This window comes from Primulina tabacum, chromosome 6, assembly GCF_025594145.1.
Source record: "Primulina tabacum isolate GXHZ01 chromosome 6, ASM2559414v2, whole genome shotgun sequence".
Classification (NCBI taxonomy): domain Eukaryota; kingdom Viridiplantae; phylum Streptophyta; class Magnoliopsida; order Lamiales; family Gesneriaceae; genus Primulina; species Primulina tabacum.
In genome coordinates this window covers 30,989,754-31,061,842 of record NC_134555.1, presented here as the reverse complement: position 1 = coordinate 31,061,842, position 72,089 = coordinate 30,989,754, and the positions used below count along the sequence as shown (strand labels likewise).

General features: G+C 37.5%; 2 protein-coding genes and 1 long non-coding RNA gene across 6 annotated transcripts; all 3 read right to left on the bottom strand.

The window, feature by feature from the left end:
• Positions 1 to 22,727: 22,727 nt before the first annotated feature.
• Positions 22,728 to 25,845, bottom strand: LOC142549227 (staphylococcal-like nuclease CAN2). The gene is made up of 9 exons (XM_075658066.1): positions 25,607 to 25,845; positions 25,313 to 25,368; positions 24,875 to 24,989; positions 24,689 to 24,799; positions 24,392 to 24,579; positions 24,227 to 24,283; positions 23,709 to 23,868; positions 23,449 to 23,517; positions 22,728 to 23,039 (listed from the first exon to the last, which is right to left on the bottom strand). Exons 1-9 carry the CDS (start codon positions 25,751 to 25,753, stop codon positions 22,938 to 22,940), a joined length of 1,005 nt encoding a protein of 334 aa, XP_075514181.1. The 5' UTR covers positions 25,754 to 25,845; the 3' UTR covers positions 22,728 to 22,937.
• Positions 25,846 to 42,416: 16,571 nt separating this feature from the next.
• Positions 42,417 to 46,172, bottom strand: LOC142549226 (uncharacterized). 4 transcript variants are annotated; one of them, XM_075658063.1, is made up of 5 exons: positions 44,780 to 46,172; positions 44,583 to 44,662; positions 44,437 to 44,515; positions 43,286 to 43,651; positions 42,417 to 43,214 (listed from the first exon to the last, which is right to left on the bottom strand). In XM_075658063.1, the coding sequence occupies exons 3-5, from the start codon at positions 44,458 to 44,460 to the stop codon at positions 42,642 to 42,644; spliced, it is 963 nt and encodes a 320-aa protein (XP_075514178.1). In that variant the 5' UTR covers positions 44,461 to 44,515; positions 44,583 to 44,662; positions 44,780 to 46,172; the 3' UTR covers positions 42,417 to 42,641. The 4 variants fall into 4 exon arrangements, 3 of the variants coding, with proteins under 3 accessions (XP_075514178.1, XP_075514179.1, XP_075514180.1); XR_012821139.1 differs by having other exon boundaries at positions 43,286 to 44,331; positions 44,437 to 44,662; positions 44,780 to 46,170; XM_075658064.1 differs by having other exon boundaries at positions 43,286 to 44,331; positions 44,437 to 44,662; positions 44,780 to 46,171.
• Positions 46,173 to 66,275: 20,103 nt separating this feature from the next.
• Positions 66,276 to 68,899, bottom strand: LOC142548136 (uncharacterized). Its single transcript, XR_012820911.1, has 2 exons — positions 68,772 to 68,899; positions 66,276 to 66,541 (listed from the first exon to the last, which is right to left on the bottom strand). It is a non-coding gene; the product is annotated as an uncharacterized LOC142548136 (long non-coding RNA).
• Between the last annotated feature and the right edge of the window lie 3,190 nt (positions 68,900 to 72,089).

Sequence of the window (72,089 nt, the reverse complement as noted above, 5' to 3'; positions counted from 1 at the left end):
GACATGCCTGGTTTCGTTTCGAAAGAAAACGAAAAGAAGAGACGAGACGGCGCGGAGGAGACGGAGTGGCTTGCTTCTCTACCTTTCTTGGCTCTCGATTTTTCTCCCTTTCTCCCTAGCTGTTATTCACGTTTTTTTCTACTGAAAAGGGGTCTGATTTCACTCTGAATTTTCGAAAAGGAGAGGGGGGGAAAAATGGTTAGGAGGGTGAGGGAAGTGGGTGCAAGATATAAGGAAAGAATCAAGACCAAGTCTTCATGCATTTGAATTTTGAATTTTGAATTGCTATCAAATGATCTCTTGGGTGATTCTAGACTATAGTGGCCGATTTTATCATGCCAAACAAGGGTTAGGATAGTGGTCTAGTATTAATTAATTAAGGTGGAAAAATAGCTAAAAGAATTAGCATGCTAATCAACTAAGAATGGGTCAAAGGTGAGTTGGCAAGTCCTAGTTTGTTCTTCTAGGGGTGTGACCGAAAATGCATGATAAATGGTAGGGAGAAAATTGATTATCTAGTAATTTAATAACCCTTAAAAGCCTTACTAATCCTTTAAATAATTTAGTGAGCTAACCCCTTAATTTAATAACTTAAATGAGTTCATTTCTTAATCACCTCCAATAATTTAAATTAAAATCCTCAACTAACTTAAATAATTCCTTAAACTTTTTTTTTAACTTAAATGAACTTACTTGCTAGCTAAATTAACTTCTGGAAATATTTCTCAAATCTTAAATTCTATCTCAAAACTCCAACTCCAGTCCGGCCTCACTGAAATAACTGAAATGCTAAAAATCAAACTACTGAACTGAAATAATGAATAATTAACTTCAAATAAATGCATTTAAAATAATCATGCAATGAAGTCAATTAAATTTAAAAATATAGAATTATGCATGGCTTATACGTCTACTGACTTACGGGTTCTACAATTTTAGAGTCCTAAGATCACACACATACGTTGCAAAACAGATAAGACACAAGCTGGTGCATAAGTTGCTGTCATGGTGGTCATGGGTTCGCTTTTGGTGTAGGAGGTCTTGACTCGGTCTTGGCTTGAGTCAGGGCTTAGCCAAGGTCTGTGAGGGTTCATGGGTAGAGTCCTAGCCATGCTAGGACTCGAGTAAGTGGGCTGGGAGGAGTCCTTGCCAACAAGGACTTCTACCCGAGAGTTATCAAGCCTATGCGCAGAACTTGCACAGACTTCCAGGGGCTAAGGGGCTTGTTCTGTGGGTCAGCGGCTGGGCTAGGGTGCATCCTTAGGGTCCTAAGTGAGTGTAAAACATGTTGATTCAAGGGTGGCTCGGTCGGCTAGAGTCCTAGGCACCAAAAACGTAGGGTTCATACACATGGAGATTCTCGGCCAGCTGAAGTGCTTTGTTGGGGAACTTCGGTTTGATCCTTGGGGTCATATCCGTGGGTTCCAAGGGTTCAAGAGGGAGTCCTAAGGGGTTGGTCAGGGTCCGGATCAACATAGTTCGAGGGTGGCTCGAGAGAAATCAAAGATGGCTCGGGGTGAACTTTCAAGGGTCAAGTTAGGGTTTTTAAAGTTAAAATAAATCGAAACACGGCTTACGGGGGTCGAGTCGTGGTTCACGAGGGTTAAAATATATTAAAAGACTAAGTTTTAAATTTAAGACTTTTATATTAAAGTTTGGGATTTTTCGGGATTAAAACGCCTTCAAAACGACTAATTACGAGTTAATTAAAAAGCCTAGTTTTTAAACTAAATAAAATTATGAAAATTTTAATTTAAACTTAAATAATTATTTGGGACATGTTAGAGACAATGGAATTAAGAAAATCTCAAAAACGTAAAATTATACGTCCATGGGTAAAACGGTCTTTTTACACCTAAAAATTAGTAAACGTCATGGCAGTGCTCTAAATACTGTTCTATATGCTAATATGGTTATTTATGGATGTTTATGATTTTAATATGTTAAAATATGATTTTTAAATGTTTATGGATTTTGTTACAATTTAATCTTCACATTTAAAAGATATGTTGCATGCTTGGTTTAAAAAAAAACGATATAATATGCATATTTTTATTAAGTGATGGAAATATGAAATGTTGAAGGACGTGAAGGTATTGTGACTAATACAATGACATGTTGGAAATATCGTGAGGGTTATGGTCCTAGTGGGAGCCCGACGATCGTGTTTCCATTGATACGAATACGAATACAAATATGTGATACGAATACAAATACGTTGATATGTTGATATATTGGCCATGGACTCAGTTAACTGGTGAGAGTGTTGCTAATGTCTCCGCCGCCCAGTACTGTGGTTTTATGTAGATGGATCCATCGCCCAATACGATTAAGAATACGAGTCACAATCACGATCTGAATTAAACAAACATGAATATGAATATGAATATGATTATACGGATATGAATAAGCTGATATGAATATGAATATGTTGTTATGAAAATGTTTATGTTTAAAGTTTATGTCTTATCATGAAAATGTTATTTTAAGTACGAATATTTTTCACTGTTACTTGTGGTTTTATACATATTATTCGTTATCAAGAATATGGTGTGTTGAGTCTTTAGACTCACTAGGTGTGTTTAATGTAGGTGATATTAATAATTATGATATTGGAGGTCTTGATGGGTGACTTTGCTGGACTGTCGGTGCTCATAACCCCAGGACCAGCGCTTCTATTTTCAGCATTTATGTTTATGAATTTCGTTAAAGATTTTATGACTATTTATTTATGTTTTGAGAGATTTTGAGAGGTTTAGTATGGGCTACACTTTTCAACATTTATTGTTTTTTTGGTTTCGTAAAACGATTAACGATTTCATGTTTTGACTATTTCCTTTGGATTTTCAATTACTAGTTAGATGTTTTATTTTAAATGGTGCAAAAGTATTTTATGTATATGTATAAGTAATGGCCGAAATTTTGAGAGCTTTTTAAAAAAAATAAAAAATTTCTATTACTTTTTAAGAAAACGATTAAGCAGACGTTTCAGTTGATATCAGAGCAATGGTTCTATAAAGGGTTGTGCCACCATCAGCGCCGGAACGATCAGTCGTCAAGCCTCAAATTTTTAAGTTTTTACATGCTTTATATGATTCAGTATGATGTTACCTGCATGATGACATGAATAATATGTTTACGTTACGTGTTTACGAACTTTTTGAGTATTTATGCTTTGCATGCTTAATAGCTAAATGAGTTAGGATATGTCACATGATTAGAAAACTTAGATTTAAATTCATGTTGGTTACATTAGAATTTGGAAAACATTCAGATAAAATGCCTCCTAGACGTGCCCCCGTTATTGAGAATCAAGAAGAGAACAGTGTGAATAATCAAGGAAATGCACCCCCACAACATCCTTCAGGGGATGCTGCTACTCGTGCTTTAGAAGGGATGGCTCATCTCTTCGAGCAGCAGTTACAGCAGTAGCAGTTACAGCAGATGCAACAGCAGCAGTTACAGCAGGCAACTAGGCCACCATAGGACGCATATGATCAGTTCCGGAGGCTAGGGCCGAAGGATTAATCTGGCACCACCGATACCTTCGCTGCTGAGAGTTGGATTCGTTCACTAGAGGTACACTTTCTTTATCTGAACATGGGGGCTGTTGACCGTGTGAGGTATGCCACTTACATGTTTAGGGATGATGCTTCTTTATGGTGGGAAGGAGCCGAGCATGGTATTGACATTGCCACACTTACTTGGACTCGTTTTAAAGAAATATTCTATGAAAAATACTTTACTGCTGATGTTAGAGGGTGACTGATTAGTGATTTTATGAGCCTCCGTCAGGGAGACTCTACTGTTGCTGAGTTTGTGAAGAAGTTTGATAGGGGTTGTCATTTTGTACCCCTTATTGCAAGGGATCCTGCAGTGAACCTTAGACATTTCATGAATGGTCTACGGCCTACCGTACGCAATAATGTTATGATGATGCGTCCATTGGATTATGCTACTGCCACCACATATGCGTTCCAGTCTGAACTTTCCTTGAGGGACATTGATTTTGAGATACAGGGCAAGTGACAGCACCATCAGAATAATAATCATCTAAACAAGAAGCCATATATGGGTCCTCCTAGACCTCAAGGGCCTCAAAATCCCCAAGGTCAAGCCAGGAAATAAGGACAGCATAAGCCGCCAAACCTGCAGCACCAAAACCTGCAGAGGCACCACCATGCAAGAAGTGAAACCGACTACATTATGGACAGTGCGTGTGGGGTACTACTAAGTGCTTCATATGCAAGCAAGAGGGACACAAAGCTGCTGATTGCCCAAAAAAGAATGCACCTACTGTCGGGCGAGATTATGTTATGAATTAAGAGGAAGCTGAAGGGGAGCCAGACACGACTCTTATCACGGGTAACCTAGTCATTTAACATTTTTATATTGCTTATTAATGCATGAAAAGTTGAATTGGTTATTAAAATTGAATTGGGATCAAGATTAACCTAGTGGAAATTAGGTTGCATGCTCTACCCTAGTTGAAAATTAAGATATGATTCTAGAAATGTGTAATTTTCGAAATTTAGAGTTCCAAAATTATGAGGGGTCAAATGTGTAATTTTCGAAATTATGAGGACCAAAATGCAATTATCCAAAAATTAAGGGACCTAAGTGCAATTTCCGAATTCTTAAGGACCACAAATCCAATTTTCGAAATTTAAGGGATTAAAATAAGAATTTAGAAAAATATAAGCGTTAAATTGCAATAATTCGAAAATTTGGGACTAAAATACAAATTACGAAGAATTGAAGGGCTAAAATGCAATTTTTCAAGAAATACTTAAGTTCAATGTGTAATCTTCACCTAACTTTGGAAGAATAATGATAGTAAATCCTTAAGCTTCAACAAAAAAAGATTTAAAAGACGTTTTTGTCATAGGGAAAATTATCATTCAAGGGGTAGCTACCTATGCACTGCTAGATTCAGGAGCTACACATTCTTTCATATCCGAAACCTTCATCAAAAGACTGAATATTATTCCTGAGGATATGGGTTTGGGTTTCAAAGTTTCTATTCCTTCCGGTGATAAAATGCTCACGTCTAAAATTGTCATGAATCTGGAGCTTCGATTATCCAAAGATGTAGTTCGGACAGATCTTATTGTTCTTCCTATGCCTGACTTTCATATTATACTTGGGATGGATTGGTTATAAGCGAATGGAGCTTCGATTGATTTTCGTCAGAGATCAGTGTCTATTTGACCGCCTAGTGGTAAATCTTTTGTCTTTGAGGCGACGAGAAACAAGCGAATGCCGCACATTATCTCTTGTCTATGTGCGAGGAAACTTATTAAGCATGGATGATAAGCTTTTCTAGCATGTGTCACTACCGCACATGCTCCTATAAGTCATAAATTGGAGGATCTTGATATTGTCAGAGATTTTCCTAGCGTTTTTCCCGAGGACGTTTATGGTATTCCACCCGATCGTGAAGTAGAATTCTCTATTGATCTAATGTCGGGCACTGTTCCTATATCTAAAGCACCTTACCGTCTAGCACCCGCTGAAATGAAAGAACTAAAAGATCAAATCCAAGAATTGCTAGACAGGTGTTTTATTCGCCCTAGTTATTCTCCGTGGGGCGCACCGGTATTGTTTGTGAAGAAGAAAGATGGTAGTATTCGTCTTTGCATTGATTATCGAGAGCTTAATAGGGTCACTATCAAGAATAGTATCCACTGCCAAGAATTGAAGATTTATTTGATCAGTTGCAAGGAGCAGCGATATTTTCCAAGATTGATCTTCGTTCTGGATAACATCAGTTTAAAGTTAAAGAGTCGGATGTTCACAAGACATCATTTCGTACAAGATATGGGCATTATGAGTTTATGGTCATGCCATTCTGGCTTACCAATGCGCCACAGATCTTCATGGATCTCATGAATCGCGTATTTCGGCCGTATCTGGATCAGTTTATTATAGTCTTCTTTGATGATATATTGATCTATTCGAGGAATAAAGAGGAGCATGTCGTCACTTGAGGACAGCACTGCAAGTGCTGCAAGACAGAACGCTATATGCAAAATTCAGCAAGTGCGAGTTTTGGCTTGATAGAGTGGCATTCTTAGGCCACATCATTTCTAGTGATGGTGTTGAAGTTGATCCAAGCAAAGTAGGGGCAGTAAAGGAGTGGCCAGTATCGAAGAGTGTTATCGAGATTCACAGTTTCTTGGGACTAGCTGGCTATTGTAGCAAATTTATCCAGGGATTCTCATCTATTGCAGTACCTTTGACATCTTTGACAAAGAAGAATGCAAGGTTTATTTGGGGATCCAAGTGTCAAGACAGTTTTGACAAGTTGAAGCAAGCCTTGATATCAGCGCCAGTGTTATCTATGCCATTGGGGCAAGGAGATTATGTTCTTTATACTGACGCTTCTAAACTTGGTTTAGGCGCAGTTCTGATGCAAAATGACCGAGTTATAGCTTATACGTCGAGACAGTTGAAAATTCACGAGAAAAACTATCCTACTCATGATCTTGAGCTTGTAGCAGTAGTTTTTGCATTGAAAATTTGGAGACACTACCTTTATGGGGAGAAGTGAAAAATATTCACTGATCATAAAAGTCTGAAATACTTACTCACCAAAAGGAATTGAATATGAGATAGCGAAGATGGCTTGAGTTAGTAAAGGACTACAACTGTGAAATTAGCTATCATCCAGGGAAAGCTAATGTTGTGGCAGACGCATTGAGTAGAAAAGCAGTAGTTATCACTCAATTATCACTCCAAAGACCATTGCAGTCCGACATGCAGCGGTTTGAGCTTACAGTCTATGCTAGGGGCGAGGTCCCTAATCTTGCCAAATTATCAGTACAGTCGACTTTGAGGGACAGAATTCGTGATGGGCATTCTACTGATGAGCAGTTACAAAAGTGGAGAGTAATAAGAGATGAAGCCAAGGGCCAGAAGTTATATTCAGATGTGGATGGTATAGTTCGTTATCGAGATCGTTTATGGGTTCCTAGTGATGATTTTTTGATAGATCTTATTATGAAAGAAGCTCATGACACACCTTATTTAGTTCATCCGGGAAGCACGAAGATGTATAAAGATCTGCAGTTGTTATATTGGTGGCCAAGCATGAAGAGAGACATTTTGAGATTTGTATCCGAGTGTTTGACTTGTCAGCAAGTTAAAGCAGATCATCAAAGACCGGCGGGAAAACTTAGGCCACTTCCTATTCCTGAGTGGAAATTGAAAAATATTACTTTGGACTTTGTTGTGAGATTGCCAAAGAGTATTAAGGTATTTAATGCCATATGGGTGAAAGTGGACCGTTTTACAAAATCAGCGCATTTTCTGCTTATTAAGACGACCTTCACCATGATTCAGTATGCCGAGTTGTACATTCGAGAAATAGTTCGTCTGCATGGGATTCATGTATCTATTGTCTCTGTGAGGGGTCAAGGGTAGAGTCCTAGCCATGCTAGGACTCGAGTTAGTGGGCTGGGAGGAGTCATTGCCAACAAGGACTCCTAACCGAGAGTTATCAAGCCTATGCGCAGAATTCCAGGGGCTAAGGGGCTCGGTCTGTGGGTCAGCGGCTGGGCTAGGGTGCGTCCTTAGGGTCCTCAATGAGTGTACAACAGGTTGATTCAAGGGTGGCTCGGTTGGCTAGAGTTCTAGGCACCAAAAACGTAGGGTTCATACACTTGGAGATTCTCGACCTGCTGAAGTGCTTGGTTGGGGAGCTTCAGTTCGATCCTAGGGGTCATGTCCGTGGGTTCCAAGGGTTCAATAGGGTGTCCTAAGGGGTTGGGCAGGCTTTGGACCAACATAGTTCAAGGGTGGCTCGAGAGAAATCAAAGATGGCTCGGGGTGAACTTTCAAGGGTAAAGTTAGGGTATTTAAAGTTAAAATAAATCGAAACACAGCTCACGGGGGTCGATTCGTGGTTCACGAGGGATAAAATAACATAAAAAGACTAAGTTTTAAATTTAGGAATTTTATATTAAAGTTTGGGCTTTTTCGGGATTAAAACGCTTTCAAAACGACTAACTACGAGTTAATTAAAAAGCCTAATTTTTAAGCTAAATAAAATTATGGGAATTTTAATTTAAGCTTAAACAATTATTTGGGATATGTTAGAGACAACGGAATTAAGAAAATGTCTAAAACGTAAAATTGTACGTCCAGGGTTAAAACGATCTTTTTACACCTAAAAATTAGTAAACGTCATGGTAGTGCTCTAAATACTGTTCTATATGCTAATATGGTTATTTATGGATGTTTATGATTTTAATATGTTAAAATATGATTTTTAAATTTTTATGGATTTTGTTACAATTTAATCTTGACATTTAAAAGATATGTTGAATGCTTGGTTTAAAAGAAAAACGATATAATATGCATGTTTTTATTAAGTGATGAAAATACGAAATATTGAAGGACGTGAAGAGATTGTGACTAATATGATGACATGTTGGAAATATCGTGAGGGTTGTGGTCCCAGTGAGAGCCCGACGATCGTGTTTCCATTGATACGAATATTAATACATGATACGAATACGAATACGTTGATATGTTGATACGTCGGCCATGGACTCAGTTGATCGATGAGAGTGTTGCCGATGTCTCTGCCGCCCAGTACTGTGGTTTTATGTAGATGGATCTGTCGCCCAATACGATTAAGAATACGAGTCACAATCACGATCTGAATTCAACTAACATGAATATGAATATGGATGATACGGATATGAATATGTTGATATGAATATGAACATGTTAAATATGAATATGAATATGTTGTTATAAAAATGTTTATGTTTAAAGTTTATGTCTTATCATGAAAATGTTATTTTAAGTACGAATATTTTTCACTGTTGCTTATGGTTTTATGCATATTATTCGTTATCAAGAGTAAGATGTGTTGAGTCTTTAGACTCACTAGATGTGTTTGATGCAGGTGATATAAATAATTATGATATTGGAGGTCTTGATGGGTGACTTTGCTGGACTGTCGGTGCACATAACTCGAGGGCCAGCGCTTATATTTTCCGCATTTAAATTTATGAATTACGTTAAAGATTTTACTACTATTTATTTATGTTTTGAGAGATTTTGAGAGGTTTAGTATGGGCTACACTTTTCAACATTTATTGCTTTTTAGGTTTGGTAAAACGATTAACGATTTCATGTTTTGACTATTTCCTTTGGATTTTCAATTACTAGTTGGATGTTTTATTTTAAATGGTGCAAAAGTATTTTATGTATATGTATAAGTAATGGCCGAAATTTTGAGAGCTTTTAAAAAAAATTCTATTAATTTTTAAGAAAACAATTAAGCAGACGTTTTAGTATACTTACCTGGATTCAAATTTCCCCGTATTCTCTAAGAGTTGAAAATGTCTATTTGAGATTGGGGACAAATCAAGATTTCTCCTTGGACTCGATGAGAATGTCATATATTTATACCTCAATATTTCTCCCGGCTTCATTCTCGAAGATTTTATTCATCAAACACTTGTACGTGACTCCTGCATTCTTCAACCCAAAGAGCATGACCAAATAACAAAATGTACCATTTGAGGTCACGAAACTCACCTTATCGGGATCTTATCGGGATGCACTAGGTGTGTTTGATGCGAATGATATTAATAATTATGATATTGGAGGTCTTGATGGGTGACTTTGCTGGACTGTCGGTGCACATAACCCGAGGACCAGCGCTTCTATTTTCAGCATTTAAATTTATGAATTACGTTAAAGATTTTACGACTATTTATTTATGTTTTGAGAGATTTTGAGAGGTTTAGTATGGGCTAGAGTTTTCAAGATTTATTGCTTTTTAGGTTTGGTAAGACGAATAACGATGTCATGTTTTGACTATTTCCTTTGGCTTTTCAATTACTAGTTGGATGTTTTATTTTAAATGGTGCAAAAGTATTTTATGTATATGTATAAGTAATAGCCGAAATTTTGAGAGCTTTTAAAAAAAATTCTAGTACTTTTTAAGAAAACGATTAAGCAGACGTTTCAGTATACTTACCTGGATTCAAATTTCCCCGTATTCTCTAAGAGTTGAAAATGTCTATTTGAGATTGGGGACAAACCAAGATTTCTCCTTAGACTCGATGAGAATGTCATATACTTATACCTCAATATTTCTCCCGGCTTCATTCTCGAAGATTTTATTCATCAAACACTTGTAAGTGACACCTGCATTCTTCAACCCAAAGAGCATGACCACATAACAAAATGTACCATTTGAGGTCACGAAACTCACCTTATCTTGATATTCCCAGTTCAAGGGGATTGGTGGTACTCCTGATAAGCATTCATGAAACAGAGTAACTCAAACCCTAAGTTGGAATCCACCATTGAAAAATTCGGGACAAGGTGTAGCAATCATTAGGGCAAGCTTTGTAAAAGTCCCTAAAGTCCACACACATTCTCCATTTGCTTGTGGCCTTCAGGACCAAGACCACATTTGAGAGCCAAGTAGAAAACTGGACTTCTCAGATCTGGTCGGCTTCAACAACTCTTGCACCTTCTCAACTACTACCCTATCCTTCTCGGGCCCAAAATGCCTCTTCTGCTTCACGAGTCGGGAACACAGGATGATGTTCACTTTATGTTCTGCAACATAAGATGGGATCCCGATAAGATCTGAGGAAGACCAAGAAAAATATCAGCATTCTTATTTAAACAAGTCAGCAACACGGCTCGAGTAGGTGGTTCTAGATCCCAGGCGACATTGGTTGTTTTCCCAGGATGTCCGGGGAATATATCCAGTTCTTCCTCCATCACTGTCTGCACATCTCCAATCGAGTGTACCTCTCCTTTCCATGGCCTTATGTAATTTTCTTCCCTCCTTGTTCTTTTGTTTTCCACTCAGACTATCTCAGAATAAAATTTTCGAGAGGATGGTTGATCTCAGCGTACATCTTCTTCCCTACTTCCCACGGAGAATTTGATTTTCTGATGGTAAGTCGAGGCGATGGCCATGAGGGTATTCATGGCTGGCCTTCCCAAAATGAAATTATATGAGGAATGTGTTTTGACCACTATGAATGTTTTCATGACCGACTTCCTCAAGTCCTCGGATCCGATTATCAAGGGAACATTATCTCTCTTTTTGGGTATACGGTGTGATCTGCAAATCCAAATAGGATAGTCTCCACTTGTTCCAACTTATAGCCCTTCAAATCCATTTGTTCGAGAGTTTCCTGGAATATAACATTTATAGTTCTCCCGGAATACATAAAACCTCCATTACATCATAGTTGGCAATTTTGGCTTGGATAACCAAGATATCATTGTAAGGTACGTTGATGGCCTATAGATCTCGGGGGCCAAAGTTCATCATTGGCCCCTTTTCTTGGGCTGCATTATCCACGCGAAATCATTTTAATCACTTCGATGGTGGGAGAGCTTTCCTGAGTATTTTCTTCTTGGGCTCTGATTCTTCTTGAAGATCCATCACGACCCCCCCCCCCCCCCCCCCCCCCCCCCCCCCCCCCCCCCCCCCGTGCCTGGGCTGAGAGCTCTGAGCGCTTGGGGGTAAGATGGGACCTGAATTCCTTGGTGTCCATGGGAGCTCTCGGGCTCTTTTTTTTAACAGACCGACTTCAGTTGAGCCCGATAGATAATGACTCTGCTTCAATTTTCTGCATTCAGTGGTGTCATGAGAACATTCCTAATGGTATGTGCAAAATTTGGTTGTCATCCGCTGGTCTAGCAGAGTCAATGAGGGTTGTGGAACAACCATGTCCTGATAACAAATGTGCACTGCCCAATCTTGGGAAACTTTAAAGGGCTTATATTGAGAAAAGTGCCCAAAGCGTTTCTTTTCTGTTCTTGATCCTCTGCCCTGCTTACCATGTCTCCTTTTTTTGCAGGTCTTTTTTTGTCTTTGAGCTTCCTCCATGTTGATGTGCTTTTCTGCTAGGGATAAAATATCTTCAAAATCTCGGGTAGCTTTTTCACCAAGGACCGGAAGAAATCCCATCCTAGAACCCCTGTGTGAAGGTTGTAGTCTCTGTCTCGAGCACAGAATGGTAACACTAGGACAGCGTTGTTAAACCTACGCTGCTATGGCCGCGAGGATTTCTATTAACCCTGATTTACTTCAAATGAACATAAGGAAGTCTTCTTATATTTTTTGATGCTGCTGAAGTGATGCAAGAAAAGATTCATGAAATATTCGAAAGAATGGATACTTTGAGGTTCAAGCTTCTCGAACCAACGTTGAGCTGAGTCTACTAATGTGGTCAAAAAAGCCTTGCATTTGGTTCTGTCCTTGTAAAAATGCAGCAACCAGGTCAAGTGATCTCCTAGATCAGTATTCTCATCATAGTCCCTGATCTTAGCCGACTTGTAGTGAATGGGCATGGGCTCATTCACTATCTGGGTGGAGAAGGGACATCCCCTTGACTCGACTAGGGTAGTATGAGAAGACTCGACCTATCTTTCAAGCTTTTTCACCTTCTTCCTCAGCTCTTCTAATTATCGATCATGGTAAGAACCTTGGAGCCATCCCTAGAGTTTTCATCATTCTTTCCAGACCAATCCTGAAGATGAGACTCATCCTCGGACTCCTCATGTTCTCGTCGAGGATTCTTTTTTGGGGGTAGTTTCCCGGCCATGGCCTCCTAAATAACAGTCGCGATCCATTGAGCTAGATCTTAGCAAGTGATGGTTTGCTGAGGGTTTTTAGGGGGTGGATGTTAGGATCGGGAAATAGTTTAGGGGGGGTGAATAAAATTTTAAAAATATTTTCTTTTAAAATTTGTTTTCAATCATTTTTAGGCGGTTGAAAGTTTTCTAGAACGGTTAGAAATATGAACCACTTGAAAGTGCGAAAAACAACTCACAGTTTCTAATGATAGCTTCAACTGGTTGGCTGCTTGTTAACAAGAAATGGTTCAAAATATAAGTGCTCGCGAAAAGTAAAGACACGTGATTTTGATGGATGTTCAGAGATAAAAATACTACGTCACCCCTTATTCCTCTTCAGGAAGGATTCCACTAAAAGACTTTGGCTTTACAAACTTATTGCAACAGCTCACTCCAATTAGGACTTATCATACTGCCTGTTTTGGAACTCTTAGTGATCACTTTACACTTCTGGATTTTAAGAACCCTCGGTTCACCAGACAACACTATCAATCAAATAACCAAAAGGTTACTGATAAAAGAAAACTATATGTTTTGAGTAGCACGAAATTGATCCTTGAATGATCAGATATCTTTGTGCTGAGTGAATGCTTGATGAGCGATGAATTATATGAACTTTAAGTGCGCTCAGATCTTTGAGTATGCAAGCTTTATTAGTGTGTCAATCGTGTGGTTAAAAAGCTTAAATGATCGAACTATATTCTGCATTTTTCAACTCTTCTTTTATAAGCTATCATCTAAACAGTCGGAAAAGATGAATAACGTAAACCTGTATCGCTGGACTGATGTGTCACTGTCAGCTGCAACTACATTAAATGTTCTTCAACAAACATTTAATGTTTTCTTTGCTTCTGTAACTTTGAATCCCGTTCCTTTGAAGAGTTGTTGTTGAGCATCCTTTTGTGGTAACTGTTAGCTCCATCAGAGCTTGTAGGATGTTTAAGCAATCTTTCTATTATGGGATAGTGACATAAATGCATATCTTTATTGGGACTCGTACAGGACATGGTTGACTTATAGCAGTATAAAACCATTGAATGTCCTGAGCCGGTCAGAGAATGTCTTTCATTAAGTGAGCAATGAATAACTCTTAAATGAAGCGGTTTGAAGACTTTGAACAGCGGTTGAAAGTCTTCTAACAGTTGAAACTTCTTCAAGTTGTAGGAGGTTGAGCTTCAAGCGGTTTTGAAGTGTTCATGTTATATAAAATAAAATGCGGTTGTTTTCCTGAAACAGTTATGTAGTGCCCAAAATCAGTACACGTATAACTCATCCATTTATTAAATTATTAAAGCATTTATTTAATTTTAAAATGAGTCTTAGTGGTGCTTGATTTATGTAAATGCATTATCTTAAATTATTTACGATTATGTGATGCACGTTAAAAATATTTTCTTGAGTTTCATGTCTCAGGCGATTATTCGAGGCGGGATCGAGGAATAGAGACCGGGACGAGTTTGGCAATTTTAAAATGTGGTATTTTATTTTAAGTTGAGGATGGGCCATTTTAAATAAATTATAAAGTTTTTGTATTTTATCAAACTATGATTATAATGATAATGTAAGGACATTTTAGAACTTAAGTTTTATCGGAGTAGCGCAGCGGAAGCGTGGATTTTTGGGATACTAGAACTGAATCTAAACGTTGGGCTATTTAAGATAAGCGAATTTCGAGGACGAAATTCAATTTAAGGGGGGAAGATTGTAACGCCCCGAAAATTTAAGAGTCCACGCGAACCACATGCATACAATTATTAAATTTCTTGTGTATTTTAATTAATTGTTTTAATTGCATTAATTAATTATTTTGTGCATTTTGCATGTTTAAAATATATTTTTCTACATGGTTGCATTAAAATTGTATTTTTAAAAAGGATATTCGAGTTGCGATCGAGGAACGGAGATCGAGGGCTGAAAAATAGAAAAATTTTTTATTAAATAATTGTTTTTAATTATTCAAAGTATGGGTGATGCTTTTTCTTATTTTTGAAAATATGGGGTTTTTGCAGTGATTTTATACGCCAGGACGTAATTTTTATCGGTGTTGGTTTTTCAACAAAAATGCAAACGTTTTGGCAACCCGGCTAATAAATTCACAAACTTATTTAAGCAAAAATTATTTTAATATTTTTAATTAAACATTAATGGGCCTAATTAACTTGTTAATGGGCCTAAACTAGTAGTTAGTATTTTAATTAACTATTTAAAACCAAAAACCTACCCCATATCAAAACAATTCACACGCCCCACCTCCCCTACAATTTACAAATTCTCTCCCAACTCATATTCACGGCACACAACTAAATTTTGAAGGGAAAAAGCATCAAATTCTTCAAGGTTTTCAAGGGTTCTTCGTGCCATCGTTCTTCGATTCGTCGGCATAAAATCGTGCGTTTAAAACGCAAAGGCACGCCATATTCTCCTTTTACTCATCATCACACCATAGTAATTGTTTATGCATAATTTTTTAAGGAAAAACATAGCACACAAGCTGAAATTTTCGTAATTACATGCCTATGTGTTCTAAACTTGTGTTTTTTATTTCAAAAATCATGTTTTATGTGTTGAAGAAGGGGCTGCCATGATTAGGAAGGGTTAGGGAGTATTTTTACATGTTTTAGAGAGTCCTAAATCACACCAATATGCTGCACACGTGAATAGAACAGAAGCTAGAACCAAATGAGCATTAACGTAGATGGTGGGGCTCGATTGAAAGAAAGGTGATGCATGGGGGCAGGTGGCTCGACCAGGTCTGGTGGTTGGGTCCTAGGGGTCATTTTTAGGTCCTAGGGAGAGTCATAGGAGGGCTAGGGGTCTATCCATGGGCTGGGGAAGAGTCCACGTGAAGTGGACTCTCCCCCAAGTCACGCGCAGAAACTGGTGGGGAAAGTTAGGGGCTGCAGCGGGGCTAAGGGCGAGCTGGGTAGGTCCATCAGGGTCCAAGGGTCATGGGCAGGGGTCGGGATAGGGGCTGGGGCGGCTGGGTCGCTGCTGGCTCGAACAAAGAGTGCAAACTGTGAGGGAGCAAGGGAGAACACGCAGCTTGTGTCTTCTGGTTCAGGTGCTTTGTGCGCTGGTTCCAGGGTAAGGGTTGGTCTGGGCTGGCGCTAGGCGTGGTCCAGGGAAGGTGAGGGTCATGAGGGGTCAGGTGGTTAAGGGCTGGAGGTGTCCTAGTTGGCTAGGAGTCTTGGGGAAGAGAAAGGAGTCACGCACACACAGGGGCAGAATTTGGGTCAATTTCCAGGAGGCTTTTGAACAGGCCAGGGCTTTTTTTTCGGGTTGGGCTTGGTCAGTAGGGTCCCTAGATGGGTTGGCTAGGTTTTGGCTCAAGGTGGCTCGGGCGTGGCTCGAGTAAATTGGGAGATGGCTTGGTAGGTTCGTTAGTGTGTCAAAAACAAAAATTAAAGAAGGAAAAATTGAGCCATGGGTCCACGGGTGTGGCTCATGACTTGGAAGGGTATAATAAATCATAAAAAGGTTATGGTAAAAATTTGGGATCAAAATAATGAGTTTTGGATTTATTCGGGATTTAATCGCCGCACGAAACGCTAATTAACGAGTTAATTGAAAAGCCTAGGTTTAGGCTTTATAAAATTATGGAAAATTAGGTTTAAGCTTAAATAATTATTAAAAGACTAAGTTTTGAATTCGGGAATTTTATATTAAGGTTTGGTTTAATTCAGGATTAAAACGCATTAATATGTTATATTTAAAGATTAATTTAACAACCCTCGATTTAAGCTAAATAAAAATATGACAAAATTTATGTAGGCTTAAATAATTATTTGGGACATGTTAGAGTCAAAGAACTTAAGAAAAAGTGAAAAACGGGAAATTATACGTCCAGGGGTAAAACGGTCATTTTACACCTAGAAATTAGTAAACGTCATGGCAGTGCCCTGAATACTCTTTTATGTGCTAATATGATTATTTTCAATGGTTATGGATGTTTATTGAATTTTTATATGTTAAAATGTTATTTTTAAAACGTTTATGGATTTTATGGTTTAATTGGACATTTAAAAGACATGTTGCATGCTTGGTTTAAAAGAAAAAACGTTATATGCATGTTTAAAATTTATAAAGTGATGAGAATATGAAACGTTGAAGGAAGTGAAGTAATTGTGACTAATACGGTGATATGTTGGAAATTTCGTGAGGGTTATGGTCCCAGTGGGAGCCCGACGATCGTGTTTCCTTGGATACGGACATGTAGATGTATACGATGATATGTTAATACGTAAGGCCAAGGCCCAGTTGACCGGTGAGAGTGTTGCTGGTGTCCCCGCCGCCCAGTACTGTGGTTACATGTAGATGGATCCATCGCCCAACACGTAGACGTAGACGTAGATGAACACGAAAGTCACAATTAACGATCTGAATTCAACGAATGGAAAAAGGAATATGTATATGTTGATGATAATATGAATATGAATATGTTGAGGATGATATGATTAAGTTTATGAAAATGTTTATGTTTAAAGTTCATGCATCATTATGAAAATGTTTTTATATAAAGTTTTATGCATCATGAAAATGTTTACGAAAATGTTTATGTTTATGCATCTTCACGAAAATGATATTTTAAGTACAAATATTTTTCACTGTTGTATGTTAACTGTATTACGTATTACTTGATATCAAGGATATGACGTGTTGAGTCTTTAGACTCACTAGGTGTGTATGATGCAGGTGATTATAATGATAATGTTAATGGAGGTATTGATGGTCGATCTTACTGGATTGGAGGTGCACATAACCCGAGGACCTACCCTAGTTTTCCGTACTAGTTATGATTTATGATTTTGATTTATGTTAAAGATATTTTTACGACGTTTTATTTATGAGTGGTTTTTGAGAGGTTATAGTATGGGCTATACTTTTCAAATGTTAGTTGGTTGATTTATTTTAAAATGATGTCAAAAATATTTTATGGTTCGGCCGATGCTAAGTGAGGTTTTAAAAAAAAATTCTAGTACATTTTAAGAAAACGAATAAGCAGACGTTACAGTTGGTATCAGTCCAAAGGTCCTGTAAAGGATTGTGCCACCATCAGCGCCGGAAAGATCAGTCGTCAAGCCTCAAATTTGTAAGTTTACATGCTTTATATGATTTTATGATGTTACCTGCATAAGTACATAAATTATATGTTTACGTCACATGTTTAATAGTTTTATGAAAATTTATGATTTATATGCTTCATGATTTATATACGTGATATGATATGAAATAAAAAATTATTTGATTTTAACGCATGTTGGCTACGTGGTGGTATTGGACTATGATGAATTTTTGAGTTTTGGTATTGACATTCTACTTTTGGGCTATAAGTTAATCGTGAATATTATGAGCACTTTTGGGACACGTAGATTTTTAAGAAAATATTTATGATTCCTGGTTACTAGTTGAGTTAATTTTTGGGAATTACTCATAACAGATAATGATTTGAGGATTTGCAACGACTTTGGGAATAAGAAAATGTATAAAAAGGGATTTTAAGTTTTGATGAAAGGTAAAATTGGTTATAGAAATTGATTTGGGTAAATAAGTTTAAATTATCGAAATTTATGTTATGGGAAACCCGTAGATGAGAATTAAGAATGCCAAGAACTTATGGTTTAATCGTAGGATTTTTGAAATTAAGGACCAAATGGGATAATTTTTGAGGAAATTAATAATTTATTTTGCAATTTTTAAGTAATTTGGGGACTAGTTTAGCAATAAGCAAGAATTGAATGTGTTAAATGATAGGAATTTTTGACGATTTAGACTTTTAAGGATATTTCGAACCTTGGGATATCTTGGTTATAGTGTTATAAGGAATGTTAATCAAGGTTTTTAAGAATGAAGCAATGTTAGGCTTGAAAAATCTAAGCGCTAGCGGATGATTTTGGGATTTTAAGATTGAAATTTGATAAGTTGATGAATATTTTAGGTATAAAATAAGGAAAGTAATATACGATAAGTTTGGTTATCTATCTTTTAATATTGGAAATTGTAAGAAAAATTGAAATTCGAGGTTATAATAGTAATAGCACTAAGTCATTTGGGTCTTTTTAAGTTGCGATTTGAAAATAAGGATTTAGAAGGTAAATTAATCGGGATCAAAGAGACGTAAGGACATTCTAGAACTTAAGTTTTATCAGAGTAGCGCAGTGGAAGCGTGGATTTTTGGGATACTAGAACTGAATCTAAACGTTGGGTTATTTAAGATAAGCGAATTTCGAGGACGAAATTCAATTTAAGGGGGGAAGATTGTAACGCCTCGAAAATTTAAGAGTCCACGCGAACCACATGCATACAATTATTAAATTTCTTGTGTATTTTAATTAATTGTTTTAATTGCATTAATTAATTATTTTGTGCATTTTGCATGTTTAAAATATATTTTTCTACATGGTTGCATTAAAATTGTATTTTTAAAAGGATATTCGAGTTGCGATCGAGGAACGGAGACCGAGGGCTGAAAAATAGAAAATATTTTTATTAAATAATTGTTTTTAATAATTCAAAGTATGAATGATGCTTTTTCTTATTTTTGAAAATATTGGGTTTTTGCAGTGATTTTATACGTCAGAAAGTAATTTTTATCGGTGTTGGTTTTTCAACAAAAATGCAAACGTTTTGGCAACCCGGCTAATAAATTCACAAACTTATTTAAGCAAAAATTATTTTAATATTTTTAATTAAACACTAATGGGCTAAATGGGCCTAATTAACTTGTTAATGGGCCTAAACTAGTAGTTAGTATTTTAATTAACTATTTAAAACTAAAAACCTACCCCATATCAAAACAATTCACACGCCCCACCTCCCCTACAATTTACAAATTCTCTCCCAACTCATATTAACGGCACACACTAAATTTTGAAGGGAAAAAGCATCAAATTCTTCAAGGTTTTCAAGGGTTCTTCGTGCCATCGTTCTTCGATTCGTCGGCATAAAATCGTGCGTTTAAAACGCAAAGGCACGCCATATTCTCCTTTTACTCATCATCACACCATAGTAATTGTTTATGCATAATTTTTTAAGGAAAAACATAGCACACAAGTTGAAATTTTCGTAACTACATGCCTATGTGTTCTAAACTTGTGTTTTTGAGGGCTGGAGGTGTCCTAGTTGGCCAGGAGTCTTGGGGAAGAGAAAGGAGTCACGCACACACAGGGGCAGAATTTGGGTCGATTTCCAGGAGGCTTTGAGCGGGCCAGGGTTTGTTTTTTGGGCTGGGCTTGGTCATTAGGTTCCCTAGATGGGTTGGCTAGGTTTTGGCTCATGGTGGCTCGGGCGTGGCTCGAGTAAATTGGGAGATGGCTCGGTAGGTTCGGTAGTGTGTCAAAAACGAAAATTAAAGAAGGAAAAATTGAGCCATGGGTCCACGGGTGTGGCTTATGACTTGGAAGGGAATAATAAATCATAAAAAGGTTATGGTAAAAATTTGGGATCAAAATAATGAGTTTTGGATTTATTCGGGATTTAATCGCCGCACGAAACGCTAATTAACGAGTTAATTGAAAAGCCTAGTTTTAAGCTTTATAAAATTATGGAAAATTAGGTTTAAGCTTAAATAATTATTAAAAGTCTAAGTTTTGAATTCGGGAATTTTATATTAAGGTTTGGTTTAATTCAGGATTAAAACGCATTAATATGTTATATTTAAAGATTAATTTAACAACCCTCGATTTAAGCTAAATAAAAATATGAAAAAATTCATGTAGGCTTAAATAATTATTTGGGACATGTTAGAGTCAAAGAACTTAAGAAAAAGTGAAAAACGGGAAATTATACGTCCAGGGGTAAAACGGTCATTTTACACCTAGAAATTAGTAAACGTCATGGCAGTGCCCTGAATACTCTTTTATGTGCTAATATGATTATTTTCAATGGTTATGGATGTTGATTGAATTTTTATATGTTAAAATGTTATTTTTAAAACGTTTATGGATTTTATGGTTTAATTGGACATTTAAAAGACATGTTGCATGCTTGGTTTAAAAGAAAAACGTTATATGCATGTTTAAAATTTATAAAGTGATGAGAATATGAAACGTTGAAGGAAGTGAAGTAATTGTGACTAATACGGTGATATGTTGAAAATTTCGTGAGGGTTATGGTCTCAGTGGGAGCCCGACGATCGTGTTTCCTTGGATACGGACATGTAGATGTATACGATGATATGTTAATACGTAAGGCCAAGGCCTAGTTGATCGGTGAGAGTGTTGCTGGTGTCCCCGCCGCCCAGTACTGTGGTTACATGTAGATGGATCCATCGTCCAACACGTAGACGTAGACGTAGATGAACACGAAAGTCACAATTAACGATCTGAATTCAACGAATGGAAAAAGGAATATGTATATGTTGATGATAATATGAATGTGAATATGTTGAGGATGATATGATTAAGTTTATGAAAATTTTTATGTTTAAAGTTCATACATCATTATGAAAATGTTTTTATTTAAGTTTTATGCATCATGAAAATGTTTACGAAAATGTTTATGTTTATGCATCTTCACGAAAATGATATTTCAAGTACAAATATTTTTCACTGTTATATGTTAACTGTATTACGTATTACTTGATATCAATGATATGACGTGTTGAGTCTTTAGACTCACTAGGTGTGTATGATGCAGGTGATTATAATGATAATGTTAATGGAGGTCTTGATGGTCGATCTTACTGGATTGGAGGTGCACATAACCCGAGGACCTACGCTAGTTTTCCGCACTAGTTGTGATTTATGATTTTGAGTTATGTTAAAGATATTTTTACGACGTTTTATTTATGAGTGGTTTTTGAGAGGTTATAGTATGAGCTATACTTTTCAAATGTTAGTTGGTTGATTTATTTTAAAATGATGTCAAAAATATTTTATGGTTCGGCCGATGCTAAGTGAGGTTTAAAAAAAATTCTAGTACATTTTAAGAAAACGAATAAGCAGACGTTACATGGACTGAGCAGGAGGCTTAACCCGAGGACCGCCCAAGTTTAAGCTTTTATGAAAATGTTTAAATACTCTGATTTTTTGTTAATGTTTGAGGCTCGAGCAAATACTTTTGGTAGACATCATTTTGAGATTTTTCTGTTGCAACAATTTTTGAAGACGAACAGTTGTTTTATCAAATTTTGAAGGTTCACGAATTATTTAAAAAAAATTAATTTTTTCGCAAATTTTGAGTGGTAAAAGTTCGGTACGTTACAAGTTAGGTGTTGTTTTGATTTTGTCAATCACCAAAACTTTGGGATAATAATAATTTCTTAACAGTGGATTACCTCAAGGGATTACTGAGTCAGTGGCCTCCCTTTCAGAGTGATTCTTTTGTGATGACTTTCAAGTGGAAACCATATCTACGTCTATAGATCGGTTTACCACAGAAGACGACAATGATGCTGCTCGGAAAAATTAGGTGAGTTGGGTGTGGGAAATTTCCCGAGCAAAGATGTGCTCTTTCCTTGTACATACTGGTGGATGAACCCGAACTAGATAACCTGTCTTCCTGAGAACAAGAAACGTTAGTGGGGTGCCGGAAAGATATCTGGCGTGGCCACTCTGATGATCAATTCAGTCAAATATACACGCAGATAAAAGAACGTGTGTTTAAGTAAATATGTAGAGAGTGCTTGTGACAATAAAAGTAAACTCCCTTATTTTACCACTATTGGAGGTATTTATAGGGTACCAGAGTCGGTGACCATTCTGAGATGCTCGGGTAGTGGCCACGAAGTAATGATATGGCCGAGTCTTGATTTCAGCATGATCTGAGAACGTGGAGAGGAATATGCCATTTGATTTTAGGTGGACATGGTCCACGATCAATTAACTTAGTCTTCTTGTGTTGCCGATAGAGGTTATGGGCCCAGGCTCGTACAAGTTGATAGTTGTCTGACAATCTTACCGAGTTGATGTGCCCGGGATGATTTAAAATAAGGTACTCATTCTTTGCTCAGGCTGACTCCTACTCGGTCTTTCATGATTTTCCAGGACCAGCTCTAGATTCCCGATCTTTTTCTTGCCGCTCGAGTCCAAAGATGATCCGAGCTCTTTTCGGGTTATCAATCATTATTGTTGAAATGTATTAAATTACATAAGAAAAAGTAATGTAATTTGTCAGAAATTATTTATTGAGCAAATTTACAACGACATTCAAATGACAAACGTTTTACAAATAACAATAACTAAATAAAACATAATAAGCACAAATATATTACACAATGGGTAACAATATACTTCAGCGATAAATATTAATAATTCCAAATCTTTCACTAATTTAACAAATCCTAATCGACAGTTGAAGATTCTTTGTTTTTAGTATCTGCCTTCACGCTTGTTCTTCCTCCATTCCCATGGCATTTGAGGGTTGGAAGCTGCCCATAATCCAATACGTTTCGCCCGAGCCTCTCTCTCCCACTTCATTACAAAACAACAAGTAGACTTAGGTTCAAGATTCAAGGCAAGGTGCACGTTTCATGGAGTCAAGTACAAAAAAACGATAAGCTGCTAGAATTTAAATACGGAATTCCATCTTATATAATTTAATACGCACCTTATAACCCATTAAATGAACAAAAGCACTTAGATATAGCATATAAGGAAAATAAACTACCATTATCTTATTTACTTAAGATGCCATTATTTAAAAGTGCACCAAGACTTCGGCTTCATCGTTGAGAGCACACTCCATCGAAGTGTTGCACCTTAAATTGCACTGAAGCACAAAGGTTGATCCTTGAGCGTAAGTGCACACTTTATGGGCTTTTAATAACTATGTACTCGACCAAATTTCACAGTTTGCCCAGCAAAAAAAGAGAGAAATTACCTTATCCAACTCGGGCCGTTGATCATATGCTTTATAATGCCATGCTAGTCCGTTCTTAAGCATTAATTCCTACACAAATAAGCATTCAGAAAGTCTGTATTCCCTGTACACTAAATCAAATTGAAGTGCATACAAAATAAATATGCCGTAATAACATGTGTATGCACACTGCACAGACATCAGAAGTTTTAAAGTTTTGATGGAAATTAGTGACTTTGATTTCGTAGAATGGATTAAGAAAATGTATAAAAATCCAGTACCTGCACAAATATGCCGTTACAATAAACATCTGCAACAAAACGACCGTAACGATCCTCATCGAACACCAAAACTCTTAGACAATTGCCTCTAACGATATGAGCCAGTTCTTCCTTTGCCTTTGGCCCATAATCCATTTTACTCTCTGGTGTATCAATTCCCCTGTCACATTGCATTTAAGATCTTTTTAAGTTGCACTGTATAAATGAACTGACGTATGGCAACTTAAGGGCAGGCAGAGTGGCAACGAGAAAGCGGCCGGTGTGGGTCTCCTTCAATCTTATTTATCCCTGTTACGCATATAATTTTCAGTAGCATTCTATTAAATCCTACGAGTGTTCAACAAACAAAACGTTGATTGTTGAAAATCTTGATTCTGCCACATAATTTGAAAATTCGTACCGCTATTTTTCCTTTACTTGAGTATTATACGATAAAACATTAATCACCCCGATGAAGCAAAATCTTTATTCTGCCTCTACATAAGGGTGCTCCTCAATACAATTAACAGTTTCCTTACCTTAGTCTTATTCGATATTTTCGTGCAAGAACCTCCTGATTTTGTACCGGTATAACCCTGCAAGACATGCCTAACTCATCAATGATTTCTTCAAGAGTACACAAACACAAACTGAAATACGCTAAGAGAGAAACTCTAACAAATTTTGCACAAGAATTGTCCAACCTATATCCCAGATCAATAATTTTCTTGTGAAGTTCGTCAGCCTTATTATAATTCTTCCGAGCTCGCGCCTTGGATCTTTGAACAGCTGCAACTTCCACTTCTCTAGGGACAATTGCAGATTCTCTCTGATCCGTAGAGCTCACATACGCAGTAATTGTATCTCCATCTGCCACAGCCTTCGCATCAATCTATTCATACACAAAACATTATGTCAAACAAGTCGATAATCGGATGATATGAAACTAAAAGAAACTCCAATCCTGAAATATTTTTCAAGAAACTGTATGTTTTGCTTACTGGAAGAGTGTATAATTCGAATTTGAGCCCTTGTGGTCGTGATGGAGGAGCGACACTAGTGAGCTCAACCAAAATATGAGGTAAAGGAAGGCCATAAAAAGTCAACAATCCCTGTAATAAATCAATAAGTTCTACTAAAACCTTGCATTCTTTTGAGTACCATACCAAGGTATGTTATTTTAGTACCTCAACGTCAGCTTTCTGATGTCCTTTCAAGGTCAGAATTACAAGCCTTGAAGCTTCTTCTGGTGTTATAGGGGGAGGTTTTGTTTCTCTCCATGCCTCCGAAAGTTTCCTATACCTTCATTTGTGTGCATAGGTTGAGCATAAATAAATCAAACGAACCCGGTTAAAAATTAGCATGGAAACTAGCAGACCAATAATCTCAAGTTCCATAATTCCATCATAATTAACTTACATGTTTTGAAACATATATACAAGATTTGTAAACAAAATACGTTAAGTCACCCTCCAGATAAATTCTTTGCATGTATATGCATACCACTTAACCTTTGAGGGGCATTTTAGTTCTATATCTATCAAAATTTAACCAAGAAATAATTATAATTATAACATAAAAGAAAATAATAAATCTCTAATTCAAGAAATTAGCAGTGACATTACCAGTTGGCCTGAGCTTTCTTAGAGGAGACAACATGCTTGCTGAGTCCTTGAGGAACCTTATAAATATTGAAACCAAGAGTTACAACAGCGGAATATAATTTTTCTCTTGCACAAAAAATACTAAAAACCCGAAATTAAACAGCAAGAAAAGCTTTGAATCAGCTCCGGAAACCACATCAAACCATTAGTTCAAGTAAATTCACAACATTTCCGAACAAGATTAACCTTTTTCTAATTTGTTTCAAGAATATACAAAAGACTTGATTAATCGATAGGCTTAATGTTATTGGGTACCTGGGAAGTGATATCAAAATTATACAAATCCTGGGCCAGTGCCGATACTCCAACAGTGGAGACGATGACGCCATGGTAGCCGGCCGCGTCGGAATCCGCCGTCGGCTTGCAGCATTGGCCGTACAAAAGTCTTAGAACGTTACCCATAAATACAACCAAACAAGAAATCAAGAAAAGAATAAAAGATTTTGATTTGTGGGCATGAAAAAAGCTACAATCTGATATTTTTTTGGAGAAATCTTTTTCGTGATTCCAAGAAAATCCAAGGAAAGACTCGACAAGGTTTCTTTTTATCGTGAGCGAATCAGAATCAGGTCAGACACATGGCGTGACGTAATTGGTCTATGTTTTGTCACTGCTGTAATTTTGAGGAAATGACCACAAGGTAAGAATTGGAAGTCAACGGCATGATTCGCCACTTTTTCGATTTCGTAAAAGACAAGCAAGTGCACCATCTTGTAAATACATGCACGTCGCCAAGAGTCACTGTCAGATTAGAACGTATTATATTTTTTAACTTTTTTTTATAAATATTTTAGAAGTTTTTTAGAGTTTAATAAAAATTTTAATTACTTCGATTTATACTTAAAATAGGATAATATTCTCATTATGAAAATTGGTCATAGATATTACGGTAGTTTTTTAAATTTGTTGAACCTTGTTAGTAATAGAAGATATATATATTTAAAAACGGCTATTTTATATTAAGTTTTAAGTTTGAATTATTTTCGATATAATAAAAATGGTAAAAGGATTTTGTTTTGGTTATAACTTATAAACTATGTATTCAACTTGAGTTGGGAAATTGTTGAAATTAAATTATCTGATTTTTTTTTCAAAATTTATAAACTAGGTTTGATTATTTTTTCCATTTATATATTATTATTAATAATAATAATCATCGTAAATATAAATTAATATTGTAATTAGTTAAAAATTAATTTAAGTTAATTATAATTGATTGTCCACATCACGTCAACATTCGAATGTGCTAGTAAATAACTATGACGCACGGGTAGGAAAATGTTTACAAGCATACAATATGATATGGATAAATGATACATCAATTTCAAAACTAAAGATATGAAATGGAATTATATATTTATTTTTTATTTATTTACATATGTGAATCAACACAAAGTTATTAATATGTTAATTCAAAATACACACACACACAAATCAACGGCATCCCATTTAAATATGAGTTTATTGGTATACTTTTTTTTTTTTTTGAACATGAATAGTAGTATTATACTTGTTACTATAAAAAGTGTAATGTTTTTCTTACACAAAAAAGTGCAACTTCCTTAATAATAAAAAGTACAAATCGAGTTCGAGTTTCCAAGTTATAATCTACCTCCCTAATTATATAAACAAATTATAAATTGTTTTTTATTTTTCTTCAAAATTAATGGCGAACTAATAAATTCTCGCTCAAAATCATGATCCGTAGTTTCTTTCATGTCCACTAGTATTGCCTTTTTTTTCTGCAGCTTGCTCCCCGGATTCAGTACCGGTCTTCTGGTCGACAAGGATGAAGATAGCTAAAGGAATGGCAAGAGGGATACTCTAGCTATCTACACCATAATCTCAACAAGAATTTAACATATCATAAAGAACTATGTTTCTTCCAAATAAATGGACACCTAAGTAAAAAAATGAAATTGTGTAATACAAACGTACATATTCAAATGATTTCAGTGATACAATTTTTTTTTACTGTAAGAATAATGTGTTGGAATATTGTATTCTTGCATTCAAGGCGCAGCGGATATTTAAAATTTTTTGTTTTGACGTTCATTTGATGTCGTATGATTTAAAACATTCATAGGATGTTTAGATCTGTTTAAATCCAGGGCGGCGCGGCGGTGTTGAAGGGTGGCCGAAATTTCCTTGTGCAATTAAAGGGGTGGCCCAAATTTTTCTTCTAGGTGAGGAGAGGATTTTGTGTATCTTTCTTATATGGTTATGTTACATGTTATTAATATCTGATAACATAATAATAAAAACACAATAACTTAATGCTACTAGGATTCATAATCCTAATCTCATTAAGAATATTTTATTTTAATTAATTATACTTGACCAGATTAATGATACTTATGTTCATAATCAAGATAGGTTTTGATGATATCCTTTATTATGGAATAATTAAACAAGAGTATCAATTTGACGGTTTATAAAAATTTTGGCATGATGTCCCCACATTTTGTAAAAGCCAAAACTCTCAAGCAACAACAACTATACGTACATATAATCATATTTTCATATACACACATACTCTGTATCGTTATATATGCACATAGTCATAAACATTGTAAAACTTGTTTCAAACCCTGACATAAATTCCACTATAATACATATGCGGAAGTTATACAATAAGACGTCCAGGTTCTTGTCGAGGTAAGGCACGTCACAAGCATCCATTGGAGAACCGGCATCCTATGTATCTTCGTTACCTGAACCTGTAATACAAGAGCTACGTGAATTTATAGAACTCAATAAGTTGGCACTTATACGTATCAATATGCATCGAAGAATTATCATATCAAGTCGTGATCAACAGTGAATCTTCAAACCATGTCATACCATAGCATATATTCATTTTCATTTTTGTACTTGAGCCTCATTATTTGACCTGTACTACTGTGCTTGCTTTATTATATAGCTACTACTATGTTGGACGTCAGGGAGCACCTTTGACAACCCCACGTCTCATGAACATATGTTGGCCAATAGGTTTGGTGGACTTAAAACCACCCATGATGTCAACAAGCTCATATATCATATAAAAATCAGTCATTTTCTTTTTCTTTCATGTTCATGTTCATGACATAGCACTCATCTTCAATATTCATAAATGTCTTTCATATTTAATACATAAAAATGAAATATGGTGCTATGTTTTCATCAATAAACATACTAACAATGTACATAGAGAAATAACCAATGGGAAGCATTTGAAATAAATAATATTACTGATGTATTACTTCAAGAACATGCCAACTTACTGTCCAAGCATAAGAACACTAGTTTGAGACGATGTTTCTCGCTCCTATACTGTCAAATACATCAATAAACCAATCACTATGTCTATTCTAGGTAAAAATCACTCCTTTATTGTCCTCTACATGTATAACAATCAAAAGAGATGAAAAATTACACCCTTAGGGCCAGTTTGATTGTTGTGATAGGATAAATGATGGATTGATAAATTGATGACAATTTGAATGATAATTAAAATACCCTAATTTTTATTAGTGTGTTTGGTGTGAATGATAACGAAAATGTGATAAATTATATGATGTTTGGTGTATTTGATAAATAATTGTATAGATAATGAATTCCTGCTAAAATACCTAATTTGCCCTTATTTCAATCTACATTTTTAAATACAAAAACCTATTTTCAAGTTGGGAATCCCTGCCTCGTTGATCAATTATAAGTTTTATTCTTGGGTGAAATTTTGAGATGTTAAATTTATAGTGCTACATAATACTTTTTTGAGAAACCCCTGTATGTATGTATTGTGTTTCTATTTTTTTTAGGTTAAAATTTATGTTTCTATTTATATATTGATTTTTATCTTCAAAGAGACTCACATAACCATATCTCTTTCCAACTGTCATGTACTTCAATTTCCATATTGCGATGTTTTAAAAAAATACGATTTATGAGTGCAGAATTTCTTGTTGGATTGTCATTTTTACTTCGTACATGTAGCCTCATTCATTTGAGATGACAATAATAGAGTATATGACATCCATTTGTTTTGTTAAATTTTCATTACATTGTTCAACTTTTCGCTTGAGTTTTACACAGAATTTTAAATGTCATGTAATTTGAACATATTTTGTATTTCACAGTAAAATTTATTTGTTTATGCCACTTATTCTCATAGCCTTTCCCAATCATGTTATCATAGGTCAAATGAAAACAAATATAGCACCAACATGCCAGTGCGGTGAAGGGTCTATGTTGCTACGAAAGGCTGGGGAATTCTCAACACGTCCAGGCAAGTATTACTACATTTGTCCGGCTTCCCTTACACATCCGAACAAATTCTATTGGTATGATGAGTACCATGGTAATGTTTTCACACCAACCAAACAAATATGGTCAGCTTCTGAGCATGAATCAAGTACAGTAACAAGTCAATCGTTTGGTAAAAGGAATGTGAAGACTGGTATGGCATCCAGTTCTTCATCTCCTTCCATGCAGAATATTGATGTGTGCGACAAGGGAATAGCATATGCAACAAAAAATTTCACTCAAGCAGACAATGGTAAAATGGAAAAGAGCAATATGCCTCGCAGCGAGTCACTTAAACGGTCATCGATCTCCATCGAGGCAATATGTTGTTGCTTTGGGTTCAGTTGCTTCTTTCTATCCCTTTTGCTCGTATTGGTAGTGTTTATTGCAATCAGAATGTGAAATGCAGTAATTGTTGTTCCAACTTGACAGTGTAGTCTTACTTTTGCAGAAGTTATTTTGTGATGTTCAGTAGTGCGACAGCTAAGATTGAAATCTATCTACATATATTTGACTTCAACCATGTTATATATATGTCTTCAACTATGCATTTATTTATTCCTTTTAAGTTGGAAATGCCTTTTATCACCGGAAATGATTTTTTCTAATAAAAAAAATTGCAGGATGATCAATGTATTTGTGATAAATGTTTCACAACTACCCCTTCCACCATCACATTAATAATTCCCATCTTTCCCTGTGCTTAGGTGTTGACCTACATTATTTACACGTCCAAATTATCTTCCACAAATTGTTTGACAGACAAGTTATTAATGGTAGTGGTTGTTGTTGTTAAATGCTATATTTCCCTTTAAATATCACAGATAATCTTTGAACACCTTGTTTGTAGTCTTTCATTCCTCTTCCATTGCAACAAAAAATGTCTGTAAGTAGCAAAATAGGTTCTGAAGATTCTGTAACAAGCAAATACAAATTGCAAGTTATAGATTTATGCTCCGATGAAGAGAGCAATGTCCACTTACAACCTGTCAAAGCATCAAAAAAGAGTAAAGCTGTGGAAGAATTACCTCCAACTACATTGAACACAAACTGTAACAAGAAAATGAAGTTGGCAATCACCCAAGCACCTGCGGAGCCTACCAAAACCAACAACTTTAGTACATGTGTTGGTATCGAAGCCGGCAAGAAGAAGCGCAAATTAATGTACGACGACCCACCGTCGTTCATAGTAATTAGCATCTCGGATGAATCCAGCGGATGATTGGTTTGCTATGGTGCTTATGTTTTGAAGTCTTGTTTGCCACCCTTTTTGAAGCTTTTGTATGTCGTATTACCGTATATATTTGTAGTGGATCATGTAGTGGGCAAGACTAATAGAATCTGTATTTTCTATGCTATCTATTCTGTAGCATAATAAAATGGTTCTTATATGTGATTATGTAAAGTGTTTTGCAAAATATGAACTGACATTGCCTACATATAAATTTTTTAGACAAATCATTAAAAAATTCAAATTTCCGTATACCCTAGTAAATTTTAAGTTAAAAATTGTAGTACATATTTTACTTGTACAAACATCATTTGTTAGGATGCTTTAACAAATGCAAACATTTAACTGAGTACAAACTAAAAATTTTCTGCTGGGGATAAAAACTCATGTTTGCATAAGCTCATTATATTGCACAAAATGAAGCTAATTTACATACACGATTCATCAACATTAGAATCTCAAAATGATATGAAGGGATAAATTAAAATAACATGACATAGATAACTTTCACCATAGTTCTTATATTACAATTCATCACCTACAAACCCAAAATGTGAAGGACCCTAAAACTCCTTTCTTGAAAATTTGCGGAAAATTAAAAATTTTCTTTTTAAAAGAACTTAAATGGCCTCGTTCATAAAATCACTGGTGAATCAAGTTCAATATTTCAAAATAATAGCAGCGGAGGAAAATAAAGTTTGCCAAAAATCACAATTTAAAAATATCCAACAACTGATAAAAATTGTTTGCGGAATAACATAACAACTGCTGCACTGAGGTCCTCGGGTGCCACTACTGCCGACCCAAGCTGACTCACTGGTCCCCGCCCTCGGCCCTGGCCTCATCAGTACCTGCAACAATCAAGTCTAGTGAGCCTAAAGACTCAGCATGCATATATCGCAGGTAACGAGAAAAATCTGAATTTAAAATATGCATGAGTTAACATATCCTGTCCTGAGGCATACTGAAAATAATCTGTACTGAGCAATTATAATACGTGCATAACTGAACTGATAATCACAGTAAAAATGTTTGCTCCTTGGAGCCTGTACTGAAATAACTGATAAAATTTTCTGTTGAGATTATGTTTTACGCCTGTGGCCACTGCACTAAGCTGAACTGATCGGTAACTGGCTACCGGGGAGGCTGAAACTGAACTGAGCTGGCCGGTCACTGGCGACCGGGTGGTACCATACTGAACTGATCGGTCACTGGCGACCGTATAAAATAACACTCCCACATAGTGAATGAACCACAAGCCATATCGCATAAATCTCAAAAATAATCATTTTCTATTTAATGCACGTAAAATAATTAACTGGCGTAATGAAAATTCCTGTAATTTTACCAACTGGATTGGATTGGATCGTTCCCAGGCTCGCTGCAACCTAACTGTGCCATGAAAAATATGCAATAGCTTAAACATGACCAACTATGCAATTTATGTTCAAAAGATGCGACTATGACGCCTAATGACTTCGCATTTAATCATGACTCCGAGCCAACCTGAACCGACACTGAACCGACGTATAGTCATGATTAAAATACGCTGAAAAATCATAAAATAATGTTCCTAAAATGATAGGGTCGAAATCTAGGTGAAATGGAGGCCAAAACACGAAACGCTCTTTCGAGAGTCAATTTGGCACATTGCACCGTAAATTCTCGTACGACCTCAAAAATGATCCAAATGACGAACGGTAAAAAACATGACCTTCCTAACTCAATGAGGCACTGTCCAGTCCAAGGCCATGGGCTAAAAGCCAACCAAGAACTCGAACGACGCTTCTGAACAGCAGCATACTTGCTGTCAAAAAAAAAAATACAGCAGCTGCGCACTTGTTTTTCCTTGTGTCGTTTTCGAGGCTATCGGCCATTGGGGCGTGAACCACCGACCAGAGACTCTTACCAACATCCCAAGGAATGATTTGAACCATGGCTAAGGGCCATAGGCCAGCCACAATCCGCATCACACCAAATCTTAACCGAAGGGTCCAACCGAGAGCAACATGCATGCGTGTGTAGTGTTTATGCTATGATCGATGTCTTGCGTCGTTCCAATGGCCATTTGATTGACCATGGCACGATCTAGACATCTAGGAGCATGATATGAACCGTGGCTAAGGGCCATAGGCCAACCAAGATCCACACCAAGCAACAAAAGGAACGAACCAAAAGCTGAACAAATGAAGAAGCCGAATGGGGAAAGGGGCTGTTTTCACGTTTTGATTAAAAACCGAGGGGCCATGGACCAAGCCACCAAAAGGGCAACTTAGTCACGTCTTAGACATGCTAGGGAAGTGATCCAACCATGGCTATAGGCCCTTGGGGCAGCCAAGATCAGATCCTTCCTCCTTGACATCCAAACTGAATTTTCGAACCACATTTTCTGTACCTATGGGGACTTGCTGTCATTCTGAATTTCCAGCAAGCATGGGGCTGGTTTGAATGGACCAACATGGTCCTAATGCATCCTACTACATGTATACAGGCTACCTTGGGAGCCTGGAGTCGATCCAATACCTGAAACCATCAAAACTAAAAGAAAACGTGAAGCTTGCCAAGGGAAGTCGAAAATTCTGCATGTGTTGTTCCAAAATATTTTGACATGTATCTCGGTTTTTGCTTGAATAAACATGATCATGTACTGAAAAATAAATGATAATATGACTTGATTGAGGTTTGAAAGAAATCTAGACATGCCTGGTTTCGTTTTGAAAGAAAACGAACGAAACAACGACGACGCGGCACGGAGGAGGTGGAGCGCTTCTTGTCTACCTTTCTTGAACTCGATTTCTCTCCCTTATTTTCCTACTGGATTCCCACGGTTCTCACCTTAAAATTTCACTCAGATTTCGAAAGAAAAGAGAGGGGGAAAAATGGTTAGGAAGGTGAGGAGAAAGGGTGCAAGATATAAGGAATGAATCAAGACTAAGTCCACCCTCCTTTTGAATTTGAATTGTTGTTTGATATCAAGTCTACTTGGGGATAAGGTGGCCGAATATTGGCTTGTTTTCTAGTCTAGGATATGTCCATTAATTAATTAAATTGTGCTCCCAAAAATCCTAGAATTATCCTACTAATTACATGCAAAGAATTGGTCAAAGTTGATGAGTTGGAAAATGAATCTTCTAGCACTAAGGGTGGCCGAAAAATGTATAATAAAATAAAGGGAAATGTTGATTATCTAGTCAACTAATAATCCTTGAAAGCCTTACTAATCTTTTAAATAATTTAGTGAGCTAACCCCTTAATTTAATAACTTAAATGAGTTCATTTCTTAATCACCTCAAATAATTAAATTAGATCCTCAAACCTCCCTTTCTAACTTAAATGAACTTGGTTGCTAGCTAAATTAACTTCTGGAAATATTTCTCGAATCTTAAATTCTATCTCAAAACTCCAACTCCGGTCCGGCCTCACTGAAATAACTGAAATGCTAAAAAAATCAAACTGCTGAACTGAAATAATAAATAATTAACTTCAAATAAATGCATTTAAAATAATCATGCAATGAAGTCAATTAAATTTAAGAAAACCTAGAATTATGCATGGCTTATACGTCTACTGATTTACGGGTTCTACAATCCTCCCCCCCTTAAATAAATTTCGTCCTCGAAATTAGAACTCACCGAATAACTCAGGGTATCGACTTCTCATCTCCGGCTCAGACTCCCACGTAGCTTCCTCCTCTGAATGGTTGAGCCATTTGACTTTGACTCGCTTAACCAACTTGTTCCGAAGTTTCTTCTCCTGTCTGTCTAGGATCTGCACGGGTCTCTCCTCATAAGATAAGTTCGGAGTAAGCTGCAACGGCTCAAAATTCAGCACATGCGAAGGATTTGCCATATACTTCCTCAGCATGGAGACGTGAAAGACATTGTGTACTCCGGCCAGATTTGGCGGAAGAGCCACACGATAAGCAAGCGTCCCGACTCTGTCAAGGATCTCAAACGGTCCAATGAATCTCGGACTGAGCTTCCCTTTCTTGCCAAATCTCATGACACCCTTCATAGGTGCCACTTTCACGAAGACATGATCGCCCACTGCAAACTCTAACTCTCTCCTCCGCTGATCGGCATAACTCTTCTGTCGGCTCTGAGCAGTCCTCATTCTATCACGGATCTTGACTACTACATCTGCTGCCTGCTGAACAATCTCTGGACCCAACTCTGCTCTCTCTCCTACTTCATCCCAATGAACAGGAGATCTACACTTGCGACCATACAGCGCTTCATACGGAGCCATACCTATAGACGACTGGAAACTGTTGTTATAGGTGAACTCTACCAATGGTAAGTTCGACTCCCAACTCCCAGAGAAATCAATGACGCAAGCACGGAGAAGATCCTCTAAGATCTGAATAACTCGCTCCGACTGTCCATCTGTCTGCGGATGGAAAGCTGTGCTAAACAGCAACTTCGTACCCATAGTCGAATGCAAACTCTTCCAAAACGAGGAAGTGAATCTGGGATCTCTGTCGGATACGATCGAAACTGGAATACCATGGAGTCGGACTATCTCTCGGATATACAGCTCTGCATACTGAACCATGGTGAAAGTCGTCTTAATAGGCAAGAAGTGCGCTGATTTGGTAAGACGATCTACAATCACCCAGATAGCATTCGATCCTCTGGCTGACCTCGGCAATCCGGTCACAAAGTCCATGGTAATGTTCTCCCACTTCCACTCGGGAATAGGAAGGGGCTTGAGCAAACCTGCTGGTCTCTGATGCTCGGCCTTCACTAACTGGCAAGTCAGGCACTCGGATACAAAACGCCTGATGTCCTTCTTCATTCCTGGCCACCAATACAATAGCTGCAGATCTTTGTACATCTTCGTACTCCCAGGGTGAATGGAGTACGGGGACGTATGGGCCTCTGCTAAGATGTGTGCTCGGATAGAATCACTGCTAGGAACCCATATCCTATCTCGGTATCTCACAATACCGTCGCTGACTGAATACAAAACACTGCCCTTGGCTTCATCTCTCTTCTTCCACTGTGCCAACTGGTCATCTGCTGCCTGACCGCTGCGAATACGGTCAATAAGAGAGGACTGGATAGTCAAGGTAGATAAACGAGGAACTCTACCTCGAGGTTAAGTCTCAAGATCAAACCTCTGCATCTCAATCTGAAGAGGTTTCTGCATCGTCAAATGAGCCATCACTGCGACTTTCCTGCTCAAAGCATCCGCAACTACATTAGCTTTACCCGGGTGGTAGCTAATGTCACAATCGTAGTCTTTCACAAGTTCCAACCAACGCCTCTGACGCATGTTCAGCTCCTTCTGCGTAAAGAAATACTTGAGGCTCTTATGGTCGGTAAAGATCTGGCACTTCTCTCCATACGGATAGTGCCTCCAAATCTTCAAAGCAAAAACTACGGCCGCTAACTCCAGATCATGGGTAGGGTAATTCTTCTCGTGGATTTTCAGCTGTCGAGAAGCATACGCTATCACTCTCCCATGCTGCATCAACACTGCACCTAAACCAAGCTTCGAAGCATCGGTGTAAAGGACAAACTCGCCGGATCCTGACGGTACAGCCAAAACTGGTGCTGAAATAAAAGCTTGCTTCAAAGTATCAAAGCTCTTCTGACACTCCTCGCTCCACACAAACTTCACATTTTTCTTTGTCAGTGCTGTGAGTGGAACGGCGATAGAGGAGAATCCCTGGATGAATTTTCTGTAATATCCTGCTAGCCCAAGGAAACTGCGGATCTCGGATGCATTCTGAGGCACAACCCAATCTCTGACTGCTGCAACTTTTGCGGGGTCTACCTCAATACCACTGCTAGAAACAATGTGGCCCAAGAACGCCACCTTCTCTAACCAGAATTCGCACTTACTGAACTTTGCGAATAATTTGTGCTTCTGCAATGTCTGCAACACTGTGGTCAGATGTCGGCTGTGCTCCTCCCGATTCTTGGAGTAGACGAGGATGTCATCTATGAACACTATCACAAACTGGTCGAGGTACGGCTGAAATACGCGATTCATGAGATCCATGAAGATCGCTGGCGCATTCGTCAGACCGAACGGCATCACAAGGAACTCGTAGTGACCATAACGAGTCCTGAAAGCTGTCTTCGAAACATCAGCACCTCTCACCCTCAACTGGTGATAACCCGAACGCAGATCTATCTTGGAGAAAATCGAAGCTCCCTGCAACTGGTCAAACAGATCCTCAATCCTCGGCAGTGGGTATTTATTCTTCACTGTAACCATGTTCAACTCCCGGTAGTCAATGCAAAGCCTCATCGAGCCATCCTTCTTTTTCACAAATAAGACTGGCGCGCCCCATGGAGAAAAGCTCGGGCGAATGAACTCCTTGTCGAGAAGTTCCTGGATCTGCTTCTTAAGCTCTGCCATCTCTGTCGGTGCTAGTCGGTACGGCGCTTTGGATATCGGAGCCGTACCTGGCATAAGCTCAATGGAAAACTCCACCTCTCTCTCTGGTGGCATACCAGAGACGTCTTCGGGAAAAACGTCTAAGAAATCTCTAACACTCGGAACATCTGAGGCTGACTGGCTGGGTTCCTCGGGGACAGATAAAAAGGTTGCTAGAAATGCCCGACACCCTCTATGCATGAGCTTCCTAGCCTGAACATAAGGAATAATGCGCGGTAAGGAAAAGTACCTGTCCGGCTCAAATAAGAACTGCTCCATTCCAGGCGGTCGGACAAGAACGGATCTCCGCTGGAAGTCTATCAACACTCTGTTCCTCAATAGCCAGTCCATCCCTAGGATGATGTCAAATTTCGGCATCGGTAGCACAATCAGATCCGCATAAACAAGATTACCGTGCAACTCAAGGTCTATATCTCGGATAACATTGGTAGCTGCCATCTCCTCGCCTGATGGCAACACTACTGAAAAGGCTGTATCTAGCCCAATGGTCTGGATCTTGAGAAAGTTTGCAAAGACCTCCGAAATAAACGAGTGAGTGGCCCCTGAATCTATCAAGGCCTTGGTAGCGGAACCAGATATAAAAATTCTCCCTGAAAGATCGGAACTCTAAGTTGAATCCCACTACAAGATCTAAACTTATAGACATGCAAAGGTCAAGGTTCCTCTAGCTTAATTTCCCTGAAATAAATCTGAGTAGAGCATGCAATCCTATAACAGTTCTAAGTTCAAAATCTAAATCCCGATTCCCAAAACACGGAAATTCAAATAATAACTTAAAGTTTAAACGTACCTGTCAAAAACATAGTCTCCGGGTTGGTTTCCGCGGCATGGAGAGCAAAAACTCTGCCTTGAGTAGGCAGATTCCTCTGAGGACACTGCAGCAACATGTGTTCTGGACTGCCACACTTAAAACACTTTCCTGAGCCAGCCATACATGCTCCAGGATGGCGACGTGAGCACCTGGGACAGACTGGGTGCTCCTGAGTCCTCGGGGCTGGGCGTCCCCGCTGCTGCTGCTGCTGCTGCTGGCCTCGGTTCCTGGGCGGTCCATGAAAAGGCCTCTTATTCTGCTGCTGATGCTGATGAGGAGGAGGGCGGTGCGGTGCCTGGACTGGGCGCTTGCCCTGGCGATCCCTCTCGATATCCCGCAGATCCTGCTCTGCGGCTAAGGCCTTGGAGACGGCAATCTCATAAGTAGCAGGGTCAGATACCCTAACATCCCGGCGTAAGATCGGCCGTAAACCCACCAGGAAGTGCATCAGCCTGGCTCTGGCATCATTCGCTATCAGAGGCACAAAGTGACAGCCCCTCTCGAACTTACGGATAAACTCCGTAACCGACATATCCCCCTGTCTCAGACTCATGAACTCGGTGGTCAGCCTGGTGCGAACCTCCTCAGCAAAATACTTGGAGTAGAAAACCTCCGTAAAGCGGGTCCAAGAAAGTGTAGCCAATATCAGGGCTACCGAAGCTCCTTCCCACCATAAGCGGGCGTCTCCAGTGAACAAGTAGGTGGCACATCGGACTCGGTCTGCGTCTCCCAGCTCCATAAAATCGAAGATAACCTCGAGGGATTTGATCCATCCCTCGGCAACCATGGGGTCAGATGCCCCAGAGAATTCCTTCGGGCGCATCTTCATGAATCGCTCATACACAGCCTCGGGCCCTGTCGGCCTGGCTGCGGCTGCGGCATTGCCCCCCGCAAACTGTGCGAAGAACTGTGCCATCCCAGCTAACATCTGGGCACTCATGTCCGGTGGGGGCGGTGGAGGAGGTGGTAGGTCTCCCTCTGGTCTACGCTCCTCCCTGTCTTCTCGGCAAGGCTCCTCCTCTCTGTTGCGCTCTAAAATGCGCCTAGGGGGCATACTGTTCCAACATAACCCATACGTAACTAACATGCATAATTCCATAATTTATTTTAAATGAACTCTGAAATACTGAAAATCTGGAAGCATGCTGACAAACTAATTCATTCTTTAACTAAAATGCTGAACAAAATGCTGAACTGAAAAACTTACAGACCAAAGGCGTGGCTTCGTGAGCTTCTCGCGGTCAGTAGTAGTGAAACCCTATACAGAACCACGGCTCTGATACCAACTGTGAAGGACCCTAAAACTCCTTTCTTGAAAATTTGCGGAAAATTAAAAATTTTCTTTTTAAAAGAACTTAAATGGCCTCGTTCATAAAATCACTGGTGAATCAAGTTCAATATTTCAAAATAATAGCAGCGGAGGAAAATAAAGTTTGCCAAAAATCACAATTTAAAAATATCCAACAACTGATAAAAATTGTTTGCGGAATAACATAACAACTGCTGCACTGAGGTCCTCGGGTGCCACTACTGCCGACCCAAGCTGACTCACTGGTCCCCGCCCTCGGCCCTGGCCTCATCAGTACCTGCAACAATCAAGTCTAGTGAGCCTAAAGACTCAGCATGCATATATCGCAGGTAACGAGAAAAATCTGAATTTAAAATATGCATGAGTTAACATATCCTGTCCTGAGGCATACTGAAAATAATCTGTACTGAGCAATTATAATACGTGCATAACTGAACTGATAATCACAGTAAAAATGTTTGCTCCTTGGAGCCTATACTGAAATAACTGATAAAATTTTCTGTTGAGATTATGTTTTACGCCTGTGGCCACTGCACTAAGCTGAACTGATCGGTAACTGGCTACCGGGGAGGCTGAAACTGAACTGAGCTGGCCGGTCACTGGCGACCGGGTGGTACCATACTGAACTGATCGGTCACTGGCGACCGTATAAAATAACACTCCCACATAGTGAATGAACCACAAGCCATATCGCATAAATCTCAAAAATAATCATTTTCTATTTAATGCACGTAAAATAATTAACTGGCGTAATGAAAATTTCCTGTAATTTTACCAACTAGATTGGATTGGATCGTTCCCAGGCTCGCTGCAACCTAACTGTGCCATGAAAAATATGCAATAGCTTAAACATGACCAACTATGCAATTTACGTTCAAAAGATGCGACTATGACGCCTAATGACTTCGCATTTAATCATGACTCCGAGCCAACCTGAACCGACACTGAACCGACGTATAGTCATGATTAAAATACGCTGAAAAATCATAAAATAATGTTCCTAAAATGATAGGGTCGAAATCTAGGTGAAATGGAGGCCAAAACACGAAACGCTCTTTCGAGAGTCAATTTGGCACATTGCACCGTAAATTCTCGTACGACCTCAAAAATGATCCAAATGACGAACGGTCAAAAACATGACCTTCCTAACTCAATGAGGCACTGTCCAGTCCAAGGCCATGGGCTAAAAGCCAACCAAGAACTCGAACGACGCTTCTGAACAGCAGCATACTTGCTGTCAAAAAAAAAAATACAGCAGCTGCGCACTTGTTTTTCCTTGTGTCGTTTTCGAGGCTATCGGCCATTGGGGCGTGAACCACTGACCAGAGACTCTTACCAACATCCCAAGGAATGATTTGAACCATGGCTAAGGGCCATAGGCCAGCCACAATCCGCATCACACCAAATCTTAACCGAAGGGTCCAACCGAGAGCAACATGCATGCGTGTGTAGTGTTTATGCTATGATCGATGTCTTGCGTCGTTCCAATGGCCATTTGATTGACCATGGCACGATCTAGACATCTAGGAGCATGATATGAACCGTGGCTAAGGGCCATAGGCCAACCAAGATCCACACCAAGCAACAAAAGGAACGAACCAAAAGCTGAACAAATGAAGAAGCCGAATGGGGAAAGGGGCTGTTTTCACGTTTTGATTAAAAACCGAGGGGCCATGGACCAAGCCACCAAAAGGGCAACTTAGTCACGTCTTAGACATGCTAGGGAAGTGATCCAACCATGGCTATAGGCCCTTGGGGCAGCCAAGATCAGATCCTTCCTCCTTGACATCCAAACTGAATTTTCGAACCACATTTTCTGTACCTATGGGGACTTGCTGTCATTCTGAATTTCCAGCAAGCATGGGGCTGGTTTGAATGGACCAACATGGTCCTAATGCATCCTACTACATGTATACAGGCCACCTTGGGAGCCTGGAGTCGATCCAATACCTGAAACCATCAAAACTAAAAGAAAACGTGAAGCTTGCCAAGGGAAGTCGAAAATTCTGCATGTGTTGTTCCAAAATATTTTGACATGTATCTCGGTTTTTGCTTGAATAAACATGATCATGTACTGAAAAATAAATGATAATATGACTTGATTGAGGTTTGAAAGAAATCTAGACATGCCTGGTTTCGTTTTGAAAGAAAACGAACGAAACAACGACGACGCGGCACGGAGGAGGTGGAGCGCTTCTTGTCTACCTTTCTTGAACTCGATTTCTCTCCCTTATTTTCCTACTGGATTCCCACGGTTCTCAGCTTAAAATTTCACTCAGATTTCGAAAGAAAAGAGAGGGGGAAAAATGGTTAGGAAGGTGAGGAGAAAGGGTGCAAGATATAAGGAATGAATCAAGACTAAGTCCACCCTCCTTTTGAATTTGAATTGTTGTTTGATATCAAGTCTACTTGGGGATAAGGTGGCCGAATATTGGCTTGTTTTCTAGTCTAGGATATGTCCATTAATTAATTAAATTGTGCTCCCAAAAATCCTAGAATTATCCTACTAATTACATGCAAAGAATTGGTCAAAGTTGATGAGTTGGAAAATGAATCTTCTAGCACTAAGGGTGGCCGAAAAATGCATAATAAAATAAAGGGAAATGTTGATTATCTAGTCAACTAATAATCCTTGAAAGCCTTACTAATCTTTTAAATAATTTAGTGAGCTAACCCCTTAATTTAATAACTTAAATGAGTTCATTTCTTAATCACCTCAAATAATTAAATTAGATCCTCAAACCTCCCTTTCTAACTTAAATGAACTTGGTTGCTAGCTAAATTAACTTCTGGAAATATTTCTCGAATCTTAAATTCTATCTCAAAACTCCAACTCCGGTCCGGCCTCACTGAAATAACTGAAATGCTAAAAAAATCAAACTGCTGAACTGAAATAATAAATAATTAACTTCAAATAAATGCATTTAAAATAATCATGCAATGAAGTCAATTAAATTTAAGAAAACCTAGAATTATGCATGGCTTATACGTCTACTGATTTACGGGTTCTACACAAAACATATCCAACTAATATCAACAAGGACCAAAATTATCAGTAGTAATTATACATAGCATTCTTCCAAAATAAATACTAAAGACGAGAATACGTCTTGACTTACATACATAAGGAATCCAAAAAGGCAGCTACACAATTACACTAGCTGTTGGCTAGGCTTACCACACAAAAAGAGACCAAAGTTCCAAAAAGCTGTCTTACTAACGAAAATACAGTTTCCCCAATTCAGTCCATTACACCCAGAAGCCTCTTTGCTAAACTTAGTTTGCCTTTGTCACCAAGGCGCAAAAACAATGACAACTTGGCATGGTTCTCAACCAACAACTCAGCAACATGTACTTTCTCATCTTCTGCAAGCTCTGGTATCCCCTGCAATGTATCCAACACCTTCTCCTCAGCATTGGCTATCTTTTCCTCCGTTGCTAGCTGTTTGATCAAATCTTTCATTGTGTCTTTTGTTATGTTAGCGAGATGGTTGATGGCTTCAACTATAGCGTTGTCATCGGCATTCACTTGCTTACGTTTCTTATTCTTTGATGTGACCACTACACTTGGTTTCGAGGAAGGGGTGTGTGTTACAGATACTGACTCGTCAGCCTCTTCAGCAGCATTAAACATATCATTTGTGATCGCAACAGTGTCATGAATTACCTCATAATTCATGTTGAGGACGTCGTGGACAGCTGCAGCGAAGGTCTCTGCTTGTTCACCTGTTGCTCGGTCATTACCAAAAATTTCACACCAATCATGGTAAAGATTCCACTGCTTTGATCTCATGGGTCGTGCGCTTGGGTCGGCCTACAGGAGTTAAAGGCGAAATGAAATACATGGTACTGTTAAAATCAATGATTTTGACTATAAAAAAATACCTTAATTATTGCTTCCCATGTCTCTTCCGTAGCTTCAATGGTTTTATCAGTATCATTCCACCCAACTCCACTTTTGCTTAATACAGTCAACAAAATACCATGTGTTTTCTTCCACACATGTATTTTTGAGTTAATATGTGGGTTTCCACATAAATTTGTCCCTGGAATTGCAGCACGCATAGAATTCTCAAGTAAAGTTAAGTACCCAGCTTTGAATCCATTCTCACTTTTCCATCCTTTACTGATAACTTCTTTTAGGGCTTCAATTAAAACTTCTTCTTCATGTGCGCTCCAAGTACGTCGCGTTTTGTCAGCTTTGATTCCTTTCCCAACCACACTCCCTGAAGTTGCGCCACTGTCCATAACCTAAACACGTGCTCAGAAAACGAGCTATGTCAACCATGTTAAAAATAAATCAGCAAATGACATACGAATCTAAAAGAAACATAATAACAAAATTATCTTGTATGTAATGCATAAATAGAAAATGTGAATTAAATTTCAATCACAAATTGAAGCGCGTAACAAAAGAGTCCACAAAAGACATTAATATATGACTTGCAGAGTAATATCAATAAGGTTTGAAATACAACATGCCATTAATTATTATTAGTTGCTCCACATTGACAATGCAAAGTTCTCTCTCCAAGTATCCCATTCACCGGAGGATTCAAAACTATTAATGAAATCCTCATCGCCGTCGTGACCTGGACTACCAACATCCTCATCAACTTCTTCCATAGGATCAATTGAAATCTGTGAACGAATGAAGTTGTGTAATAGAATGCAAGCCATTATAATTCTGTTTTGTGTTTTGAGCGGGTAGAATGATGGACTACGAAGTATAGCCCATCTCTTTTTCAACAACCCAAACGCTCTTTCAATAACGTTGCGAGCTTGAGAATGTCTCCAATTAAATAGCTCCTTGTAATTTTGTGGTCCTAATGCACGGTTTCCCCAAGCATCCCTATGATATCTTACTCGCCTGTACGGAGTTAAGAATCCCTCGACATTTGCGTACCCATTGTCACATAGGTAATAACTACCTGCGTTACAAGGACATATTATGGTTCAAATATTTATGAAACATAATTCTAAAATTTATATTATTCTATTGCAAAACGAAAGGAAAAAAATTGGGATTTTATCACCTCTGGGAACTTCCAGTGAATCATCGCGAGTCAATGCATCTCTTAGAACTCTACCATCTGCTGCGGATCCCTCCCACCCAGTAAGCGCACAAATAAAGTTCATATTGCGATCGCAAACCCCCAAAACATTAACCGCAATATTACCTTTTCTAGTTCGGTACTTGGCCTTATCTCTTGTTGGTACATGTACAGTGATAAATGTTCCATCCAAAGCACCAAGACACCCCTAAAACAAATTAAAATGCAAATTTTATTTCTCTGTCAACTGTAATAGAAATAAAAATCAACTAACAACAAAAGATCATAATTTTCGTTAAAACAAATTAATGAATCGATATATTACCTTGAACCATTTCCAACTTTCATTACTGCAATTATCATCCACAGGGGTAGGCTTCACTAGCAATATCGGATGTAATTTGAGAATAGATAACATAACTTCATGGAAATGAGTGCTGATGGTATGTCCACTACGTTGATAATCATGATCAATCACTCGATTTTTCTTATGATGACCCAAGATAGACAGAAACATGGCCACCTTCTCTTCAATTCGTACGTATCTCGATTCTACCAACCCTCCAACGGTACTGACCAAGTAACACAATCGGGAAAATGCTTGGCGATTCATTCTCAAGTTTACGACACATTGAACATCACCTAATTCGATAATCCTATGCAAATGGCTCAATTGTGCATTAATTCGTGTAGTCAAGGTGTACGAGCATGGTCTTCTACGAGGTTCATGACGTTGATTTGCGAGTAATCCATTCCGATGTCGTATTAAAAGACATAAAAGTAGAAAAGAACGGCACAACATTTGATGCAGCAACACAAAAAGCGTAATGCTTCTACGTCTAACGTCCATCTTGCTATCTTATCTCAAGAAATGACAACAAATTAAGCTTTAGTACAAGAGTAAAATGCAGAAGATAATGTTAATTCAGTGACAGAAACAACATGGTATTCTTGGTTTGAAATTATAGATTTCACATGACAAAAACAAATTTTCTTTCTTGGATGAACGGTTAAATAATAAGAAATACAGAAGATGAGTCAAATCATATCCCCCATCTTGATGAATGAATATAAGCCCTCAAGGAACATGATAAAAAAATTTTTTGTTTAATGGAATTTGTTTGTCGAAAGTATTTATTTAAGCAATTAATATGCATCTACAAAAACATTAATAAAGACAATATGCATATAGATAGTATATGGCATCAAATACAGTACATCAAACTAGATTTCAAGGCAATAATGAAGACATTCACACAAAATATAGTCATTACCAACGAAATTAACAAATATATTTTTCACGACAAAGACGAAATTGATGGCGAAGAAACTGAGTTTTACCTTCAAAAAATAAAAGATAAAATCTTAGTGGCACACCGATGACCGAGCACAGAAACTGAGTTTTACCTTCAACAAATATAAGATGAAATCTTAGTTGAACACCGATGACCTAATCGCATAGCTTGTACGCTATTTCTTCTCGGTTCCTTTTTTCTGGGGGTCGGCTGTATTGAATAAAGGAGAGGGAGGAGATGAGATTTATTGGTAGGGTAAAGGTTAATAAGGTAATTTTTATGTTCTATCATATGAACTGTACAAATTAGGATTAATAATACTTGGGCCATTCAGGGATGGATTTTCCCCAGTCTACAGAAATTTTGTCACGGGCCACTTGTTATCTGTCTCTCTCCCAAAAACCAGACAAACATGTGATTACACCACAATCTGCCTCTAATCATTCATACCAAACAGGCCCTTGGATGTTATTGTGATGGAGAACGCAAGTCTAGCTTCAAAATGAGGAAGAAGAAGAAGAAGAAATGAGCTTTTGGAGGAAGATTTCTTGTGTTTCTCTCGAGTTTCTTGCTGTGAAAGGAAAGGAAAAACTGGTGTTGATGCCAAGAATTTCGAAACTTATCTTCTGTATAAGGCGACGCTCGGGCGGTAAAATATTACCACTCAAGCGTGGAACATTCTGCCCAAGTACTGAATTTTTAGTGCACTGGCTCTCGGGCGGTAAGATCTTACTGCTTGGGCGCCAAACATTCTGCCTCTGCGCACAGTTTCATCAAAGATCGCTCTAGAAACGTCTATTCCCTTCATAATTTGAAAAAGTGGCAAACATGAAAGTTGTAGATCTATGTCTTGGTTTGCTTCTCCAATTGGCCTCTTGTCATTGGAAGTTCTGAGTAAAATGTTATGCTCAATCTACCAAAATGTGTCATTGTAGGAATAACGATATACATGACACACTTCGGGGCGCTTTTGGCTTGTATTCCACAATGATTTGACAAAAATCAAAACATGTAAGTTGTAACCTTATATCTTAGCTTTCTAATGGTTGTGGCCTCACACAATTTAGATCAATATCCAAATCATTATGCTAAAACACGTAAGAACTGTCATATTTTCATCTCATTTCATGCAGTTCCATACCAACTTTCATTACACTATTTTACCTACACATCTTACCATCACTATCTAGACATATATTCCTTCCCAATACACCATCGACGATATATATAAATCATATTCAATCTCACTATCGATACCTCAATCAATACGTTAAACATAATGAGTCAAATAACTACATAATAAATGATAAATGCATCATTAATTATTTGTACGAGTAATCGGGCATTACATGTACATTTAGTACTCACTATTACTAACATTATTATTTAATTAGTAGATTCTAAATTCACTAAATAAATCATTTTGAACTCATTATAACATCGATTGACGATCAGACTAAATCGATTTATCGACCGTACAAATCTCGTTCATATAATGGCAATTGAAAATTTCGATGGACGAAATTTCAACTGATCCATTTTTGGCAGCTTCCAGTTTTGTAAACTCATTCACTAAATTTACATTTAAACTAACTTTCACAACTTCCATTATATGAAATCCACTTAAAACTCATTTGTAAACAATCTATTTGATCTTAATCAAATAACAGTCACCAAATTCAATTCTTTGAATTTGATTATCTCAACGTGAACAAAGAATTCAATACTTGTGTGACTCTCAATAGTTCAGGGATGCAACTAGTCATGGGTTCAAAACTACATTGTGATTCATAATAACATTTATTCTTATCCGAACTTATCTTAGTTAGTCTTATTCTTTTCATCAGCCCATTGATAAAGAATATCAGAACTCAAGTCTGATCGCACCCATCGGATCATGGTAAAAGCATCTAGTAGCGTCGTCCCATGTTCCCCTATGTCACTGATTGTGCTTGCAAGAACCTTAAGTTATTGTTAACGTATAGAATGGTCCCTTCAACTCATATATCTCGATCGAATTTTCAATCATTAGTATATCGATAGTTTCAAATGAATTCGATAACAATATGACATATCTGTGAGTAATAACACTGACATGATATGTGCAACTGAGGAAACACCTTTCCAAAATATACATGTCTTACTCTGATCAGATATTCTTAGCACTATTATCTCATCAGATCACATAGGATATCTTCACCCGTAGGCAAACGGTGAATCCACGACTACAATGTATTGGATACTACGTATTTCGAAATTACACTTAACCTCGCCACCTGATGATTTTCAATAGAGTAAATGATGATTTTCAATAGAGTAAACGAGTCAAAGTGCAATGCTAATATGCAGAACCTCCATGCTATCTCGGGTCAAAGAACCAATGATATACAACCATAACATTATGTTATTCCACTAGATAAGTGATAAGCATTTGGACAGTCTAAATGAGGGTTGTTCAGTACACCATCAAATGATCACTAAGCGATCTTTATCCTTATTTTAGACAGTTGATTTGACTAATAACATGTTTAGAATATATGGTACTCTTCCTAATGAGTTTCATGATCTTATATTGCGGGATAGACCTCGTGGTATCTTTTGTATATTCAAGAGTTTTATCTATGCAACTTACGTTAATATAAAGATAAAGTAATTGTCATAATTGGATAAAATCATCAAATATTATTAAAACAAATATTGTTTTTACATAAGGGTCAATGAAGCTCAACCCACAAGTTAGCTTGTTGGGTAGCTACTATAACAATTTCCCCTTGTCATATAGCCAATTACCCCTAGATTTCAGACCCATTATTTCACGATGCTTCCAACACAATCTCCCGGATTATATGAAACTTTCTTAGTATATGCTTGGATCACTGATGAGACCTAGGTTCCTTTGATTGTGCAATGGCACCGGTCTTGTCAGAGTGGACCGAGACTGGATCAACTATTAGAGGAATGGCACACAACTCTTGAATGAAATTCCTCATCCAAACAACCTCCTTTGTTGCAGCTGATGTAGCTTTGTGTTCGACCTCTGTGGTTGAATCCGTTGTATTGTCTTGCTTGGAACTCTTTCAAAATACAAAACCACTATTGATCTTGAATACAAATCCAGAGGTTTATTTTGAATCAACCACATCTGATTGGAATCTAGAATCAGTATAGCCTTCCAATTTTATATCTCCACTCCCGTAAACCAAGAACAAATTATAAGTTTTTCTTATGTACTTAAGAACGTCCTTCACGGCTTTCCAATGCAATGGACCGAGATTCGACTAATATCTGCTAGCAACACTCAGTGTAAATGCAATATCAAGTCGAGTAGATATGATACCATGCATTACAATGCCTATAGCAGATGCATATGGGACGTGACTCGTGGTTTATATCTCATCATTAGTCTTAAGGCACGAAGACTTAGATAGAGTCACATCATGACAAATTGAGATATATCCACTCTTGGACTTCTCCATAGAGAATCTCCTCAGTATGGTATTGATATAAGTGAATTGGGTGAGCCCTAGTATCAGTTTTTATTTATCCATATAGAACTGTATTCCTAATACAATTATGCCGATCATCTGTCAAACCTCTCGGATTTAGGGCATAACATTCGGTAGACCATAGGTTAGTATAAGATGCTTTACCCATGTCCTTCATGGAAAATTTACTAGCAAACCATGCTTTAGTTTATTGCAACATCCCTTCATCATTCCTAATGAGTAGTATGTCATCACCATAAAGTACTAGGAATATCACGGCACTCGCATTAACTTTATTGTATACACATGGTTCCTTAGGATTTTAACAAAATAAAACTCTTTGACAGTGTTGTCAAATCTGAGGTTACAGCTCCTTGATGCATGTTTGAGTCCATAGATGGATATATGAAGTTTTCATACTTTATGTTCACTTCCTATTGATTTAGAAATCTTGAAGTCTTTGAACATCCAGAAACAACTTTGTGTATATTTTTAATGCCCAGACATTCGTATGCATATGATGTAAGATAATGATAATGATTAAGTATGTTCATTATTCCTTTTATGGTTTATTATGATGATCATTTGGGATATGTGATGTAATGGTGATGGTTTATGAATTCAAGTTATGATATGAATGGTAATGAATGATATAGAATGGATAGAGAATGGATGGGTAGAATAGAAAGTTGATCTTGATTCAAATAGGTAATGAAAATGCAAAAACGGTATGAAAACGGTGGCAGTAGTTGTGTTTTTTAGCATAATGATTGGTATACTGATCCAAACGGTTTGAGGCCACTTTCATTAGAAAGATAAGATATAAGGCTATAACTTTCATGTCTTGAGTTTTGTTCAAATTGTTAGGGAAGACGAGCAAAAAGTGGCCCGAACTGTATCGTGAATTTTATTGTTCCTGCACTGACACATGTTGGGAGAATAAGCATAACATTTTACTTAGACCTTCAAATGACATGATGCCAATTGGAGATGCAAGCAAAGATATAGAGCTACAACTTTTATGTTTACAACATTTTCTAATTATGAAGGTAAGAGGCATTTCGGAAGCGATCTTTATTGTAGATGTGCGCAGAACGCGCCCGAGCGGTAAGATTTGACCGCACGAGCGCGGCTCGTTCTGGATTTTTGGTTTTGTACAGCAAGGTCCGCGCTAGGGCGGTAAAATGTGATCGCCCGAGTGTAATGCCCTAGATGGTCATATTTAAAATGCAAAGATGAAATGTTGGTTGAAGGGAGACCGCCCCCGTGCCTAGAGAAGCACCGCACCCGCGGTGCATGGACAGAAAGATGGCCATTTTTACCGTAGGGTCACCGCACCCGCGGTCCAGAGAGAGTGCACCCGCGGTTGATGTCCAGTAGGGTAGGAAATTTTATTCGAAGCAAGACCGCACCCGCGGTCAAGGAGGGACGGCACCCGCGGTCGTCGAATTTCAGAAAATGAAAGGCATGTCGTGGGCACAGCGCACCCGCGGTGAAGAGTGACCGCACCCGCGGTGCTGCATGCGAGAAATCCACCTTTGTTCCTTGTTGTGACACATGGCATATATATATATATATATATAGATATTGGACTGATTTAGTCTTTCTCATTTCAGAATTCAGAACCGAGAGCATCTTCAACAATTCCTCAAGTTCTCCCAAAGTTATAATTGTGATTGTGTGAGATTTATACATTAAAACTTGAATCTAAATATAGATTTGGATTCCTCTCTTTGAAGGCTACAAGGGAATGTACGTATTGTTTCCTTTCAGCATGTTTTGAAGTTGAGTTGTATGAGAAAATCATATATGAGTTATATTATATGTTCTTATGATTATGGTGAATATGTAAATACAATCGGATCGATTTTCGGATACCGTTTGAGATGGTGTCGATTTTCCAGCATGTATATTGAGTTAAGATAGTGAAGAGTTCAGTATGATACATTATGTTTTAATGAGGAGTATGAGTTGATTGTGATTGATTATGATGTTATTGAGTGATCGGTATCGCAGGATTATGCCGTTGTACCGTCGATTTGTATTGAGATTGATTATCAATTCATATATGTGTTGAATTGAGTAGAAGTTTGATAGTATACACATTGATTATGCCATTTCAGATTTGTATTGGTAAATTTGGGAACAAGACTTCGACTACGACGACGATTATACTACGACGAAAGGTATAATGCATGTTTTGTTTGGGGAAGACACAACTCAAATAAGATTCAATTTGAGTTTCCCAACAAAATCACATACTAGATTAGTTGCTTGTCTTTTGATATGATTATGATTTGTTTATAGATTATATTCAAATCTTTTGATATGATTATGCATTTATAGATTTATATTCATGCATTTGAGATAGGAGAGTCATTGGCAGATTTGCCAAACTTGTAGACGTTCGGTGTATCGACGCATAGGAGCAGATATCCTCCGATTGTAGACATTCGATACAGACATGACCGAAGTCTAGGAATAAGATGTACAGTTACCCCGATTGGGAGGGTAGGTGAAAGACAGTGACGTCTTATTCACACCAGGATCCCTAGAGTTAGAGTTGAGTCGAGTCAAGACATGATTTGATTTGAATTGTATGCTTATATAGATTGGTTTCATACACTAGAACCTATTGTTATTGTTTTCATTCATGATTTATGATTATGTATCAGCATGCATACATGTTTTATACTGGGATTTGTTCTCACCGGAGTTTCCGGCTGTTGTTGTGTCTGTATGTGTGCATAACAACAGGTGGGGCAGGATCAGGGTCGCGACAGAGATGAGAGATGGACATAGCGTGGTGATCACGGGCGTAGCAGAGGAACTAGTAGTTGTACTTTTGACATGTACTGTACTTAAATACTGGTTTGTAGAATATGAATAAAACGAGGCATGTATATTATGTTGTTGTAATGAAATGAATATAGAATTATATTGTGCTTGAGTTGTAAACATTTGATTTAATGTTAAAAGCAAAATTTTGACCCGTATTTTTGAACAAGGATCTGATTAATCCCGAAAAGAATTGAGTTAGAGCCCGGGTCCCCACAACAGGTGGTATCATAGCAGTAGGTTATGTGGACTGAGATAGAATAGAATGAGCGGGGTAGATCGAGTCTTCTTCCTTGCTTTTGATGTGCTAGCATGATTTATTGCTTTCCTTATTATATGTTGTATTGTATCTGAGTTGATTTACAGCATATAATTGCCAAGATTGAATCAGAACCGATTCTGGATCAAAGGTATATGATTAGAGGAGGGCTGAGACAGATTGAATAGCCTGTGACTAATTTGTTTGATAACCAGATTTGCCGTCCAGAAGGATACCGCAACCAGCTGCAAGACAAGTGCCAGAACAAGGGAGTACGTCAGGTACCCAGATGGACGTAACCGCTACCCCGATGGAGACTCTGTTGAAACGGTTTCAGTCATTCCGACCCCCGACTTTGAAATGCACTGAGAATGCAGCGGATTGCGAAAGCTGGTTGGATGATATAGAGATGTTATTTGAATCACTTGCCTATACAGATGAACGTAGAGTGAAGCTGATTGGGCATCAATTGCAAGAAGTGGCCAAGAGTTGGTGGCTAACGGCAAAACGAGCCTTAGAACATCGAGGTATTGATATTACTTGGAAAGTATTTAAAGATGAATTTTATCAACGTTTCTTTCCAGTGTCGTATCAAAAAGACAAAGGGGCCGAATTTGCCAACTTGAGACAGGGGCAATGGAACATAGAGGAGTATGTTGCCAAATTCTCGTCCTTGCTTCGATTTGCACCTCATGTAGCAGGGAATGACGAGGCGGTCGCCGATCAATTCATAAATGGTTTGAATCCGGATATCTTCACCTTGGTGAACACGGGGCGACCCAACACTTTTTCTGAGGCGCTGAATCGAGCGAAGGGAGCAGAGGTTGGCTTGATGAGGCAGCGAGGAGCTTCCTATAGTGTTCAGGGTCAGAGACCGCCACCGCTCGCCACACAGTTTCCACCACCTCCTCCTCGATTTGATAGTGGAATCAGTAGTAGTGGGAAGAAGGATTTTTTGAAAGCAAAGGGCAAGCAGTTTAAGAAATCGGGGAGCAGTTCGTCGAGCTCCAGTGGATCCCGACAGAGAGGTCAGGGTCAGAGTTCAGAGTATAGTGGTGTTTATTGCAGTTCGTGTGGAGGCAGGCATGCCACTGAGCAATGTCAGGGAGTGATGGGCAGATGTAACATATGCAGGCAACAGGGACACTTTGCCAGAGTTTGTCCCCAGAGAGGTGCACAGCGATCCCAGAGTACAGGGTCATCTGCATCAGTGCCTCAGATTGAGTAACAGACGTCCGTACATTCATTCCCGCCGCCATCTGCACAGTCCCAGCAGAGATCAGGAGGTAGCCAGACTGTGAGTCAACCTCTTAGACAGCAGGCTATGGTGTTTGCACTGACCGAGGAGAAAGCCCAGGATGCGCCAGACGATGTGATTGCAGGTAACTGTTTTCTTTGCGCTTATCCTGCATATGTATTGATAGATACAGGTGCATCACATACATTCATATCAGAATGTTTTGCATTGACACATGCATTGCCTGTAGAGTCATTGTCTACTGTAGTGTCTATTTCTTCTCCGTTGGGAAGTGGTCTGATATCTGTGACTTCAGTTAGACATTGCTTACTACAGTTTGAAGGGCATGAGATCGATTTAGAATGTGTTGTACTTGGTTTAACTTATTTTGATTGTATTGTCGGGATTGACATGTTGACTAAGTACACAGCCACCGTAGACTGTTTTCACAAGATTGCCAGATTCAGACCTGAAATGACAGAGGAGTGGAAATTCTACGGTAAGGGTTCCAGATCTCGGATTCCCTTAGTATCTGCTCTGACTATGAGTAGATTGTTACAAAAAGGAGCAGAGGGGTTCCTTATTTATTCAGTAGATTTACTGAAATCGAGCCCGGCATTGGCAGATTTGCCAGTAGTACGGGAGTTTGCAGATGTATTTCCAGATGAGATCCCGGAGTTACCTCCAGCCCGAGAGGTAGATTTTAGTATTGATCTTATTCCAGGTACCGTTCCTATATCTCGAGCTCCGTATAGGATGGCGCCTATAGAGTTGAAAGAATTGAAAGCACAATTAGAAGATCTTCTGACCAAGGGATACATTAGACCGAGTGTGTCTCCTTGGGGCGCACCAGTGCTATTTGTGCGAAAGAAAGACGGTTCTATGAGATTGTGTATAGATTACAGACAACTGAACAAGGCAACGATAAAGAACAAATATCCTTTGCCTCGTATTGACGACTTATTTGATCAGTTGCAGGGATCATCTATCTATTCCAAGATTGATTTGCGATCGGGATATCACCAACTCAGAGTTCGAGATGTTGATATACCGAAGACGACATTCCGAACCAGGTATGGACATTACGAGTTTGTTGTCATGCCTTTTGGTTTAACGAATGCGCCAGCAGTGTTCATGGGACTAATGAACCGTGTCTTTCAGAGGTATTTAGATGAATTTGTGATTGTTTTTATTAATGATATTTTGGTGTACTCTAAGAATCTGAATGAGCATGCCAATCATTTGAGAATTGTGTTGCAAACACTAAGAAATGAAGGATTATATGCGAAACTGTCAAAGTGTGAATTTTGGCTGAGACAGGTTGTCTTCTTGGGTCATATTATATCTGGAGATGGTATTTCTGTGGATCCGAGTAAAGTGGAAGCTGTGATCAGTTGGCCGAGACCGACTTCGGTGCCTGAGATACGCAGTTTCATGGGTCTAGCAGGGTACTATAGACGATTCATTAAAGATTTCTCCAGCATTGCGAAGCCGATTACCCAGTTGACGCAAAAGAATACACCATTTGTGTGGTCGGAGGATTGCGAGTCTAGCTTCCTAGAGTTGAAGAAGAGGCTGACCAGTGCACCTGTCTTGATGATTCCTTCAGGTACTGGCGATTTCGTTGTATATTATGATGCATCTCACAGAGGGCTGGGATGTGTTCTTATGCAACGGGGTCACGTGATCGCATATGCCTCTAGACAGCTGAAGCCACACGAGATTCGATACCCCATTCATGATCTTGAATTGGCGGCTATCGTATTTGAATTAAAGATTTGGCGCCATTATATTTATGGTGAGAAATTTGAGATTTACTCTGACCATAAAAGCCTGAAGTATCTGTTTTCTCAGTCAGAGTTGAACATGAGGCAGCGTAGATGACTTGATCTACTTAAAGATTTTGATTGCGAGATCAAGTACTATCCAGGGAAGTCAAATGCAGCAGCAGATGCCTTGAGTCGAAAGGTTTGTGCCCTATCCTTATCGACGATAGGTGTTTTGGATTTAGTTGAAGATTGTTGTTTGTCTGATTTAGCATTTGACACAGATAGTAGACCATTGAGACTTGCCACGATTCAAGTTGAGCCAGATTTGATTATGAAAATCAAAGAAGCTCAAAGAACATATCAGAATATACAGAAGTCAATTCAGATGGTCAGATCAGGACATCAGTCTGAATATCAGGTACATGATTTTGTTCTGTATGTGAATAACCGTATTGTAGTGCCAGATGTTTCAGAGTTGAAACAACAGATATTGTCAGCAGCGCACTGTAGTCGGTTCAGCATTCACCCTGGTGGCAGAAAGATGTACAACGACTTGAAGACACAGTTCTGGTGGAAACAGATGAAATCATATATTGCCGAATATGTGTCTAAGTGCTTAAATTGCCAACAGGTGAAGGCCGAAAGAAAGAAGCCCGGAGGTTTACTTCAGAGTTTGTCTATTCCTGAATGGAAATAGGATCACATTTTCATGGATTTCGTGACGAAGTTACCTCGATCATCCCGGGGTTGTGATGCGATTTGGGTTGTGATAGACAGATTAACAAAATCAGCGTGTTTTATTCCGTACAGAATGACGTACAGACATGATCAGATGGCTGAGATATATGTCCGAAAGGTAGTCAGATTACATGGTTTGCCGAAGTCTATCGTATCAGATCGTGATCCACGATTCACTTCTCACTTTTGGCACAGCCTGTAGCAAGCTTTAGGTACGACATTGAACCTGAGCACTGCTTATCATCCCCAGACAGATGGACAGTCAGAGCGGACTATCCAGACTTTAGAGGATATGCTGAGAGCTGTAGTGCTAGACTTTGGCACTAGTTGGCAAGATTCACTACCGTTGTGTGAATTCTCGTACAACAACAGCTATCAAACGAGCATAGAGATGGCACCGTTTGAAGCATTGTATGGCAAGAAGTGCAGATCTCCGTTGTACCGGGATGATATATCTGAGGTACCAGAACTTGGGCCTGATATGATTCGAGAGATGACTGAGAAGGTGAAGATAATCCAGAAGAGAATGAAAACAGCACAGGATAGGCAAGCCAAATATGCCAATATCAGACGTAGACCGCTTGTATTTGAAAAAGGGGACAGAGTATTCTTGAAGATTTCTCCCTTCAGAGGCATTGTCAGATTTGGCAAGCGTGGGAAATTGTCTTCTAGATACATCGGTCTATAGGAGATTCTTGAGAAGATTGGCGATCGAGCATATCGACTGGCTCTTTCTCCTTCTCTATCTGAGATACATGACGTTTTTCATGTATCGATGTTGCGTAGATACATGCCAAATTATTCTCATGTCATTCGGCCTGACGAAGCTGAGCTGGATCAGACGTTGAGTTATGTTGAACAACCGATACAGATTCTTGATCGGAAAGAGAAACAGCTCAGAACCAAGACTATTCCACTAGTGAAAGTCCAGTGGAGTCGTCATGGCACCGAGGAAGCGACTTGGGAGACAGAAGCAGATATGAGACAGAGATATCCCGAGTTATTCTCATGATGTGAGTATTTATTCAGCTTTTGATTTTACTGCTGTTTTTACGTACTTTGATTAATTGATTTCACGTTCGAGGACGAACTAATATCTAAGAGGGGGAGAAATGTAATGCCCTAGATGGTCATATTTAAAATGCAAAGATGAAATGTTGCTTGAAGGGAGACCGCCCCTGCGCCTAGAGAAGCACCGCACCCGCGGTGCATGGACAGAAAGATGGCCATTTTTACCGTAGGGTCACCGCACCCGCGGTCCAGAGAGAGTGCACCCGCGGTTGATGTCCAGTAGGGTAGGAAATTTTATTCGAAGCAAGACCGCACCCACGGTCAAGGAGGGACCGCACCCGCGGTCGTCGAATTTCAGAAAATGAAAGGCATGCCGTGGGCACAGCGCACCCGCGGTGAAGAGTGACCGCACCCGCGGTGCTGCATGCGAGAAATCCACCTTTGTTCCTTGTTGTGACACATGGCATATATATATATAGATATTGGACTTATTTAGTCTTTCTCATTTCAGAATTCAGAACCGAGAGCATCTTCAACAATTCCTCAAGTTCTCCCAAAGTTATAATGGTGATTGTGTGAGATTTATACATTAAAACTTGAATCTAAATATAGATTTGGATTCCTCTCTTTGAAGGCTACAAGGGAATGTACGTATTGTTTCCTTTCAGCATGTTTTGAAGTTGAGTTGTATGAGAAAATCATATATGAGTTATATTATATGTTCTTATGATTATGGTGAGTATGGAAATACAATCGGATCGATTTTCGGATACCGTTTGAGATGGTGTCGATTTTCCAGCATGTATATTGAGTTAAGATAGTGAAGAGTTCAGTATGATACATTATATATTAATGAGGAGTATGAGTTGATTGTGATTGATTATGATGTTATTGAGTGATCGGTATCGCAGGATTATGCCGTTGTACCGTCGATTTGTATTGAGATTGATTATCAATTCATATATGTGTTGAATTGAGTAGAAGTTTGATAGAATACACATTGATTATGCCATTTCAGATTTGTATTGGTAAATTTGGGAACAAGACTTCGACTACGACGACGATTATACTACGACGAAAGGTATAATGCATGTTTTGTTTGGGGAAGACACAACTCAAATAAGATTCAATTTGAGTTTCCCAACAAAATCACATACTAGATTAGTTGCTTGTCTTTTGATATGATTATGATTTGTTTATAGATTATATTCAAATCTTTTGATATGATTATGCATTTATAGATTTATATTCATGCATTTGAGATAGGAGAGTCATTGGCAGATTTGCCAAACTTGTAGACGTTCGGTGTATCGACGCATAGGAGCAGATATCCTCCGATTGTAGACATTCGATACAGACATGACCGAAGTCTAGGAATAAGACGTACAGTTACCCCGATTGGGAGGGTAGGTGACAGACAGTGACGTCTTATTCACACCGGGATCCCTAGAGTTAGAGTTGAATCGAGTCAAGACATGATTTGATTTGAATTGTATGCTTATATAGATTGGTTTCATAGACTAGAACCTATTGTTATTGTTTTCATTCATGATTTATGATTATGTATCAGCATGCATACATGTTTTATACTTGGATTTGTTCTCACCGGAGTTTCCGGCTGTTGTTATGTTTGTATGTGTGCATAACAACAGGTGGGGCAGGATCAGGGTCGCGACAGAGATGAGAGATGGACATAGCGTGGTGATCACGGGCGTAGCAGAGGAACTAGTAGTTGTACTTTTGACATGTACTGTACTTAAATACTGGTTTGTAGAATATGAATAAAACGAGGCATGTATATTATGTTGTTGTAATGAAATGAATATAGAATTATTTGTGCTTGAGTTGTAAACATTTGATTTAATGTTAAAAGCAAAAGTTTGACTCGTATTTTTGAACAAGGATCCGATTAATCCCGAAAAGAATTGAATTAGAGCCCGGGTCCCCACACCGAGCGCCCAAAACAGTGTAAAAACGTGTTTTGGGTTATTTTAGGAATAAAATCGAAGAAGACTCATTATTTCCTCATTTTCCTTCTCTTCCTTTCTCTTCTCCATCGATTTAAGGCTAGGGTTCTTCATCTTCTTCTTTTTCTCTCATTAAAACAAGCAATTAATCTTCAATTCGGAGTTAGAACTTCACCTTTTTAGTGAAAGGAGCAAAGGTAAGTGGTTTTTCTTCTTGTTCTTGAGTTATTGTTATATGGTGAAGTTGGAGGATGATAGTTGTGATTGATGTATTTGATGAAATGGTCATTTAAGGTTATTATTTGGGTGCTGATGGTTAGTTGTTGGGTTTATTGTTGTAGGATCATCGTCAAGGTTTAGGAAAACAATTGCTCCAAGTGTAGTATGTGGAATCAGTTCTTAAATGCATCACATGATCCTATATGTATGTGTTTTGATGATTTTATAAAGTTAACTCCTTTCAATTTATATTCATGATATATATATCTATATATATATATGTGTGTGTGTGTGTAAATATTGTAGTGCAATTATATGCATTTTTTAATGGAAGAAGTTAAACTTTAAATGATGCCTCTAATGTGTTCGATAAAATGTCTAAATGAAGTTTTATATGATTGAATGATTGGATTGATAGTGATAGAAGCGGTGTTGCCTCTGGGAATTCTAAATCCACAATGTAATTGGCCAATTAACGATGAAAACATGTGATCTCTTATAAGATACATTTTGTGCAGAGGTACATGTCCTTCCTATAAAATTCATTTTTACGTAGAGGGTTAGCAATGAATGAACTATCTTATAAGAACTATCAATTCTTCAGTGAATCAATGAAAATGAATATCATCCCTATGTATTGTTGTATTATGATTCTTGATGGATGATATTAAATGATATTTCGTCGTTTATGAAATGAGGAAGATAATGTTTTCAACAAAACGAAATTGAGGCTACATTTTATGTTTTACAATGAAATTATATATATATATATATATATATATATATATATATATATATATAGTGATTGGATGTTATTTTTGATGTGTTAAGCTTTTGGTTATTTTTGGAATATTGAAAATCTTGTTTTGTATTTGAATTAGAAATATGTGTAGATACTATAATAACTAATATATGATTTATATGAAAATCTTTTGCATGTGTTTTATGTGTTGCTTGCGGCAGGTGGCATGTCCTAATTGCGGGGAGATGATGTCCAATTTTTTTTTAAATTACACATTTTCTCCAAGTTATATTTAAAAGCTTCCGCACAGTTTATGTATTTTAGTCACGAGTGTTACAATATTTACTTTTCAGTTTGCTTAGCGTAAATACTATTCAGTAGAACCCAACTAATTTTTTTTTTTGTTAAGTCATTTATTCGAACAGCCTCAATCAGTCTACTTTCGAACAATTTATTCTGAGTAAAATTTCAGTCTTGCTAATCCAGCTGAAATATTTGTTGAGGTACTTAAATCAAGTTATCTCTAGTATTATTTTTTTATTTAAATTATTAAATGTGGATATTTAATTCATTGAAGGTGAATCTAGTTTAGATATACTTAAAAAACTAAGAAGAATATTTTCTAATGACAGCAATATATATACAGTTTTAGTATCTATATTATTTTTAATTTTTTATTAAAATCTTATCATTTTAAAGCGTTTTTATCGGGTTTTATGCCTTTAATTATGAGCAATATGAAAATTTACATTTACGGTAAGAAATAATGTTTTGAAGATAGTGTTGGTTTTTTTAATCGTTGTATTATCAATTTTAAGTCAATACTCGTTTTTTCGATTTTATTGGACTGTTGTAAATTTTTTCTAGAATATACTTTTAATATACGGAGAATATAAATAATAATAATAATATTATTATTATTATTTTGTGAGCAAATTTAAAGACACTATCTTATATTTTAAATTTTCTTGATGCTTAATTATTATGGAAATAAATTTTAGCCCCTGTCCAAAGACTGTCTTGGTCATATATTCTCAAATAGTAGAATGCTTCATACTATAATAAATAGAATTATATTTATAGTATTTTTTTCAATTTTAGTCATGTTCTTAATCAATTTATATTTTTAGGCATATTTTGGTACACATGCTAGGATAAACATGTGATATATAATATAAAGATAAGTTAAGGATAAATAAGATGTATGATATTATATTTAATGTTTGGTATGATTTTAATAAGAGTGATTAAATTTATATATTAGATTGTAATGACAAAATTAACCTTATCATAATAAATTTTATAATTTCAACGTTGTTGCTTGGGTTCATATTTTTTATATGTTCATGCGCCGATAGTGCTTGCATGATTTATTTATTTTTACCTAATTTTATATATTATATAATATGATAATTGAGCCCTTGATTTTGTGAGTCAAGTCAAATATCAATTTTTAAGATTAATCGAGTGATACCATTAATTTTATTGATATTTATAAAAATTATTTATATAATTATCTCGAATTCATTTATATAATTATCATATTATATAATATATAAAAATAAATAAAAATATTTATTTGATTTTAATTTCTACATACTAGTATAGATTTATAAAAATTATTTATAAATTGAGGGCAATTAAGTCATTTGCAGTGTATTTTATCATTAAATTAAAATTATCACACCTAATAAAAGGGACATTTTATCATTCTAAAAAATTATTTATCATCATGGGCTTTTTAAAAAGGTACCAAACATGGGATAAGGAGGTTTATTTATCAATCTCTCCCTTATCCCATGTACCAAACTATGTCTTAATGTAGTAATTTGAGAGGAAACTAAAATTTTTGTCTATGTGGCTTATTTTGAATTACACCTGGACACAAACTAAAAAAAAACACATCACAAAAATCCACGTATGCTTTGGGCTTGATAGCGGTGGAGGGTTTGTAGGCTGCGGTGGTGGTCTAGGTGGTGCCGATGGGTTGGGCGGTGGAAGAGGGGCCGGTGGTGGCGGTGGTCTGGCTGGAGATGATGTTACGGAGGTGGCTTTTGTTGTGGACTAGTACATGACGAAAGTCTAGGTAGTAAAAATTGATTATCGGAATAGTTATATTTGTTAAAAAGTAAAAATTGATGGTAAAAAGTAAAAACCTCAAACTCAGAAAATATATTAAACTATACACTTTTATAAAATTTTCTCTACTCAATTGTGTATTTTTTCAAAATTGATATGCCTATTTATAGAATTTCTTTGAAAATAATTGAAAAATAAATACATCATTACATGCATAATCACACATTAATTTTCAATATTTACAACTCTTATTTTCAACACACTCCCTTGTGATTATGATCATGATACAATGATTGTCTTTATTACGTGTTTTTATATTGCTTCATTAAAAACCTTACTAAGAAAAAACCATTGGGATAAAAATCATAGTAAGGGAAAAGAGTGCAGTCACGTAAACTCTCCCTCGTGTTAACACGAACAATTCTTCACAAATTTCGTAGATTGTGCATCCCAATATTATATATATGCTTTCTGAATATCGTCGTAGGAAGTGCTTTTGTGAAGAGATCTGATGAGTTTTCACTCGACTGAATGTGACGAACATCAATATGTTTATTCTTCTCAAGCTCTTGGGTGAATGCGAAGTACTTAGGGAGAATATGTTTAGTTCTGTCGTTTTTTATGTATCATTATTTCATTTGAGTAATATATGCAGCATTATCTTCATATAGTGTCATAGACTTCTTGTCGAATGATAATCCGCATGAGATTTGGATATGTTCAGTCATAGATTTTAGCCACACACATTCACGGCTTACTTTATGTAATGCAATAATCTCGGCGTGATTTGATGAAGTTGTTACGAGAGTTTGTTTCTGTGAACCCCAAGAAATTGCAGTGTCTTCACGAGTAAATACATATCCGGTTTAGGAACGTGCCTTGTGTGGATCAGATAAATACCCAGCATCAACATAACCAATTATGCTTTTATTGTTATCTTTTGAATACAAAAGTCCCAAGTCTGTCGTTCCTCGTAGATAACAGAATATATGTTTAATTCCGTTCCAGTGTCTCTTTGTTAGATATGAGCTAAATCTTGCCAATAAATTTACAGCAAAAGATATATCAGGTCTTGTACAATTTGCAAAATACATAAGGGCACCGATAACACTTAGATATGGTACTTCTGGACCAAAAATAACTTAATCATCTTCACATAAACGGAATGAATCATTTTCTATGTTTAATGATCTAACAACCATTGGAGTACTTAAAGGATTTTATTTATCCATATTAAAACGTTTAAGGACATTTTCTATATTTGACTGGTGAACAAATATTCAACATTCTTTTTGAAACGTCCACTATTTTTTTTTGCTTAAAAAGTGCTAAAATTTTTATTTTTTTTTAAACCTCACTTAGCATTCAATTCGGAACACACCAATACACTTAAAATATTTTGCACCATTTTTAAAAATAAATCAATCAACTAATATTTGAAAATTCTAAAGGAAAATAGTTTGAATCACAAAATCGTCACTAGTTTGCAATACCTAAATTAGCAATAAAGCTAAAACTAGCAACCTCTCAAAAACCACTCAATGTATAAATAAATATCGTAAAAATATCTCTAACATAAATCATAAACGTAATCATAAGTGCGAAAAACTAGAAGCGCTGGTCCTCGGGTTATGTGCACATTCAGTCCAGCAAAGTCAACCATCAAGACCTTCATTATCATTATTATCATAATCATCTGCATCGATCACACCTCGTGAGTCTAAAGACTCAACACAACATATTCTTGATTACAAATAATACGCATAAAAATCACATGCAACAGTGAAAATACTTGTACATAAAATAACATTTTCATGAAGATGTATAGGCTTAAACATAAACATTTTTCCTTTCCATCAATCCATATCATTCATCATTTTATCTTAAACATTTCCCTTATTTTTCATCATAAGCATATACGTTTTTCTTTTATTGAATTTGGATTGTTAATTGTGAATTTCGTATCATCATAAGGTCGATGTATCCATCTATCATATAATCACAATACTGGGCGGCGGGGACATTAGCGACACTCTCACCCGTCAATTGAGCATTGGCCTATCATCATCATCATATGGAAATACGATCGTCAGGCTCCATCTGGGACCTTCTCCCATAGACGGGCTCCCTTTGGGGTCTTCTCCCATGAATGGGCTCCCTATGGGGCCTTCTCCCATAAATGGGATCCCTCTGGGGTCTTTTCCCTTACGATATCCTCAATCATAACATCATAATAGTCACAATTTCTTCCATCCTCCAACGTTTCATATTGTCATAACTTTAATAAAATCATGCATAAAAATATCATTTTTCTTTTGAAACCAAGCATGTAACATATCTTTTAATAGTCCATATTAAATCATAAAAATCCATAAATATTAAAATAATCATTCTAAAATAATCATATTAGCATATAAAACAGCATTCAGGACACTACCATGACGTTTACTAGTTTTAGGGTGCAAAATTACCGTTTTACCCATATACGTAAAATTTCACGTTTTTTATTTTTTCTTTATTCCGGTTACTCTAGACCATCCCGAATAATTATTTAAGCTTACATTAATTTTTCCATATTTTTATTTGGTTTAAATCGAGGACTTTTAAATTAATCTTTAAATATAACATATTAATGTGTTTTAATCCCGAATTAACCCAAATTTTATTATAAAATTCTCATGTTTAAAACTTAGACTTTTAATATTTATTTGGCCCTCGTGAACCATGACTTGAACCCCGTGAGCCATGTTTCAAATTAAATTCCATAAGAAACACAAACCGAACCCTTCTCTTAACCCTCGAGCCAACTTCGATTTTCACCGAGCCATGCCCGAGCCACCCTGAGCCGATCCCTGACCATTCCCTCTAGGAACCCTCCTGGACCCTTAGAACCTAAAATACTCAACCCCAAGCTCCAAAACCGAAGCTATCGATTCCAATTTTTATTGTCATTAAAAAAATAATGTTTTATTTATATGATATAGGGACCATAAATTGATATATGGATGGCCATATAACATAACATATTATTCTAATCATTAATAGAAATTGAGACAAATACGTGAGACAACAACATTCATGTGATATTGGGTTCAATCAAATGGGCAATTTAGAATTGGCAAAAACTTGTGCGAGATGATCTCATGGGTCGTATTTTGTGAGATGTATCTCTTATTTGAAGCGGTACATGAAACTTGGACAAACAATGATCATTTGTTCAGAGGAGATATTCTGGAACTGTATTTTTTCAGTACAGTACCAGAACCAACAGAGAAAGGCTCACACGAAGCCTTTCATTTTATCAAGCTAAGGAGGCCAGACCTGAATGTCCAGAAGTTCATTAAGGATCCCCCTACAAATGTAACACCCCTAGTCTCTTCATTCAATGAAGATGACATATCTACCAGGAGAGCGCATAGAGAGTTTGGGTCTGTCTAACAGAGATGGACAAAGTCAAGTATCCATTTAAATTCTATCAGCTGCACAAACAGCCGAGAAAACCCACTTGCCAAGGACTCTTGTTTTCTTGCTTAGCCACCTAACCAATGAGCCATCCCTTGAACCAGCCCCTCAGGCACTCTCCTAGGACCCTAAGGACCTAACCTAGCCCAGCCCAGCCCAGCCCAAATCCCCCTGGCCAAGCAACTTCATCCCTGCACGTTGCCGAACCCTGCGCGTCTCCCTTGAGGCTTCACGGGTTGCTAGGACTCCTTCCCAGCCCAGGTGCTCGAGTCCTAGCGTGGCTAGGACTCTCTCCCTGACTCATACCTGACCCTAGCCCAGCCAAAGCCAAAGCCAAGTAACAAATCCCATAAACCAAGCCCCTTGATCAACATGACAGAAAAGTGGTTCTAGCTTGTTTTTGTTCATGTTTGCAGCATATTGTGTGTGTTCTTAGGACCCTAAAACTTGTGTAAAACATGCCCCATAACATCCTTATTCATGGGAGCCCCTTTAGGTTCATATAAAACATGTTTTTGGATGAAAACCCAAGCATTAAAAATTACTTATGAAGGATATACGAAAATATTACATGATGCCACATGATTTTCATGCAAAACATAATTAAATAAATACTATGGTGTGATAGATGATTAAAAGAAAGAATATGGCGTGACTTTGTGTAACTTCTACACGTTTTAAAAGTGCGGAATTTTTTTTTTAAAAGCTCGCATTTACAAATGAACATTTAAAATAATCATATTTATTTGACCATAAAAATAGCGCAGTTTAAAATAACCAAACTTATCCAGAATCATAAACTTATCCAGAATCATACGTAAACGTGAATGAATAAAAATCTTAAAATGGTCAACGTTTGAAAACATTCATCTCCTCACAACACTCATAGTCAAAAAGCACAAAACATGCGGTCCTCGGGTCGTGTCCCCCACTAGGTCCGCCTACTCAGAATTCGACACCTTCAGTCTCCTCATCATTTAGCTCACCTGCATCACAGACGTCTAGTGAGTCTAAAGACTCAACACACCGGTACCAGGAATAAAAAGTACATATACATAGCACACAAAAGTGAAAAATATCATACTCAACATATATTTCATTAATTTAAAAGCATAATGTAAACGTGTTGTGTAAAATCATATCGTGTCAAAACATGTCATCTCATGTCATCATATATGTAAAAGTGTCGTGTAAAATTGTGACGTTTCAAAACAGCTCATCGTTAATCATCATTCATCATTCATTGTTCATCATTCATCGTTTATCATCTATCGTTCATCGTTCATCATTCATCATTTATCATTTATCATTCATCATTTATCATTGGTGAATTCCGTTCATTAGAGGTGACTATCGTACATCATTCATGATTTAAGATGGATCCATCATACATAGAACCGCGGTATCCGGCGACTGTCGGACATCAGTGACAGGATTACCCATCCACTGTGCCTAGGCCTCATCATCAGCATTTACATATACGTCTTAAATATTTACATTTACTTCAATAGCCACAACTAATTCTCATCATTCAAGATATTACCATTTTCATCATTTATGAAAATCATGAATAATAAATACAATTTTTCTTGAATCCAAGCATACGACGTATATCTTCATAAAATCTTAAAATCGTGATCATGATGCATAAACATTTAAAATATAGTAAATTTGTGCTCATGGCGCTTCCAGAACCAACATCTCACCCCGGTTGCAAAATGACCATTTTGCCCCTGGAAACCCAAAAATTTTCGTTTTACCCCGAGACGTAAAATTTCACGTTTTTAACATTTTATTAATTTCATTTACTCTAAAATATCCCAAATAATTATTTAAGCCTACATGAATTTTTCCATGTTTTTATTTGGCTTAAATCTATGACTTTTAAATTAATATTTAAATGTAACATATTAATGCGTTTCCCAAATTAGACCAAACCTTAGTATAAAATTCCCAAATTAAAAATCTAAACTTATAACAATTATTTGAGCTTAAATATAATTTTCCATAATTTTATTAAGTTTAAACCTAAGCGTTTTAATTAATCCTTTAATTAACGTTTTGTTCAGTGATTAAATCCCGGATAATTTCAAAACTCATTATTTTGATCCGAAACTTACCAAACTCCTAAAAATATCCCAAAACATATTTATTAGCATTCCTAGATGTAAACTCGAGCTTATTTTACAACTTAATCGATTCGTTTTAAAACTTCGACTGGAGTCCCGGTTTTAACCCGAATCAAACCGAAACTCAACCAAATTTTTCCCAACTTTTTACCATATCTTAAAAACACTAAAAAGGTCCTAAAACCACCAAGACCAGACCAGCAAACCATTCAAACCAGCCCTGCAAGTCGCTGGAAATACACAACAATCGCCCCTCGAAACTTAGTTCACCGAACCGCCATAATTTCATCCCTAGCTCACAACCACACGGACCAGCCCCCAACCAGCCTTTCCTAGACCACGACAAGAGTCTACTGGAACGTTCTAACTGAAGCTTACCTCCCTATGCAGCCCGCATGAAGCCCCCACCCGCTAGCTCACCACAACGTCTACCCGAAGCCAACGCTAGCACCATTCGCACGAGCGGCCGCCCCGACGCTAGTTCCAGCCATGTTCGAGCCACCCCAGGCCGTGGTTCAGATCCCAAAGGGTCTGGTTCAGGGCTAGGGATGTCCTTTGCATGGTCGCAACACCCCCACCTTTCCGATCTAGCCATCTCGACACACAACCAACCATGGACTTCCATCAGCCTATGCTATATTACCAAGTGCGGAGCCAGAAATATGGTTCCGCCCGGACTAGAATTTTAAACTCTAGAATTTTTAATATTTTAAATTGATATATCCGGGCTAATATCATATTATTCTAGAATTATACAAAATTTATCTATAAATTTTTTTCAAAAAAAATTAGGTCACCCGGGCTAAAGCCCGGGCAGAAGCCCACGTAGCTCCGCCCCTGTATATTACGACCTTCCTCAACCTCCAGCACTTAAACCCATGACTCACCCGACATAACCAACCTTTAGCACCACGAAATTAGCATCCCCTTGCACAAACATTCAAAAAATACGTGAGTTCTACAAAAGGAAGCATTTCAAGGCAAATTCTTGCATAAAAATCGAGACACCTAGTAGATCGATAAACTTTCATGCATTTTTATAAAACTCAGTATACTATCAGCGTGTATGAAGAGAAAAGGGTGATACATGCGTGCCTTAGATGAAATGGCGCGAGAAGATTGAAGACGAGTGCCGGAATGATTTCTTTTTCAAGAACAAGGAATGACCGAGGAAACCTTCAGCCTTATGAGGTGGGAAATGGATGGAACCGAGAGAATAATGAGGAATGAAGAGGGTGTCGGTTGGTATAGAATAATTGGTGTAGGGTAGGTTTATGTTTAGTTTAAGTGTAGTTTAGGTTAATTAAATTGTACACTAATGGGCCTCAATTAAAATAAAAAGGGTTTTAAGCCCAATAAGATTAAAAGTAGGCCCATTAAATCCAAACACACTCCCGAAAAATATTTCGTGTTGGAAAGTTTTTTAAAATATTAGCCGAACCCTCAAAAAGTCTCTCGATCCGATAAATTTTGCGTACCGTTAAAAATTAAAATCCCGCGGGTAAAAATACCCAATAAATCCCAATTCTTAAAAATTACCTTTAAAACATCTTATAATAATTAATAAAAATTAATCATGTAATTAAAATAATTTTCTTGAAAATTTCCGGATCTCCGCTCCTCGTTCGTGCGCGAAATAAAACTTAAAAATCATAGTGCATGAACTTTTAAACTTTCATGAATTAAATCCTATCATGCAATAATAATGCATAAAATGTATAAAAATGATTAAACACAATTTAATAAAATAAAAATACATTTTATGCTTTAAAAAAATTTAATAAAATACCAAGAAATTTAATAATTTGCATGCATGTGGTTCATCTGGACTTTTCGATTTTCAGGAAGTTACACTTTGCGTTTTTAACGCACGATTATATGTTGACGAATGCGAAGAACAGCGAAGAACGACCTTGGCTTGAAATCCTTTAAATTTTTCGAAACTTTTCCCTTAATTCTCCTTGTGTGTGTCTTGTAATATGTTGGGAGAGAATTTTGTGTTTGTTGGGGAAGTGGGCGTGTGAATGGTATGTTTATGGGGTAGGTTTTGTATATATTATATAGTTAATTAAAACACTAACCAAGCTTAGGTCCATTATGAGAGTTAATTAGACCCATTAAGCCCCTTAGTGCAATTACAAATTATTTTGCTAAATAAAATTTGTGAATTTATTAGCCGGGTTGCCAAGAAGTTCGTATTTTTGTTGAAAATTCAACACCCATAAAAATCACGTCTAGGCGTATAAAATCACCTCAAAACTCCTTATTTTTTCAAAAATAAGACAAATCATCAACCATATTTTAAATAATCAAAAACTATTATTTAATAAAAATATTTTCCATTTTTCAGCCATCGGTCTCCGTTTCTCGATCGCAACTCGAATAACCCTTAAAATACATTTTAATGCATGTACACATAAAAACTACTAAAACATCATATAAACATGTCATATAATCAATTTAGCAATTAAAATCAATTATTTAATCATTTTTCATATTTCCTAGATTTGCATGCAGTTGGATTACGTCATCTTAATTTTGGACCTTACAATTGCTCCATCCTTAAATAAAATTTCGTCCTCGAAATTAGAACTTACCGAATAGCTCTGGGTAGCGACTCCTCAAGTCCCTCTCGGTTTCCCAAGTAGCTTCTTCTTCCGAGTGATTCAGCCACTTGACCTTGACCATTGTAATGCTTTGTTTCGGAGTCTTCTTTCTTGCCTTGCCAAGATTTGGACAGGTCTTTCTTCACAAGTCATTTGGAGTCAATTGTAGAGGTTCATGATTTAGTACATGTGATGAATTCGACATGTACTTTCGTAGCATAGAGATATGGAACACATTGTGAACTCCAGAAAGTATCGGTGGCAATGCCACTCTAAAGGCTAGTGTTCCATCCTCTCCAAAATCTCAAACGGACCTATAAATCTTGGACTAAGCTTGCCTTTCTTGCCAAATTGCATAAAACCTTTCACATTTGCTATTTTCACAAATACGTGGTCTCCCACTGCAAACTCTAAGTCTCTTCGTCTCTTGTTGGCATAACTCTTCTGTCGGCTTTGTCCAGTCTTCATTCTCTCTCAAATTTTGACTACTAGCTCGGCAGTCTCTCTATCACATCCAGACCAATTTCTCTACTTTCACCAACCTCGTCCTAATGAATAGGAGATCTACATTTGTTTCCATAAAGTTCCTCAAAAGGAGCCATCCCAATTGAAGATTGATAGCTATTATTGTAGGTGAACTCCGCTAGAGGTAATTTCGGTTCCCAACTGCATTGGAAATCGATCACAGAAGCTCGCAGTAGATCTTCTAAAATTTAATAAATCTTATAACTTGGTCCCCATCGCTGCATTCAGACTCTTCCAGAAAGATGACGTAAATCTCGGATCTCTGTTAGAAACAATAGACATTAGAATCCCATGCAGACGAACTATCTCTCGAATATATAACTCTGCATACTGAATCATGGTGAATGTCGTCTTAATAGGTAAAAAATGTGCTGATTTCGTAAGACGGTCGACTATCACCCATATAGCATTAAATCCCTTGATAGTCCTCGGTAATCCCACAACAAAGTCCATAGTAATATTTTATAATTTCCGCTTGGGAATAAGAAGTGGCTTAATTTTTACCGCTGACCTCTGATGCTCTACTTTTACTTGCTGACATGTCAAACACTCGGTCACAAAACGCAGGATATCTCGCTTCATGCACGACCACCAATATAATAATTGCAAGTCTTTGTACATCTTCGTGCTTCCAGGATGAATGGAGTATGGTGTGTCATGAACTTCCTTCATAATGAGCTCCCTCAAAGAGTCGTCACTACGAACCCATAAGCGATCTCGATAACGAACTATACCATCCACCTCAGAATATAACTTCCGGCCATTGGCTTCATCTCTCAATCTCCACTTTTGCAATTGCTCATCAGTAGACTGTCCCTCACGGATTCTGTGGGGACCCGGACGCTAACTCATTCTTCTTAATAATCATTAGTATTAAATAGATCAATTAAATAATCTGGGTCGTAAATTTTTTTTTTAAATGTTGAACACTTAATAAACAAGTGTACAAATTCTATAACAAGTAGGTCCCGTCTCATTCAAACTACAAGATCAAGTTTATTATCTACAACAAGATCCAAGTAAAGTCTTGTACAAAAGAAAATCATAACAAACTAATGTTCATCCACTACATATCAAGTAATGAAAATCAATTCTACTTCTGGGTCCGAATCTCCACTCTAAACTCAATCTCTCATCCTCTTCTCGACCCTGATCATGTCCCACCTTTTGTCATGCACACATACAAATACAACAACAGCTGGATAACTCCGGTAAGAAATATATTCCCAGTATAAACAACGTATACATGCATTTCATATAAACATATATAAAAG

Bases quoted from the DNA above. Each gene is read 5' to 3' on its own strand.
- LOC142549227 (XM_075658066.1), bottom strand. From the start codon at position 25,753: ATGGGTAACGTTCTAAGACTTTTGTACGGCCAATGCTGCAAGCCGACG. The intron at 24,990-25,312 runs GTAATGTCACTG...ACACAAATGAAG, and splicing joins AAGAAAGCTCAGGCCAACTG to GTATAGGAAACTTTCGGAGG. The intron at 24,800-24,874 runs GTACTAAAATAA...GATTTATTACAG, and splicing joins ATCAGAAAGCTGACGTTGAG to GGATTGTTGACTTTTTATGG.
- LOC142549226 (XM_075658063.1), bottom strand. From the start codon at position 44,460: ATGATTCACTGGAAGTTCCCAGAG. The intron at 43,652-44,436 runs GTGATAAAATCC...GCACGTGTTTAG, and splicing joins TTCACTGGAAGTTCCCAGAG to GTTATGGACAGTGGCGCAAC. The intron at 43,215-43,285 runs GTATTTTTTTAT...TAACTCCTGTAG, and splicing joins CATGGGAAGCAATAATTAAG to GCCGACCCAAGCGCACGACC.